Genomic DNA, 68,684 nt, shown 5'->3' with positions numbered 1-68,684 from the left:
GGAAGAGCCACGGCCTCCAGGGGTCTAGACTTCAGCATGCTCATGCTAGCTAACACTTAGAGTGCTTCCTAGGACCCAGGCACCTGCTTTTTCTAAAAATTCTCTCTTAATCTTCCCAACCACCCACAACAGGAGTATTAGGATGATCCTCACATCACAGCTGAGGCAACTGGGACTCAGGGAAGCAACGCCACCTGCCTGAGCTCATGCAGCCTGTGAGTGGTGGGTCAGGGAAGTGACCTGGCCTGGCCCAGGCTCTCATCTCTCCTCTGGCCCATTTCCAGGATTGTGGTGAAGATAATGAGATAATGGTAAAAGGAGGCGGGACCTTTAAAAAAAAACAAAAACCCGTGCAATGGCTGTGGGCATTGTGCGTGTGTGTGTGTGTGTGTGTGTGTGTGTGTGTGTGTTCTAATTAGATTAGGGGTTGAGTGTGCAAGTGGGAAGGGTCTTCAGAAACTTTGGGGAACCCTCTAGAAGGCAGGCTCCAGGATTCTGAACCTTGGGGCCCTGTCGAAGCGTAGCAGAGCTCCTAGCACACGGTACAAAACGGATCCACAGATTGAATAAATAGATGGAGAGGAAAGAGGAGAGTCCCGGGGTGCGGGCAGGACGGGATTGCAGCCCGTGGGCCTGCCTGGGAAGGGTTACCAGTCTGTGGCATCCAGGGGTCGGCCTCTTCCACCAGGTCCGCAGTGACAGCCGTAGGGCCAATAGGAGGTGATGGCTGTCTTCCTGGTCACTTGTCCGACCATCTTGTTCAGGTTCAGAATCCCGCCCTGGGCTGGAGTCACACCTGCCAAGGAGCCCAGCAACAAGGAGAGGACATGAACCCCAGGAGAGGCCGGTGCACCCCGAGCTGGCACCTCTGCTCTATCTGGTCCAGTTCATCACTTTGGTGTCCCTGGAGTGTCCACTTCAACCTCTTAGTGCACTCAGATAACAAGACCCATTAACTTGGATAATAAAACGACAGCAACCACTATGTCTATTAAAAAGTATAATTACTGTGAGTGCTTGCCACGGGCCCTTTCATGTGGCAATTTATTGACTCCATCTACCCCATGAGAAAAAGACCATTTTTTAAAAAAAATAAGTCAACTTAGATGTAGAGAAAAATTGCAAAGATCATATAGAAAATTCTCAGAGCCCTCACCCACTTTCCTCTAGTGTGGTATCATCTTACATAATTGTGGTATATTTATGAAAACTGAGAAACCGACAATGAATATATATATTTTTTTTTCCACTGAGCAACACTGGCTAGGCTCATGTATTTTTTTTATTTTTTATTTTTATTGATTTTTTACAGAGAGGAAGAGAGAGGGATAGAGAGTTAGAAACATCAATGTGAGAGAATCATCGGTCAGCTGCCTCTTGCATACCCTCTACTGGGGATGTGCCCGCAACCAAGGCACATGCCCTTGACTGGAATCGAACCCGGGTCCCTTCAGTTCCCAAGCAGACACTCTATCCATTGAGCCAAACCGGTTTCGGCATGAATACTATTTTTAATCCCCAGTTTAGAGAGGAGCAGACTGAGGCCCAGTCACTTGTTCTAGTCATAGTAACTGGTAAGTGGAAGGACCTGGATAGAAACCCAAGAATCCTTTCTAAAATCACATATTTTGAGGTGCCAATTTGCTAGCAGCCACATTTTTTTTTTTTTTTTTTTTTACATTTGATCTTCTGCTAAAGATCAAATAGAAATCGCCCCACCTCCCACCAACAGTCAACACAAGCCACTTCCCAGGTTCCAGGGAGATCATGAGGGTGGATGCAGAGTGCTGTTTCTATGCAAATGAGTGTTATTAATTGGTTAAAAGGACAGAAGGGAACAAGGTGAGGTGAGGAGATCATTTCTGTAATTTTGTCCAAAGTACCACAGGTGCCAGCTCGGCAGGCCCTGGGTTCTGAACCTTCGGTTCTGACCTTCATGGCAGGCCAGAAGCGCGCCACAGCTTGGCCACCCAGGCTTCTCTGGCCACAGCCACCGTTCTAAAGGACTGGGAGCCGCTGATGGCTTCTTGCAAGGGGCTTGAGGGCGGTGGGGATTAGAGCAGCAGCTCAGTCTAGAAAAAGATATGGTTCTACCCCCCTCCCTCCTTCCCTTTCCAGCTGTGGCTCCTGTCCCCACTCACCAGCAAACACCACCAGGATGCACAGCAGGGGGAGTTCCATGATCCTGGCCCAGAGGAGGGGAAGCAGCTGCAGGAAGTCCTTCTTGCAGGCAGCCCCTAATATAAGAGGCACCCCCTCCCCCACCAGCTGAGCCTGCCCCTGCCCCTGCCCCTGCCGCTCTAGCTCTCATGGAGGTCACCTCTGCTCCTTCTGTTTCCTCTTTTCTGGCAAGGGGGAATAAAATTTTTTATTTTAATTTTTATTTTTAACACCCATATTTTAAACTTTCTGATTGCAAAAGAAGCACATGTTCCGTGTTGAAGATTTGGAAAACATAAACAATAAGAAGAAATTAAAAATCACCTGCAGATTCATTAAGCAGCATTACGGGTTCGGTGTATGTCCTTCTGGTTCCATTGCTCTTTATCTCTCTCTCTCTCTATATATATATCTCCACACTTTTCCTGACCAAACAAGAAAGTTGTTATTTGTAGCCTTTCTTTTCACTTACCAATGGAACGTGAACACAGTTCTATGCCATTAAATATTCTTCGGCAGAAACATTTGAAACACAGCCTCATATTCCATGAGACAGAGAGGCCATTCATTTAATTAATCCCATATTGATGGCCATATAGGTTACTGCTCTAGAGCGTACAGTGGTACAGTGAAAGAAACCATGGAGGAGAAATCTCAGTTCATGTCCAGAACTGCGGCTGTGGGATCTATCCCTAAAGTGCACTTACCGAGTCAAAGCACACGCACAATTCATAGGCCATTGACATATGTCGACAGCTTGCAGAACGCCACGGATAGCCCTGTAAGGTTTAATGGAGAGCCCATCGGTAGCAGAAATTGTTTTTTTTCTATGCCCATGAGATGGCTGTTCAAGGGCACAAAGCCCAAGCTGACCTTTTGGCTGCCAGCTAACCAGTTCACCCCCAAAAGTGCACCAGCCAGAGTCACTGCTGGGAGCTGTTCCCTCTCTCAGCTCTCTTCTACATCTGGTTTTTCCTTTGTTCCTTGCCTCCCTCACCTAATATGTGAGAAAAGAATTTGAAACAAAAGGCAAAATAAGTGTCTCTGGCATACTCTTTGACATGTCTCCCCTGTGTGTGCTCAGCAGTCATTCCTTCTACTCTTGCCAATGGGCCTTACCCTACGAGCAGTCTTCTAGATCTGGGCTCTTGACAGGCATGTGGCTACTTCCCAGAGCTTCTCCTCAGCTGGTATCCTTTGGGTAGGAGCAGGAACAGAAGGCTTTGTTGATTCCAGAAAGCTTTTCCCTAGTGGGAGAGTCGCCTAGATATGGATGCTGTAAAGGGGCCTCGAAAACATTTCCCCCAGGCTCCTCCAGAGGCCCCAAGGCACATCTAGATGGCTGGGTTTGGGATCAGAGGGACCTGACTCGAACTCTGGCTCCTTCTCTTACTATCTGAAGGACCCTGGGCAAACCACTTTACTTCCATGAGCGTTGGTTTCCACATTTGCAGGACTGGGACCATATGGGGACAGCAGTCCCTCTTTCCTCTGATTGTTGTGGGGTTCAGGGAGCATTCAGCACACTGCACCAAGCCTCGCCCATGGGGAGAATGCTGTACGGCAACCACACAGGGGTTACATGGCGTTTTGTGGAGATGAAGAGGATGAAGGGGTGGGAGCCAAAGCCAGACTGCCTGGATTCCAGCTGCTTTGCCTGGAGCAAGGAGCTCAGCAATGAGTCTTTTGTTCCTTCCATGTACAATAGGGGTGATGATAGTACCTACTTCATAGCCTTCTTGTGGGGATTAAACAAGATAATATGTGAAGAGGGCTTGGTCCATAGCTAGAACTTAATAAATGTTAGTTATGGTTACTCCCTTCATCGCCATCTTCATCAGCCACATCATCCCTGCTTATAATAGAACTAGAGGCCCGGTGCACAAAATTTGTGCATGGGGAGGGTCCCTAGGCCTGGCTGGCAATCAGGGCTGATCGGGGCTTTCCAGCTGCCTGCTGGGGTCTTCCTTTTTTCTGTGCCACCCCTGGTGGTCAGCCCACATCACAGCAAGCAATTGAACTCCCGGTCTTCCGGTCTCTCGGTCTCCGGGTCAAACTCCTGAGGGGACTCTTTGCATATTAGCCTTTTATATATAGAAATAATCTTTTCCTCTGCATTGTCTAATCTGCTGTTAATTCTATCTACTCTGTCTTTCATCTCAGACAGTGTATTTTTCTCTAGAAATTTAATATGGTTCTTCTTATATCTTTGGTATTTCTACTTAATATGCACAAGCTCTCTTCTATCTTTTTATGCATAGGAGAATATAGTTAAAATAACTGTCTTAATGTTGGTATCTACTAATGCCATCATCGGGGTCATTTCTGGGTCTGTTTCTATTGATTGATTTTTTCCCCCTCATTATGACTTAAGATCACCACTGCTCATTATTGTAGATCACACTATGATAATGAAACTTAGTCTATTTTTAAAGGGTGGTTTCTATATATTGATTTCAGATAGGAGGGAAGAAGGGGAGATAGGAACATCAATAATGAGAGTCATGATTGGTTGCCTCCTGCATGCCTCCCTACTGGGGATGGAACCTAAAACCTGGGCATGTGCACTGACCGGGAATTGAACCGTGACCTCCTGGTTCATAGGTCAATGCTCAGCTACTGAGCCACACCAGCTGGGCAAGGGTGGTTTCTTTCCAGTAGATTTCCAGAAGTGAAATTGCTTGGTCAGATGATGGAAATGTTTTTAAGCCTCTTCCTTTCTCTGAAATCTGTAGAAATTCAGAACCACAGCATCTGCCTCCATGGGCAGCAAGTGTGTATTCATCGGGCCTGGTGGTTTCTTGAGACTTGTCAGCAAGTCTGTGGGTTTTCACATCTGTGGGAACAGCAGGAAAAACACTTGATAATGCACAAGACCTCCAGGTGGTGGGTGCAAAACAGCAGGAGGGGCTTAGGTGCTGGAGTGCTTATTCGATGAAGAAGGGTTATCATTTGTGGAGCCTCTACTGGGCATCAGGCACCGGCTTGTTATGAGATCTTTCTCGTCCACACCACAACGGAGATACTGTTGCAACGGAGATACTGTTTTACAGGTGAGAGATGAGCTCAGAAACGTACACAAGGTCACAAGCAGGTACGAGGCAGAGTTTGGGTTACAACATAGGTCTGCCAGGAGCTGCCCTTACCAGGCCCTGTTCTAAGTGGTTCCACATAGTAAATGCACGTGGTGTCTGCCCTAACCCCCCTTTCACAGATGAGCCGTTGTACCCAGGGCTCTGCTGTGACTTTCCTGCCCTCCTGGTATAGATGGAGGTGGGCATGAGAAGAGCTGGCAGAGCCTGCAAGTCTATTGTCCCCAACCTCACTGCTGATAAGAAAGAGGACCCCCATCTCCCAAGGGATACCCCATGGGTGACCCCACGTCCTCTCAGCCAGGAGCCAGGACCTCCGCTCGACTCATTTCTCCCTGCGAAGCGCCATGTACCAGGATGGTCGCGTGCCTGGACTCTATCTGAGATGAATTGCCAGACGATGTTAGAGACGAAGCTCGGACTTACTGGAGGTTTGCAGGACATGAGGAAGTGAAAGCTGGGCTTCCCCGGGGTCTTCCAGCAGGAAGAGAGAAGGGAGGGAGAGAGCTGAGCTGCCTCTGGGGGAGAGGGACCCACTTTCCTGCAGCTGCACCAGGGCAGAACCAAAGTAAACACCCAGAGTGCCTAGCCCCCAAGTGCCTGCCTACAGCAGAATGGATCTGTTGAGGCAGAGCTGCTTGGGGATAACAAGACCAGGGGCCAAAACTACACACAGCAACATGGAAAAACCTCACACACCTCATGCTGGCCCAATAGGCTGACGTCAAAGAGTACAGACTCTGTGCATATGGCCTTCCAACACAGCCAAACTGAATTGTGCTTTTCCGAGTCAGCACAGGGTTCCCAGCTGAGGGGTGGGGACTAGACAGGTGACAGGAGGGCTTTGGGTGCCGCTGTTGCTGCTCTTTCTTTTTCTTTCTTTCTTTCTTTCTTTCTTTCTTTCTTTCTTTCTTTCTTTCTTTCTTTCTTCCTTCCTTCCTTCCTTCCTTCCTTCCTTCCTTCCTTCCTTCCTTCCTTTCTTTCTTTCTTCTTTTAATATATTTTATTGATTTTCTTACAGAGAGAAAGGGAGAGGGGTAGAGAGCTAGAAACATCGATGATGAGAGAAACATTGACCAGCTGCCTCCTGCACACCCCCCACCGGGGGTGTGTCTGCAACCGAGGCACATGCTCTTGACTGGAATCAAACCCGGGACCTTTCAGTCCACAGACTATCCACTGAGCCAAACCGGATTCGGCTGCTGCTGCTCTTTCTTTGGCCAGCTGTGGGTTACATTGGTGTGTTCAAGTTGGAAAAACTCATCCAGCTGTTTTCATGTGTGCATTCTCCTAGATATATCATACTTCTACAAATTTGAGGAGCGAATGGGCAGTGGGGGTTACTTCAGATAGCCTTCTAGATGATGACGTCAGGCCATGTGGTACAAAGAAAACCCAGCTTTGATATCAGTCAGATCTGGGTTTGAATTCCAGCTTCCTCATGGCATCACCGTGATTACAACACATCGGCTCCCTGAGCCTTAGTTTTCCCGTCCAAAATATGGGCCCAGGGATGCGTCCCCCAAAGGCGTGTTGTCATAATCACAGGTAGAATGATAGGCCAGGTGACACCTACTGTATACCTATCATTGGCATCTGGTGACCCCTCCTCCCAGGAGGAAAGAGTCTAAGGTCGGACCTAAGCCAAGGGCTGGGCACACTGACCTCTCCCCATACCTCGGGCCCAGCCACTGGTTTCTAATTGAGACAGAGCTGGTCACCCACAGCGGGGATTTCCACTTCAACCTCTTAGTGCACTCAGAGTGACCCAAGCTCAGGCTAGCGGCCACAGAATCTTCTTTCAAAATTGCCATTCCCGCCAAAACCGGTTTGGCTCAGTGGATAGAGCGTCAGTCTGCAGACTGCAAGGTCCCAGGTTCGATTCTGGTCAAGGGCATATACATTGGTTGCGGGCACATCCCCATTAGGGGGTGTGCAGGAGGCAGCTGGTCGATGTTCCTCTCTCATCAACATTTCTAGCTCTCTATCCCTCTCCCTTCCTCTCTGTGGAAAATCAATAAAAATATATTTTTTAAAAAATCGCTGGGCCATTTCCATGCACAGCAGCTTTGACACGGTCCAGGCTCGAAGGTTATTGCTTTGCCTTCAGACTTGGTGAGGCCCCCTTCTGCCTGTCTCAAGGACGCATCCTGCTGGAGCACAGCAGCGCGTGGGCGGGCAGAAGGCGGCTTGGAGGTACCCTGACTCCCCGGCTGTTTTCCCACCTGTTAAATGGGGTGGAGGAAAGGAGGAGGCCCAGCCTGCACAATGGGCCTCTTGTGCAGATGCTGAGATATGGGGCCTGTAGGATGCTTGGCTTGCATACCGTAAGCGCTCAATGGTGGTAGTTGTTCTCATTATTGGTATTAGCTTATGAAAGACAAGGATCCCACTTGTAAGATATCTCCCTGCCACCCAGCAAATGAAGGGCTTTCCTGAGCACCAACTACACACTGGCCCCCAGGCAGACCCCACCCCTGCCCGCTAGGGACTTTTGGTGTCCCTGGGGTAAGCAGACACATTTAAGCTGACTGGAAGCTGCGTTGTGCAGAACCCCCATGACCCGTCTGGTGGGTGGGGGTGGAGGCTTCATGCGGATTTGCACTAAGTGGGTGGATCTGCCTGAGGAATCAGAATAGTGGGATGACTGTGGACCCCAAGATGTTTGTCTGACTTTACAAATGGGTCTATGATCCATTTAAAAAATATATATTTTATTGATTTTTTTTTTTTTTTTTTTTTACAGAGAGGAAGGGAGAGGGATTGAGAGTTAGAAATAACGATGAGAGAAACCTCAATCAGTTGCCTCCTATATATTCCCCACTGGGGATGTGCCCGCAACCAAGTTACATGCCCTTGACTGGAATCGAATCTGGGACCCTTGAGTCCGCAGGCTGACACTCTATCCAAACTGGTTAGTGCTCTATGATCCATTTTTAATATTTATTTTAATTTTTTGGTGTAAAATATACTCAACAATATTGATCATGTTAACCACCATGGAATGTGCAGCTCAGTCGCATTGGGTGCGCTCACACTGTGGTAGTCCATCCACAGAACCCTTCATCCTCCAAAACTGAAACTCCACACCCATGAGAAACTCCGTTTCTCTCTCCCCAGTTCCTGGCAACCACCATTCTACTTCCTGTCTCTATGAACCTGACTCCTCTAAGTTCATCATCTGAGTGGAAGCATGCGGTATTTGTCCTTTTGTGACTGGCTTATTTCACTTATCCTAATGGCCTTCAGTTGCATCAGAACTTTCTTCCTTTTAAAATTTGAATAAAATGTTCCATTTAAAAAAAAAAAAGCTTTACTAAAATATAACTCGCACACCATACCATTTATTCATTTCTCAGTGTATAAATCGATGTGAGTTTTTTGTTGTTGTCTTTTGTATATGCAGTTATGCAGCCATCACCACAATTTAATTTTAGAACGTTTTCAACAACCCCCCAAAAATAACCCTACACATTAACAGTTTCTCCACATCCGCCTCTACCACAACCGTGGCCAACCACTAAGCTACTTTCCATCTCTATAGAGTTGCCTGTTTGTTTTCTATAAGTGAAATCACACGATATGTTGTGGCTGTATAAGAAGAGGAAATCTGGGCTCACAAAGAGACAAGAGGATGGTGCACGCAGAGGAAAGACCATGTGAGGACGGTGAGAAGGTGGCCATCTGCAAGCCAAGGAGAGAGGCTTCCAAATGAAACCAAACCTGCCTTCCCCTTGACCTTGGTCTTCCAGCCTCCAGAGCTGTGAGAAAATAAATGTCTATTGTTTATACCACCCTGTCTTTGCTACGGCAGCCCTACCAGTTAACGCAGTATTGTTATTGGGTTGAATTCACCAGTGAAGGCATCCAGACCTGGAGTTCATTTATGAGAAGGTTTTAAGCTACTATTAAACATTAATTTTCTTTAATAGATATAGGCTATTTCCAGTTGAGTGAGTTTGTGGCTTTCAAGGAAATTGACTATTCCATCTTAGTGGTATTGTCTTACATCCATTTTAATACAGAAAATTACAGGTTTAATAAAAATAAAACCATCAGCTATTCCACTGCCTAAAAAGAACCATTACTAATGTTTTGCTCTATATCCTTCTGATAATTTTCATACATATGCATGCCAACCCTCTCCTTCCTCCCCCTGCCCCCTTTTGGTTTTTACAAAATTGCTATTACCCTTCATATCCAGGATTTTGTTTATTTGTATTCTCAACTCTTTAAAAACATTATGGATTAGGGATGGCTGATTAAGAACTTGCTTAACTAACCCCAACCTTAAGTTGCTCTTGGTTTTGGGGGTGCATCCTATAAAACACCACCGTCAGTATCTTTTTCATCTGTGCTGGCATCTTCGTTTACAGTTCCCCAAGTGGAAATACTGGGTGGACCAGTTTATTGACTTTGGGTACTGAGCACCCTGTGCTTGGTAGGGGGAGGGCAGGGAGAGAGAAGAGCTGATTCCCTCACTTCAGGGGCTTGCCCTCTGCAGACCAGCCCAACCAGCACAGCCAGTGGGAGTTGGAGAAACCTGGCAACAGGGCTGTTTGGAGGCCTGCAGGGGTCCCCGCCCTGGCGGTGGCCTCCTTGGCATAGATCCAAGTGTCTCTAGGTTACCTTCCGGTTGGAGGCTATCTTACCAACGTCCAGGTACGGACTGTATTGGCCTTACTTCTTAGTGCTTCTTCCTTCCGAGGCTGTGATATCATTATGAGCAAGGCTCACGCAAAATCGAAGCAAAGACCGAGCCAAGCTTTGTGCAGACAAGTGACGGCAGAGCCCAGCCTCCTCCCAGCACTCTCGGTCCTCAGGGAGCTCCCAGCCTGACAGGACCGGTCCTGTCCTCTGGGAATCCCCGGGCTTTGGAGGAAATCAAGTCCCCTGTGCCCCAGGGCGCCCGGTCTGAGTGAAGCGTCAAGATTCACACCCAGAATGTGCACGGGCACTATTGGAGGGATGTGTGAGCCAGTGGAAATGCACACCCGCCCCTGGGCCGCTGTGCGCCTGGGTGCAGTGGGGACTTCTTTCCTAGGACTTCTGGGAGGGAGAAGAGCCTGTATCCACGGAGAGGGCGTCGGGCAGAGGCAGGATGGGGGAGGGGAGAAGGGGTGCCCTGTGGGACAGGCTGGCCAGGTGGTGTGGTAGATTCCTAGGAAGGAGAGCCCCAGAGGTCCCTTCAGTCCCTCGTCACCCACTTAGGGGCAATGGGAGAGCAGGGCCAATGCGAAGGTGGGAGGTTACTTGGAGTTTTGATTTTCAAGAGTACTCTTCCCTCGCCCTGCCTTGTTCCCCTTCCCACCTCCCCAGTTCACCTCAAGACTGGAGACTGGTTTGGCTCAGTGAATAGAGTGTCATTCTATGGACTGTAAGGTCCCAGGTTCGATTGTGGTCAAGGGCACATCCCTGGGTTGTGGGCTTGATCCCCAGTGGGGGATGTGAAGGAGGCAGCCGATCGATGATTCTCTCTCATCCATTCACCTTCTTCTTTAAAATCAATAAGAATATATTTTTAAAAAACACTGGAGGAGGAGCCTGGGCTTAGCAGCAATCAGATCCTTCACTGGGTGCCTAGCCCATGCCCACCTGGCACAGCACCTGCCATCTATTCAACCATCCTCTCTGGGGGAGGCCGGTTACATCCAGTCCACAGCTGAGGCCACAGAGGCAGGGAGGGAACTATGCTGCTAGGGTCTCAGAGCCTAGCTGAGGGGGTGCTGCAGTCGGAGCCCCCTCAGTGGGACTATGTCATCTTCAAGGGGCTCCCCAGCTCCAGGCCCCTCTGCTCCTCTCCTGTCCATCTTTCCCACACGCATGCCGCCCTCTATCTAGGCTAGGGGCACATGGCACTGACTCACAGGCCACGGGGCTCTCCACTCGAAGCCCCCGAGCCTCCAAGGGCACCTCTGTGATGTCTGGAGACATTTTGGCTGTCGGACTTGGTGGGGAGGGCTCTCTGGCTGGATCTAGTGTGGGGTCAGGGATCTGCTCAGCCCGAGGAGCGTGGGGGCGCGTGCCCATGGTGAGGGTGGGAAGCCCTGCTCTGGGTCAGGCTTCCTGCCAGGTGCATGTGCCATGCCCTCTGTCTTAGCCAGATGTGGGCACCGACATGCTGCAGAGGCGGAGGGAAGCCCACCCACAGGCACCTCGCCACGAAGACAAAATTCCACTCCGTCTTTCTGAACTCTTGCTCAACTAGGCCTCGGCTTTTGGGCTTCCTTGTTTGCCTCTGTTTTGTCCAATTTTAGGAAGAATCCTGTTAACTCAGTTCAGCCAGAATCCCCATCCTCGATATCTGATCACCCCCAGTATCTATCTGATGGGGTTCCTCAGCCCCCTCCCTCCCTTCCCCCTCTCCCGCGTGATGTCTGACCTGCCTGCAGCCAGCATCCCCCTGACCCCTGATGTTTCCTCTCAGCATTTTCCACCCACTGACCTCCACCCTTCTCCTTGGCTATCAATTCTAATTTCTCCTTGTAGGAATTAAGTGAGACCCCATTGAAACGGGCCCTTTGAGTAAAGTCTGCCCCACTGTCCTGTAACAAGTGTCATTAAACAACTGTAACATCCTTTTCGGATGGGGTTAGAGAGGACTTCGGACTAATTTTTTTTTTTTTTTTCAGATGCAACGGGAGGGGCCACCTCCGGGCCAGGTGCACAAACCCCCACCCTCTGCAGGCCGGAGCACGGGGGTGGGGCCTGCACCAGGCAGCTGTGGGCGGGGTGGAGGTGGGGGTGGGAGGGAGGGGGCGGAGCCTCCTTTTTCTAGGCCATGTGTCGCCAGCCTCCTGCCCAGGGGCACTGCCCCGGCGTGATCCTGCCAGTGTAGGTGGCACTGAGAAGCTGGGGCCTCCTCCCCAGAGCCGTTGGAGCGGATCTCGGATATTTAGAGCCCTATGTCGCTGGCCCCCCCGAACCCTGAACATGGCGGAAGGGTTCAGGAAGACGGTGCTGGCTAGACACCCCTCTGCGTGGAGGGGCCCTGCTCTTACTGCCTCTTCTTCAAGGACCTCCAGGTAGGTGCCCGCTCCCTGGGGACAGAGCCCTCCGTGCAGAGCAGCGGGAATGGAGGTGGGGGACCTCTCCTTAAATCCATGTACCCGGAAGGAGAGCTCTGAGTCTCTGCATTGTCAGCACCAGAAGGGCCTTACGGACCATCATTCTAGAGTCCATCCTCATGAGGCAATCGCGGCCCAGAGAGGCTAAGAGGTCTATCGGAGGTCACACAGCATTTTAGAAGCAGAGCTGGAACTAGCATCCAAGGATCCAGGTCCCTTGGCTCTGAGTGCAAGACCCAGCCACCAAGCTGAGTCACATGACTTTCTGGTCCAAATATGGCAGGGGGTTGGTTCTGATCTGCAACAGCGATCCAACCCCATGGGGCAATGAGCCGACTCCTGCTCCAGGTGGGAGGGGAAAGACGCCTGGCGCCTCCCGGCTCCACCATTCTGGGGGCCGAGGCTTGGGAGGCGCAAGGCAGGCAGGAGGTGCTCCGCTCTTCCTGGAGCTGCTAATCACAGGGATGGGCAGCAGGAACCACGGCCTCCATGTCGCCAGGGTCAACAAGGGACAGCACTGAGGGCACCTGTAGTGATAATGAGGCCCAGGAGGGAGCAGCAGGCCTGGAATCGCAGGGAGGGGGAATGGCCCGACTCAGGATCTGGCTTCCGTCCCCTCTCAGATCCAGCCTGGCTTTGAAGTTCTTCACCGTCGCCATCCTGGTCAGCAGCAGTGAGTACAGGCTCCGGGCGATGCCTCCTTCACACCCACCCCCCCACCCCCCAGGCTTTCTCCCTGGACCTTGGGCCTCCTGCTTCTCCATCGGCATGACCTTGGGCCTGTCCTTTGTCTTTCTGGGCCGAGCGGGAAGCGGCTTCCCCCTCTCTCCGGGGCTGCTCCTTCCTCCTCCACGTGTAAACACGCACCACGAGCAGCTGGCATTTACAAGCCTCAGGAGGCAGGGCCCAGGGCTGAGCAAACATCGTAAAGTGGTGGCATTCGCTGGGCGTCTGGGCACCCCGGCAAGCCTGGGTGTTTGTGTGCACTGGAGGTGTGTTTGTGAACGTGAGTACGTGTAGACGGAAGCTAATGGTTTATGGGTGGACATACTCATGTGTCTCTGTGTGTGTAGGTGTGCCTGAGCATACGATGATGTCCCTGTGTGTACATATTTCAATAAATTGTGTGTGTGTGTGTGTGTGTATTCATTGAGTTATGTGTGTCTAGAGGGTGTATAAGAACGTAGGGGTGCATACACCTGTATGCGGTGTGTATGGAGCAGCGGTGTCTATGTGAGCATGTAGAAAGTTGATGAAACAGCCAAAGCTGGTTTGGCTCAGTGGTAGAGCGTCGGTCTGCGGACTGAGGGGTCCCAGGTTCGATTCCGGTCAGGGGCATATACATTGGTTGCGGGCACATCCCCGGTGGGGGGTGTGCAAGAGGCAGCTGGTCGATGTTTCTCTCTCATCGATGTTTCTAACTCTCTATCCATCTCTCTTCCTCTCTGTAAAAAAATCAATAAAATATATTTTTAAAAAAGATCATATGATAAACACTAAAATATAAAAATAAAAAAAAATAAAAAAAAGAAAGAAAGTTGATGAAACAGGTCAGGGACTTCTTACCCAGAGTGGTAATCCCAGCTGAAGGCCCTGACGCACACTGAACCCCCACACACCCAGGCGTTCCAGTGGCAGGTGCCTCGATGGAAGATGAACTGAACCTCTCAGTGGCTTTCCGTGCAGCCTGTTGCCCTCTCCCGGACACAGCCTACGTAAAGGAAAAGAAATGCCAGAAGCAAAATATGGCCGGACATGAGACGCGGCTGGGTGAATTCGGGCAAAGGGACCTGTTATTTGGAAAATAACCACTTGAGTTTCGCCCAAACCACTGGCCAGGGACAGAGCCTCCGGCCCCGCTGAACGCAGACTTTGTGTCTTGAACTTGGAGCGCAGACGTGACCTCGCTTCAGGCCGCGGATGCCACTCTGGGCGCTGCCTGTGGGAGCGTGTATTTGTGATGTGTGATGTGTATATGAGTGAGATGCATCAGCTGTGCCTGACGGTGTGAGGTATTTGTGGGTGAGTGTGCGTATGAGTGTTTCATTGACGACCAGGAGAGTGTGAATCAGTGTGTGAGGTGTGAGTGTATGAAGTATGTGTGAGTGTGTGTAGCAGTGTGCAGCGTTTAGAGGAGAGGATGAGGTGGGTGTGTCTGTCTGTGTGGGTCTGTGTGTGCTCAGCTTTTGTGTGCGGGTAACATCTGCACAGCTAGAGGCTGGGTGGGGCAGGAGGTCTGGGCTCTGGTTGGGAAGTGAGGGGGCCAGGACCTCACATACGAATCAGGGGCTCTGCACAGGGCACCCCGCGAGGGAATGCCATTGCTGGCTGTCGTCAGATTTAGGAATTGAGGTCAAAGAGGTTATGCAATCTGCTAGCAGCCTCACAGTGTTAAACCTGTTTGCAAACCCAGTCCATCCGACTCCCATGCTGCTTGACACACATTTTCCTCCGGCACCAAGAAGCCAGCAGAGCAGAGGGGAGGGTCGGGGGTGAAGGGCTAACCTTCTCAGACACCCCTCACCCCCGGCCTTTCAACAGTCATTGCTGCCCAATCTCTGTGCAGCTCGAGAGACAGGCTCAGGCCCACAGGGTGCAGGTCCTCTCTCTCCCTGTCCCGGGCCCCTGTGTAGACACTGATATGGCTCTAAACTAGGGGTGTCGAACTCAATCAGAGAAGGGGCCAAAATCTAAAATCCAGCCTAAATCGCAGGCCGAATGGTTTACTGAACAGTCATAAACTGTCATTGTGATGGAAACGCAGCGGAGTGCAGTGATGACAGCGCGGTGCGGGCCACATTGCAAGGCCTGGCGGGACGGATTTGGCCCGCGGGCATTGTGTTTGACACATGTGCTCTAAACCATCCTCTTAAAGACACCTGTCACTTCTCCCTACTTCTTGCCCATGTCCTCTCTTGTTTGCTCCTTATTCTCTGTCATGCGGAAAATCGCAGGGCCAACAGACAGCTCTCTGAGGGGGCAGGTGCCATGCAGGGAGCGAGTGTCTGGTGCATGCTGGCTTCAAACAGGGCGCTGCCCCGGGGGAGTCCCAGGAGGTCAGTACAACATTCCCATTTTACAGACGGGAAAATGGAGCCCCAAGAGCTGTAGTTATGGGCCCCGGTCTGCCTGTGCTCGTCCCATTAAGGCAGGCTGAGATGGTGAGCTTCCTGTCACTAGCGATGTGGGACAACCACGTCTCTGAAGCAGGCAGCCACGGCTTTTGGGATCCCATCCAGCCTCCAGTTTCTGAAGTTCTTGGCGCCTCCCTCTCCTGGGACGATTCCTATGCAGGCTGTGGAGGAGGGTGGGGAGTGTGAGAGAAGGGGCACAGGGAGCTGCACTGGGCACCCCGCCCTGGGCCCAGCTGGGGGAGCCCACGCACGAGGAGACAGGCAGGAGCGGCCCTGCAAGGCGCTGGCATCACAGCTCTGGGGCACACAAACCTGGACTCACGTCTGGGCTCTGCCACTCTGGGCTCGGAGACCGTCACTGTTCTGAGCCTTCGTTTGCTCGTCAATTGGAGCTAGAGCAGCTCTTCTGCCTGCCTGTGTGTGTGTGTGCGCGCGCGTGCGTGTGTGTGTGTGTGTGTGTGTGTGTATGTGTGTGTGTGTGTGTATGTGTGTGTGTGTGTGTTGGGGGTATCTGGTATTGACTCAGCGCTGAGCGGGGGGGGTGGGGGGGAGATGCAGAGGCAGCACAGGCCTGGAGGCCAGCAGGCAGGGGAGCTGGGAAGGAGTGGGCTGGCTGCCAAGTGCCAGGAAGCTGATTTTGCTGGTTTAGGAAGGGTCATTGCACTATTGCTTCCTGTGAGACCCTGACAAAGGGAAAAGAGTGTGTGTGTGTGTGTGTGTGTGTGTGTGTGTGTGTGTGTTTATGTGTGTGTCTTCATTGAATGACCAGGGCACCCAGTTGTCTCTGGATTAACCCTGAGATGCACCAGCCTGTGGTTGGGACGCTGAGTCCCCGCTGGGCGCCGAGGAGCCGGGCCATACCAGAAGGGCCCAGAATCAAACCCCAGCGTCCTGAAGAGCAGGTCCATGTGCGAAGCCCCTTACAGTTTCCCGGGCAGTTGGGCCTTGGATTCTCACTGCCTGGGTCCAAATTCTGTCTCTGCTGCTTTTCAGTGTGTTCTTGGGCAAGTTACTAACTGCTCTGGGCCTCAGTGATCTCATCTGTAAAATGGGCAGCTCCACCACAATAGACAGTCGTCAGGCTGCAGTGAGCACTCGATCAGTTAATGTGTAGATGGGGCCTAGGACAGCGCCAACAGGCACTGTTGTTTTAAAACAACAGTGGTGTCCTCTGCAATGGTAACTATTATTATTATTTTCTCAGGGCCCAGGCCTTACTGTAAGAACATGGGCTCTGCATACTCTGTACATGGCTTCCTTCCTCCCGCTCTGCCCGCCCCCATCCCCTGGGCCTGGGTGTGGGGAGGACAGCCAGGCAGACAGGGCAGGCTGTGCACAGCGTCCCCTCGGTTCTCTTGCAGCCCTGCCTGCAGCGCACAGCAGCCTGTTCAACCTGAAGACCATGGTGGAAGCCATCACGGGGAAAAATGCCATCCTGTCCTTCGTGGGCTACGGCTGCTACTGCGGGCTGGGGGGGCGTGGCCTGCCCATGGATGAAGTAGACTGGTAGGTTCCAGAACGCCAGGGCTGCTGCCAGAACTGGGTGGGGTGGAGAAGGTCAGACTGATCTCTATCTGCGAGAGGCAGGCGAGGCCCTTTCCCCAAACGACGAGGCTTGTTTGATGAGTTAGTGACGACAGACGAGCTGACCTTTGACCTGTGTTCTCCCCAATCATGGTGGACACACTCTATGGTTCATCACAAAGGTCTCAGGCCCGGAGGCATTTGAACTCCCACCCTCGCCAGGAAGGAACCTCTGACCTCCCCCAAGTACACAGGCTTATGCTTGACAAAGGCAAGGGCGGTGACCCTGACCCCATCAGACTGCAGGCTTTGAAGGTCAGGGCTGTGAGTGCTTCCTCCGCAGACAGGGAGTCCTCAAGTCATGGCTTGTCTTCCACTCCTGTCTCCCCAAAAGCAACCAGCACCAAGTCTGGTATTACCGGGAGCTTAATAATGCATGTTGACTAGTTTTTTTTGTTTTTGTTGTTTTTAAAAAAAATATATTTTATTGACTTTTTACAGAGAGGAAGGGAGAGGGATAGAGAGTTAGAAACATGGATGAGAGAGAAACAGCCATAAGCTGCCTCCTGCACACCCCCTGCTGGGGATGTGCCCACAACCAAGGTACATGCCCTTGATCGGAATTGAACCTGGGACCCTTCAGTCCGCAGGCTGACGCTCTATCCACTGAGCCAACCCGGTCTTGGCTTGACTAGTTGTTCTCCCTCCACCAGAGGGGATAGGAGTAGCCACCCTACAATTGCTTCCTGTCCCCCTTCCCCCACCTCCCACTCAAGCCTTCAGCCAGGTATGGCCTCTGCATATAGTCAGTGTATAGCCCTAACCCTCCCTCCCACCTGACCACGTTGCTGGACCACGTGGCCCTTCCTGCAGCTGCAGCCAGGGCTCCGAGGGGGGAAGCTGGAGCCCTGGGCTCAGACAAAGAGGCATAATCATGGGCAAGAACCTGGGCACTGGCCTGCTTTGCCTGGCTGTGCGACCTCAGGAAAGTAACTCCCCCTCTCTGGGCCTCAGTCTGAAGGTCTGACCAGTGAGGACATGGGACAGATGATCGGGCTCTCTGCTGGTAGGAGATGGGCCTAGCCTGGCGATGCAGGCCTGTTCTCCTCTACCCGCCCCTAGGTGCTGCCATGCCCATGACTGCTGCTACCAGAAGCTCTTTGACCAGGGCTGCCACACCTACGTGGACCATTATGAGTACAGCATCGAGAATAAAACGACGATTGTCTGCAGTGAGTCCCTCCCCCGACACCTGGGCCCCGTGCAGGGCTGCGAGAGGAAATACAGGACGCGCAGTTAAATCTGAAGTTCAGATAAACAACGAAAAATGTTTACGCATCAGTAGATCGTAAACGTTTCACTGGATATACTTACCGTATTTTCCGGCGTATTAGACAACCCCCTAATTTTACAGTTAAAACATAGGTGTAGGTCTATATTCGCTGCATAAGACTACCCCCCACTTCTGAGGCAACACCAGTTCTTTTTTTAATAGACCGCCTCTCTGACTCTGGCCAATCTGAGCAGGCTTTTTACTAGAACACAGTGTAGCTTCGGGTACAGAACATGTATAATTCGCATGCATAAAAAGCCTGCTCAGATTGGCTAGAGTCAGAGAGGCGGTCTATTAAAAAAGGAACGTGTTGCCTCGGAAGTGGGGGGTAGTCTTATACAGCGAATATAGGCCTAAACCTATGTTTTAACTGTAAAATTAGGGGGTCGTCTTATACGCCGGAAAATGCCGTATACTAAAAATTTAATATTAGCACAATGCCAAATGGCGTTATTTTAGAATTTAAGAATTAGCATGGGTATATCCCATGCAATATTTGGGATGTACTTATACTAAAAATATTTGTTGGTCTGAAATTCAAATGAACCAGGCCTCTTGTTTTTGGTGTTTGTTAACTCTAACAATCCTAGCTGTGGCTCTGGCACGTGTCCCTGGTATGTTCTGATCCCCAAGCCTGACGTGGCCCCCATTTCTCTCGTCCTGGGGATTCTGCAGCTTTGGAGATTCTGATTCAGGGGGTATGGGTGGGGCTCAGGAGTCTCTTAGGTCCGTGGTCGGCAAACTGTGGCTCGCGAGCCACATGTGGCTCTTTGGCCCCTTAAGTGTGGCTCTCGCCACAGCCTGGGCGAGTCTATTTTGAAGTGGTGGTGCTAGAAGAAGTTTAAGGTTAAAAAATTGGGCTCTCAAAAGAAATTTCAATTGTTGTCCTGTTGCTATTTGGCTCTGTTGACAAATGAGTTTGCCGACCACCATCTTAAGGTGACTGTGAGACTCTCTGACACTGGCCTGGGAGCCGGGGGTTGGGGGTGTAAAGCGGGTTCTGCCAGCATCTCCTGGCCCTGTGGCCCGGGCAGGCCCTTCCCTGCCTGGCCTCAGTCTCCCCCTGGCTACACGAAGGGGTTTGGTTCCCTTTCAGTTCTGTCACTGGGACCTCACCAGAAGGTGGCGCCATCCCAGAACCCTCAGAGTTTCCAGATTTCAAGCTATTGGAGTCAGGCCCGGTGGAGTTTCCTCCTTCGGGACTCCCCATGGCCTTCCCCCAATGGGTGTGCCATATCCAAGCTAATGGCCCAGGTGTCCCTGCCCTGCCTCCCCTTCGCGCCCCTCCCTGGGGCAGCAGGTGCCCCGATCCAGTGCTATGGGCAGCCTGAGCTCCCTTTGTCTCCTCTCTTAACCGGGCTGAGCTCCTTGTCCCTCACTAACAGCTCACCAGCAACCTCGGCTTCGCAAGGAAACTCTCCTGTTCTCTGGGAAAGAGTCTGGAGCGAGGCGGGGACTGGGCACACCGGGCCCTTGGGATCTGGGGCTCTGTGTGCCTCATACTCCGCTGTTCAAACGTGGGCAGAAGGGCTGGCTTGAAAGAAGGGGTGTCCCTTCATTTAATCTCCAAGCAGTGGTTTTCATAACTTCTGGGGATTCCTGGGGCAGGGGGAAGAGCTGCTGTGAGAGGTGATGGGGTCGGGGGGGAATGGGGGGGAGAATAAGAGGTGTCCCTGAGTGTTTCGCCTGGCTCTTTGATGTATATTACAGTTTAAGAGGCTTCTCTTTCAGCTGTCTGATATGTTAGCCTTCAGCAAAGAGTTTCATTTAAGGGAAAGGATTCTGCTGATGGAAAGGCTGGAATATCTGCAAACCATTGGCTCGTGGGTGGTTCTCAAAGGGTGTTCCCCAACCTGGGGCCTCGGCATCCCCATGGCACTTGTCAGAAATGCAGATTGTCAGGCCCCGCCTGACCTACTGAATCCGGAGCTCTAGGGGCGGGGCTGGGCAGTCGGCTTTAACAAGCCTGCCCGCTGGTTCGAATGCGCACCTCAGGTGGGGAATTCTGGAGACTAATATTAATAACCGCAGCGGCAGTTACCGTGCGTTAGGCATTTGCTTGGTGGGAGGAAGTGTTCTCATTGGATGCTTAGCACGAACGCCCTCCAGGGCGGGTGTTCTGCCAATCTGTGACGGGAGAGAGCTCCAGACACCTCTGAGTTCTCGTCCCAGCTCTGCCTAAGTTTGTTGGTGACTTAGGTAAACCCACCCCCCTCGGAGCCTCAGTTTCCCAACGATGCAATGACATGCTGGGCTTGAGTGGCTCTCTGAGTTCAGCAAACGCCAGAGCCCCCTGGGGGTGGGGGTGGCTGCCCAGCCCAGCGCTTCGGAGCTCACAGGCCTCGGGTGGGCCTGCCAGCGGTGCTGGTGCAGCTGGCTCTGGCCCCCTGAACCCTCAGACCGCACGCACCCCCCTCCCCACAGGAGATCGCAACCAGACGGACTGCGACAGGCAGACGTGCGAGTGCGACAAGAGCGTGGCTCTGTGCTTCCAGAGGCAGAAGTACAACGAGAAGCATCGCAACTACCTCAACATCTACTGCCAGGGCACCACCCCCAACTGCAGCATCTACGAGCAGCCCAAGAATAAGACCTGTAGGCCCCCCTCCTCGCCACCCCCTGCGCTGCCCTAGTGCCCGCTGGGGGCTGGCAGAGAAGGAGGGTGGCTGTTCCTGCTCTGGGGACCAGACACATGGAACCGGCAGAGGTGGGGGTGGGTCTGGAGCCTCCGGGCCACCCTGCCACCTTCTCCCTGGAGCTCTCCGGCAAGGCTGGTCCCCAGAGGACTCAGGAGGGCCTGGGCCCTGACTGTGGCCACCGGGGTCCTCCAGCCCGGTCCTGGGCGTGTCCGAGTCCCGCTGTTGGTCCCGGCCTTGGCAGGGAACGTGTGGCTTGTTGGGGTCACTCCTGAGTATGGAAGACGAGACCTGAAGAGAGGCCCCAGACCCCCAGGTCTCTGACAAACACAGGAGAAGCAGGGCCCAGCCCTCAGCCTCTCTCCCTGCACCTCCCCTCAGGCAGCAGCCAGGCCAGTGGTGGAAAGACCTTAGCCCTGAGCGAGGAGAGGCGGAGGGCTGGGACCCACCTGGGTGAAAAGGGAAGCAGAGGCCTGGCGGGAAGCTGAGCAGAAGATTCAGGGAGGCAGGGAGGGAGAAGCCTGGGGAAGAGGTAAGGGAGGGGAGAAGCTGAGAGAGAGGTGAGACGGGGAGAGGGTCAGATGTCCAGACAGAGGTGTGGAGCTGGGTTGAAGAGTCTGAAGGTGGTGAGGAGGAGTGAGGGTCACACTTTTTGAGGAGAGGAGAGGTCCTCTCCTTCCTTTCCACTCCTTTGAGGTTAGGAGATCTTTCATGCTAAGGTTTGTGGACGGGGCCGCACTTGCTTTACGTTGGTCTAGGAGCCGCCATGGCCAAAGGAGTTCTCCTTGGCCAATCTTTACTCAGGCTCCTGAGGCCTCTTAGCAACCTTTTGGTTTCCACGGCCATCTCGGCATCACCTACCTTTAGCAAGAATCCCCACCCACCATCAATGTCTGACTGTATTCCACATCCTCCGCCTTCTGATCACCCTGGCCTGCCTCCAGCAAGAATCCTATTGGGTCAGTCTAGCAAGAATTGTCTTACCCTCTTAGCCATTTTCCATCCCCCAACCCACCTCAGCTCCTATACATCCCCACTGAAGAAAAATGTGGCTTTGTGATTGTTGTATTAAGAACTGAGCCCAGTGCTACACTGCCCCTTGTTGCAAGAGTCTTGAATAAAATCTGTTTCTATCACTTAACCTACTGTCTCCAGCTTCTGGTTTTCTCACGGCTGTGGTGCCGTGACTCAGGGGATATCTGATTACCCCTAACTGCCCTCACCTGCAGGCCTGGTCACCCCTAACTGTCCTCCCCTGCAGGCCTGGTCACCCTTAACTGCTCTCCCCTGCAGGCCTGGATCCTCCCCCCCCCCCCACAACTGCCCTTCCCTAAAGGCCTATTCACCCCCAACTTTCCTCCTCTACCAGCCTTGTCCCCCCCCCAACTGCCTTCCTTGGCAGGCCTGGTCCCTCCCAATTGCTTTGCCCTGCTGGCCTGGTCGCTCACAACTGCCCTCCCCTGATGGCTTGATCCCTCCCAACTGCCCACCCCTGCTGGCCATCTTGTGGCAGCCATCTTGTGTCCACATAGGGGTAGCCAGCTTTGACAACATGGGGGCAGCCATCTTGTGTTGGAGTGATGGTCAATTTGCATATTACTCTTTTATTAGATAGGAAAAATTCAACGTAATGACAGATGCACAAGTAAAGATGCAGCAAGAATGAATTCTTTGATTCTACTACTTCATGTAGACCAAACAGCACAGTAAACCAAGCCACCCATGACTTTAAGCTTCTTAGAGTTTGGCTTTTATAATACTTGTCTAACGTGCATGGGCTGTAAAAACAGTTAGCAGGGAAATAACCTGAGATGAGGCTAGCTTTGTTTAATGTTATAAGATGTTCACCTAAAAACAGTTTCCAAAATCTTTTTAGTTATTTGTAACCTCAGAGTTGTATAAAATGAAATTAAGTGATCAATATACATTAAATATGTAGATCATTTCTAAGTAAGTTAAACTACTGAACATGAATTACTAAACATAAGTTTAAGTTTTATACTTTTAGCTTCTTTTTATATGAGATAGAGAAAAATATTTGGGTCTCTTAATAAACATAAAAAGTTCTACTAGAGAAAATTGTGAGATGGTATACTTATAAAATTTGCTAATTTACTGTAGAATGTTACTTTATGGAAGCCAGCATACAAGGTCTATTTCCTTTTATCCACTGGAAATTAAGTTACTAAGGGTTAAGAATTCTAATTAATATATTTAAACAAAACTACTAAGAACAATAAGGATGAGGGGAAAAATGTATGCAAAATATTCAAGAATGTAGGCTACATTTTTGTTTTTTAAAAAAGGAGAGTAATTTGTTTTAAAGCAGTTGTTCAGAAGGTGTTTAAAAATTGCTACAGAATGACAAAGAGGAAAATATAGGACAAAACTATTTTTTGAGTGGATACAGAAAGTTGTAAAGGGTTTGTGGAGAAGGGATTTTACAGGCAGTCAAGCTGGCTAAGATCAAACTGATTTATTTATAGGGTTTTTTAAAATGAGCACAATAAATGAATGCAAAACTAGAATTTGGTTTTCTCAGTTAAAACAGCCAACCTTTCTTAGATTATTGGTCTGCTTTTTACAAGAGATTGTAAAAGATTTTTCTTTACCTCTTGAGTAAACTGCACAGGAAACAAAGATTCTGTGTTTTATTGGAGTTGATATTTTTAAAAGAGCCCAGATGACTCAGGTTTAAAAGAGCAAAAGGTTTTTTTTTGTTTGTTTGCTTGTTTTTATATTTTTGACAATTTTTCTTTTCCAAAATCCAGTCCTAAATGAAATCTTGATCTCAAACTGGCCCTTTCAGAAGGCCTGGGACATCTCAAAGGACGTGTTCTCCCACCTTGTGAAAAGAGAGATGCTAAAAATAATTCGGTTTATTTGACAAGTGAAATCGCATGACAGGCATCACATAAGAGACGCTTTAGCTTTTTCTAAGTTATACTTGTATGGGTAAATATTTTAAAGTAATATAAATATTTTTTAAAATGCATGAAGTTCAGCCCTGGTTGGTGGCTCAGTCAGCTGAGTGTCGTCCCCATGCACCAAAAGCAGTTGTGGGTTCTGTTCCCACTAAGGGCACATACCTAGGTTGTGGTTCAATCCCAGGTCAGGGTGCATACAGAAAGCAACTGATAGATGTTTCTCTTTCACAGCAATGTTTCTCTCGCTTTCTCTCTTTCCCTCTTTCTCTTCCGCTCACTCTAAAAATAAAAAATAAAAAATTAATAGACAAATCCTTGGCTGAGTGTTTAAAAAAATGTATGAAGTTCATGTAAATTTGTCAATGACTGTGCTGTCCATATGTCCTGGAACAATGTTATCATTCATGATTCTAGTTATTATCTGAATATGTTGCATTTTACAGAGGCAACCACATTTCCTTGTCAATTGGATTATAATACACTAGAGGCCCAGCGCACAAAATCGTGCGGGTAGAGGCCATAGACCTAGCCTATGATTAGGGCCATTTTCTGCCCATTCACCAGCCCCCAGGCTGAACGCCACCTCCACTGCCAGGGTGGGTAGGTCGCAGGCACACCCCACAACTTCTGTTAGTGTCTCAAGCTCCAGGTGCCTGGCTATGGGTTTGGGACAATATGTGTCCACAAAATCTTCCTCTTCTTTCCCCTCCTCACACCTCGATTTTCTTGTTAAATCACAAGATTCTGGCAGGTTTCCGTTTGGAGAGAATGTCCTCATAAAAGTTCCATCAGCCACCACTCCAATCCCTGTCATCACCAGCTCTTTCCCCTGCAATGGAAGGAAACAAGCAGGAACCTTCTTCAAATGGAGCCTGGATTAGGGTCACTCATTTAAATGGTGTGTGTGTTGGGGGGTGGGGGTGGGGGGAGTTGTCACACCACCCAGCGAATACCCTCTACAACCAGATCTCAGCAGATGGTTCCAGGTCCCTAGTGAACCAAAGTGCCCAGCAGAAAGGGACCATTCAGAGAGGGACTGACAGACTCTCCCTGACCATACATTAGTCAGGCCCCACCAAGATGCCTTCTCAACCAGGCCTCCACCTTTGAGTTTCGGTGTCCATGTTTGCATCCGCCCGGTTTTAACAACCCTGCTATGTCAGAGTAGGGAGACTCCCCACCCACCCTCAGTATCTGATCAAATTCCTCGCCCTCCAGCCTCACAGCCTCTGGGTGCTCTCTGATCATCCTGGCCCACAAATCCTGCTAGGTCAGTTTAGCAAGAATCCCCCTACCCACTGACCCTTGACCCTGATCCTTAGCTGTAAGTACCCACTTTTCTTTCTGCTTTTCAGAATTAAGCCCTACTGAGGTCTCTCTCCCTCCCCACCCCCCACCCCCAATTGCAGTAGTTCTTGAATAAAAATCTGTGCTTGCCACTTTAACTTCTGTCCAGCTCTGAGTTGCTGCCACACTGTCTCAGCCCAGACCTTCCACCACTCTTCTCCATTCGCTGGGAATCACCGCTCCTCCCCTCCAGCCCTCCAGGGAAGGCTGCCAGCACTTCTCTAGAACTCGGGTGGCACCTAGTGGTGATGATAGGTCACCACAGCCGGTGCTCCCCCATCCTGCCCTGCTCCAGACCAGCAATGCCCAGCAGAGCACCAGAGAGGTTGAGCACTCCCAACCTCCACCACCGTATCATAGCCACTAACACCTCCTCGTGAAGAACAGCACCCCTGGACACACTCCCCAGTCAGTCTCCGTTTCCTCTTCTGTAAGCTGTGGGTAATGATGAAGAGCACATCACAGGTTTGCAGCCACGGGTAAGAGGAGCCCCTGGCACAGGGCCTGGCGTGGTGAACGGAAATGGTCAGTGCTGGCCATTGGTGTGTTGGGCCAAAGGTCCCAGGGCCCGTTTGGCACCCAGCCATAGGTAGAAGGAAGGAGGAGCTGATGGAACGTTCATGCGGACATTCTCTCCAAACGGAAACCTGGCAGAAGGTTTCTTGTGATTTAACAAGAAAATCGAGGTGTGAGGGGGAAAGAAGAGGAAGGTTCTATGGACACGTATTGTCCCAAACCCACAGCCAGGCACCTGGAGCCTGCCCAGCCCTGGTCTCGGCTGGGCTGGGAGCCCCGACTCCCTCACACTCAGGACTGACCATGAATGCAGACTGGCAGCCCTTCCCTTCCCTTCCCCCCAACTTCCACCTCCCAGGTTGGCACGGCTGTGGTGGCTGTCAGCTTCCCCAGCTGACACCACCAGCTGATACAACAGCAAAGTGGGCCTCAGCGGCAGGGCGTACAGTACAAAGGCACAGGCACGTGGCCCGCTGGGACACCCATACTTAGCCCGCAGGCGCACCCTGTCTCAGACGCCAGGACCCAGGAAGCAGGTTAGGGATTACTGAGCTTACTGTACGTGGAGCACTGTGCTCAGGCTCTGGGTGTGGCGGCTCCTTTAACCCTCTTAGCAGCCCTGTGAGGCAGAGCTATGAATAGCCTTGTTAATAAAAGGAGGAAACTGAGGCCCAGAGAAACTCAAGATCCTGCTGTGGAACTGGGCGTTGAACCCTGATTCCCAGAGCTTAGCCTCAGAGAGCATCCCACCAGCCCCCTCATTTTTAGAAAGGGGATGACAGGAAATGAGGTTTAGACTCAGAACACAAGGGTTCCCTTTCCAGCTCCTCTCCCCCCCCCCCCCCCCCCCCCCCCTGTTTTTATCTGCAAACAAGGGATGCTCACAGATCCTAGGATCTGGCTGATGATCAAGGACAATGAATGAGAAAGCCTCACGGGGTTTTCATTGCCATGAGGAACCCAAGGCCCAGAAGGAGGAGGGGCTTGTGCAGAGAGTCTTTCTCACCCAAAGCTCCTTCACTGAGGCCTGGGCGTCTCTCCATCTCTCTCTCCTTCTCTCCCTCCTGGCCTTTGCTCAGGCTGTTCCTTCTGCCTGGACCACGCTCCCCTCCTCTCTGCCTTGCCTGGCTGACTCCCACTTAATCTTTCCAGGACCAGAATCCTTTGCGGATCAGCAGGTCTGGATGGATGGCTCCAGGTGTGCCTGCATCCTCCCTGCCCCGCCCCCCACTCCTCCCAGTCCTGTTATTTCCTGTTTACCTGTCTGTCTCCACCTGGGCTGTGAGCTGCAGGCGGAGGAGACCTCTCCTACTCCCACCAAATCTATGGTGCCCAGCCCAGTCTCACACGCTGGATATTGGTGCAGTAGATGTATGAATGGATGAATGAAACAGCACAAGTCAGTGGCTTAGCCAGACGCAGGGCATATTTAAGCCCTTGGGGCAGCCTGCGCACTGCCTCACCCTCCTCTCTCCAAGACTGGATTCCCTCTGGGACAAGCCCGTGGAGGAGAATCTCAGGGCGGGAGCATCCATGCTGGGCTCACGTCCCCTGCTCTGCCACGTGCCAGCTGTGTAGCCTTGAACCTCAGTACACTGGGATGTTAACAGCATCTGCCTGAAGATGGGCCGAGTATTCTGTGGCTGAAGGGAGCCCTGGGCCTGGACAAGGTCAGTACACAGTACCTGGAGGCTTGTCAGTAGAGGCTTTGGCGACAATCTGGACTCCCCTTTGCGCCTGGGGCCACACTCCATCCGTTCTCTTTGTTCTCACATCTGGATGTGACTCTGCTCCTAGGTGAGCTCAATAACACCTGGCCCATCCCACAGCCGACAGCCGTTCACGCACTGTCCCAAGACCCAGTCACCTCAGTCCCTGCCACCCCAGCCTGCCGCCCCCTCTAGGGCCTGCAGCCACACCCTCACTGCCATAGGCCACACACAGTCCCACACCTGCTGGTCCCCATGCTCTTCACAGTTCCGCAGACACCCCAGGAGCAGGAATGGGGGACGGCGGCTCTACCAGCCACAGCTGACCCATACTCAGCGCACAGCCACCCTAAAGCAGTGACACTGCTCCCTGTGGGGCACTGTCCCCGGCAGGCCCTGGGGTAGAGGGTGTGACTACCGCTCCACCTCCAGGACTGGCTGATGGCTTCAGCCTGACAGCAAGCACCACGGACGGTCCAACCTGACAGAGACTGTTGTAAAGACACCCACATCCCACATCGGTCCCCTTTGAGGCAGGGAGCTCCTCCAACAGCAATGCCAAGTGGCGAAGGGAATGAACGTTACCGCATCCCTGCGATGGCCACGCCCAGCCTCCCACCAGCCACGGGTTTGCCCACGAGGACACGGGGGCTAAGGAGGTTGAGCTGCCCACGTTCCCACAGGTGGAGAGCGGTGGGTCACTCACAACTTTGGACACCCTGCTCCCGGACTTCTCCGAGTGACCACAGGCTCTCCCTGGCCTGGCTTTGCCCACCTCATCTCTTTCTCTCCCTCTAACCATCACCCCCACAGCCCATCTTCCCACGCTGGGCTGCTTGCAATTCCTTGACATTCCACAATCTCTCCTGACCTCGTGTCATTCAACACAGACATCAGTGACTTTTTTTAAAAAGGGGACGAAGGTCCTTGCCTCGTGAGCTGATATTCTAGTGAATAGACAATGAACAGTGGCTGTCAGTGAATGTATACAGCGCATCACGTGGGAGAGAAGACTGGGAGGGCAGGACAGAGAGATGGGAAGTGACAGTGGGGAGAGAGCAGTATTAAGAAGGGTGGTCAGCATTAGCCTTAGGAAGGTTCCAGCAAAGACTTGAAGGAGGAGGGGGCGAGTCCTGTGGGAAGCACCTTCCAGGCAGGTCTTCAGGAGGGAGCGAACCTGGTGCCTTCAGGAGCGGCATGGAGGCCGGGTGGAGGGAGAGACAGAGGGGTGCAGGAGGTAGAGTCAAGTGGTGGTGGAAATGATCATGGGGGATATCAGGGCACTCAGAGGGGATGGGGAGCCTTGGGTGGGGTGAGGAGAGGAGGGACAGGGTCGGATGCTAGACACTGGGCAGAGGACAGTGGAACAGAGAGAATGAGGGGCAGTAACTCAGGCACGAGGTGATGGTGGTTTAGACCAAGACAGCAGCCCTGAAGGTGGTGAGAAGTGGTCAAATTCTAGATTTTTCCTTCTCGTTTTATTTTTTAATGTGTATGTTTTCCTGAAGTATTTTATAAATAGAGGATGCAGATGCATTTTGAAGATCGTGCCAACAGATTGGATGTGGGATGTGAGATACGAGATCAAGAATTCAGCACACAAGGTTTTTGGCCTGGGGAGAGGGCAAAGATGGAGGAGGCCCCACCTCACTCCTCCCAGAGTCAGGGCAGTGACGCTGAGTGGGCTGTCACAGGCCCATGTCCTCTGCTTACAGATCAGGGGGCAAGCCAGGAATAGAGGATGGCCTGGGTCCCTAACTAGAACCCCTGTCCTCTATGCCAAGCCCCACCCCGGCTCCTCTTCCTCCTTTGTGGCAGATGACCAGACACATTGGGTCCTGAGCTGGACTCTGCTGTAGTCAGGAACCCCCAAGGAGGGAGGTGCCTGGCTGGGGCCTGGCCCCCTTGGTTCCACACCTGCCCTTCTGCAAACACTTTGCTCAGAGACCTTGAAGACCCACTCTGATGGAATGAACCTCAAGTTTCCCTTCAGCATTTAGTACAGCACATGCAGGCAGAGCAAATGGGAAGAACAGACCAATTTCCCATGTGACTGTGACCGTGACCATGTGAGCTGAATCAGGCAGAACCGAGGAGCCCTCTGCACACTACCCACCTTGGGCTTTCCTTTCTGTCTTCATACCAATGATGTATCTGACCTTGAACTTCTAATAGCTGCTATGGCTCCTAATGTTCTCCCAGACCTGATTCTGTATGTTTGTTTTAAATCTCTGAATTCCTACTGCCCAACACTGTGAATGGCCCAGAACGGGAGCTCAATAAATGTTTGTTGGGTGACTGAGTGAACACGTCCCTCTATGTTAGGGGTGTCGAACTCAATCAGAGAAGGGGCCAAAATCTAAAATCCAGCCTAAATCGCGGGCCGAATGGTTTACTGAACAGTCATAAACTGTCATTGTGATGGAAACGCAGCGGAGTGCAGTGATGACAGCGCAGTGCGGGCCACATTGCAAGGCCTGGCGGGACGGATTTGGCCCGCGGGCCTTGTGTTTGACACATGTGCTCTATGTGCTCCCCATCATTCCATGAGCAAGGCCTTTATCCTCCCAACCTACCTAGTAAGTGGCAGGGACCATGTCCCCAATCTTTTCAGGGCCTCCAGGCACAGCACATGTTGGGAACCCAGGAGTCTCAGTGAGTGAAGACTAATTACGCAGTCAGCTATGCTGCACAGCAAGTCACACCAAGACCAAGTGACTTAAAACAGCAGCCTTTATTTAGCTCACGGTTCTGCGAGTTGGCAATTTGGCTGAGCTGTTTGGTCTTGGCTAGATTCCCACGTGTGTCTGTGGTCAGCTATGGGTTGGCTTTGCTGATCTTCACCAAGCATTCTCACGTGTCGGAGGACTCAGTGGAGATGATGGGGCTGATGACTCTGGTCCAGGTGAGCTCCTGGCTTCTGGCAGGCCAGCCAGGCTTTTCCTCATGGCGGGGGCAGGGATCCCAAGAGAGTCTAATGCACCATACCTAACGCCTAGACTGGGGAACTGGCAGACTATCAGTCCCACAACATTCTATCGACCAATGAAAGTCATAAGCCCAGCTCAGAGTTCAGATTCAAGGGGTGGGGAAAACCCTCTACTTCGTGATGGGAAAAGCAGAGTGTCGCATCGTGAGAGGTGAGGATACTGAGAGGCGAGAACACTGGGGCCGCTTGTTGATGCTCTCAGGCTTTGTCTCCTGAGAGGTGACAATGGCATCGATTTTCTCTCCCCTGAGCCTTTTCAGAAGGTAGAACTCGAGGCAGCTTGCTCTGCTCACAGCTAGATCTGGACTGTGGGCCCATTCCCCAAGTCCACCCTGCACCCTGATCTGGGGTAGGAGTGGGGAGGGGGAAGAGGGAGACCTTAGGGAAGATCCTGGGGCCTCTTCTCCCCTGGGAACTTCCTAGGGTGGGTACTGGGGACATCTCTCTATGCTGTCACCTTGTTTCATTGCCTCCCACTGCCTACTGCCATGGGCATGTGTCACTGATTTGTGCATACACTATGGTCTGTCTCCCTCCATTGAATGCCAGGATTTTGTCTTTGTTCTCCAGCCCTCTGGTGCTGAATGACAAAGGAGTACCACCCAGCTGGACTCTGGCGGGTGAGCTGCACAGACTGGAGCCTGTTGGGATGATGGGAGAGGGCATCCTGGAAGCGATCCTAGAGCAGATGCTGAAGATCCTAGCACTTGAGTTTACGCCTGCCACACCGGGGCCGGCTCAGGAAGAACTGCTTGAAGTTTTTCTCATAGGTGGGCAGGTTCTCTTTGAAGCAGTATGCAGACTGCTTGTCGCACTCGCAGGCCCTCAGCCCACAGAGGCAGCCGGCACCAGGATAGAGGGCACACTCACCTGCGGAGAGACAGAGGGTTACTGGGAGCTCCCAGCTCACGCCCGGGGGTTGGGTCTAAGAGAGCGAGCTGTAAGGGGTTAAAAACAGAAAAGGGAAGTCACTTGAAGTCCTTTTCCTTAGGACCCAAGGCCTGATCACACCTGGACGTGTCACAAGTACTGGCATAAGGAGCAGTCGAGAAGGAAACAAGAGTCGTGGGGGGTGAGGGCTGCATGGAGGGAAGATCCTGAGTTGGTGTACCGGGGCCATTTCCTCAAAACTCATCTCATATTTCCAACCCCTTGCTTGACATCTCGCGTGGACCTCTCAGGCATCAACAACTTGAGATGCCCAAAGTGAATTCACACTGTAAGCGCTCCCTCCGCCCACCATGCCCGCCTCCTCCCTTTCTCCGGGCTCAGGAAATGGCACCACCTCCTACTCAGCCGGAAAGCTAGCAGTCAACCCTGGTCCCTCCCCTCCTCTGACTTTTCACATCTAGTCCACCAGCAGGTTCCATCGATGTCCCCGTGTTTAAAATGTCATGCTCTGCCTGCTTCTCGCATCTTCTCAGCCACCCCCCAAATCCCTGTCATCACCAGCTCCCCTCCCCCCCGCCCCCCCCATGGAAGGAAACAAGCAGGAACCTTCTTCAAATGGAGCCTGGATTAGGGTCACTCTCTTGCTTAAAGCCCTGCTGTGGGTTCCCACTATTGGGGGAAAGACATCCCAAAGCCTTACCACAGACCCCAAAGCAGGCTTGCCCTGATCTGGCCCTCACCAACGCCTTCATCCTCACTGTCCCTCGCTCTGCCACTGTCACCCTCTCCAGGCACACCAGCCTCTTTACGGCATGGGTCTTGCTCTGTCTTATCCCGGGGCTTTGTCACTCACTCTCCTCTTTGTCTAAAACAGTTCTCTCCGGAATCTTTGAGTGGCTAGATCCATCCCCATCCTTTGGGTCTTGGTCAAATCTGCCCTTGTCAGACCTGAGGCTCTCTCCAGCCACTCTCCCTCACATCCTGCTTATTCCATTGCTGTATTTTCATACCTGATACTTCTCTTATTTATTTACTTGCTTATATCCACCTCTCCTCAATGGAGTGTGAGCTCTGTGAGGCTGGGATGTTGTCTGTCCTGGCCACCACAGTGTCCCCGGTGTTCAGAATAGAAGCTGGCTCAGAGTAGGTGCTCAACAAATAGTTGTTGACTAAATGAAAGAAGCCTCCATGGGCCTTTGGGATCAAGTGTCTGCCCTTTGGCTGAATTCGCCGCTAGATGGAGATCTTCTGTTTATTAGTCAGAGCTGTGGTGCTGTGTGTGCGTGCGTATGGTGTGTGTGTGTGTGTGTGTGTGTGTGTGTGTGTGTGTGTGAGAGAGAGAGAGAGAGAGAGAGAGAGAGAGAGAGAGAGAGAGAGAGAGAGAGAGAGAGAAGGGGGTGGTAAGGCACAGATTTCTCTTTCTAGATAACCGCACCCAGTTCTACTCTCTCTCTTTTAAGGGAAACATGGAACTAACAGCTTTAGAATAGTCTTTCTCATTCTGTGAAATACACTTTCACAAATGAGACAGAGCAAGAAGATCCGCATTCCTGCCCGGGGCTCACCAGGCCGCCTGCCAGGCCTCTGATGCCTGCACCAGGCCTCTGCCCAGTCTCAGTCCTCTCCCGGGGTTCTCCTGTCCAATCTCAGGGCTTTAAGTACAATCTGAGCACTGACGACTCTCTGCTCTCAGCCCAGCCAGAGGGCTCCCTCGAGCTCTAGACTCCAATGTGCTCGTGTCCACTCAACATTCCTCTTGGTGTCTCAAACCCCGCATGGCACATGGCAAGTGCTTGCTGTGTCTCCGGAGCCTGCTCTTCTGCCACCTGCACAAGCCCAGAAGAGGACACCATTTGCCACGGCTGCTCAGGCAGGGAACCTCGGTTCCACCTCTTTCCTTCCCGACCCACATCCAACCCACCAGCAGGTCCTGCCAATTTACCCCAACACACCTGGCACCTGACACTGCTCTTCGCCTCCACGTCGTCCCCCTGATCCAAGCTGTGGTGACTCTCTAGTGCTACGGAAACAGTCACGTACAGTTCCCCCTTTCCTCCCCTGGCTCCCTAAGTTCTCTGCAGTGGCCACAGTGGTCTTTCTAAAGCAAAATGAGTGCAGATCACTCCCTGCCTCAAAGGACCCAACAGCTTCCTCTACAACTGAAGCGGACGGTGAGTTCCTTGCCCTGTCCCCCACACCTCCTCTCCCCTCCTTCCTGTCTCCTCTCTCCCCCCACCCTGGCCAAATGCCACGTCCTTGGAGAGGTCTTCCTCAGCCCCCTAAAGCAGCCATCCTCCCTCCTCCTGCCTTCGTCATTCTTTACCCTGCTGCCTTGTTTTAGATGCTTCATAGCACTTGTCACTGCCTGAATGTACCTTTACTTCGGACTATTTTATGATCTATCTCTCTCCTTAAAGGCAAGCTCTTTCCAGGCAGGGAGCTTATCTTATCACTAGTGGCCCAGTGCATGAAATTCGTGCACAGGAGGGCAGGTGTTCCTCAGCCCAGCCTGCACCGTCTCCAATCTGGGACCCCTTGAGGGATATCTGACTGCTGATTTAGGCCCTCTGGGAGTGGTGGCTCCTAACAGCTCATTTGCCTGCCTGATTGCCCCTAACCACTCTGCCTGCCATCCTTCTCACCCCCAACTGCCCCCCTTGTCAGCCTGATTGCCCCAAACTGCCCCTCCTACAAGCCTGCTCACCCCTAACTGCCCCCATCTGTCAGCCTGCTCATCCCAACTGCCTCCTCTGCTGGCCTGATTGCCCCTAACAGCCTCTGCCTTGGCCTCGCCACCTTAGCTTTGTCTAGAAGGATGTCTGTAAGGTCACCCGAAAGGTCTCCCGGTATAATTAGCATATTACCCTTTTATTAGTACAGACCTTCAGCCCTGAGCATGCGTAAACATGCCATCACTCCTGCAGCTGCCTCACTGGCTGGACTTATGCGACCTGTGGGGCAGCAAAAGGACCCCATCCCAGGGGACTGGAAGCCAGGTTCTCGGCCCTAACCTGCTGCCCACATGCTCTAAGGTCTCATGTGCTTCTCTCCACGCCTGTTCCTCAGCTTTCATATGGGGCTAAGGATACCTGCATAGACGAACGCTTTTTCATTCGCTCACTCATTGAACAAGCAGGGATTGATTTTCTGCCACGTGTCTGGCCTTTGTCTAGGATCTGTGGGTACAGGTCCGAGTGAGCAGACCCCACAGTGCACACAGCTCCAGGGGCATCCTTCTCCGTGGACTCTGAGCATGAGTGTCCACGAACAAGACACGCTTATTCCCTGCTCTCTGGGAACTCACATGCTATTGGGGGGAATGTTGATGCAAAAGTAAACGAGAGAATTTCAGGTGGAAATAATTGCTAGGAGAGAAAAACGGTGATGTGTAGGGAATGGAAGGGTGGTGAGGAATTAACTCAGTAGTAAAGGAGGAAGACCTTTGCAAACAGCACTTCCCAATGGCTACCAAGTTCGCCTTTCCCCCTTGGGCAGAAGGAGAAGTCTTGGCTGCAACTGGCCTCTGGTCTCCGCCTCCCACAGCCAGGGGCTTTCTTGCACAACATATGCATGCATATGTGGGTGAAGGGGGCTGTCACCAGGGCTGCTCTTCAAGTCCCTTGCAAATGCCAAGTGCTTATGTAAGCCCACTCAAAGGAGGGATAACCTCCGGGCAAAACAGCCCCAGGGCTCTGGTTACAGGCCTATCTCTGCCCTGATCTCCTAGTGACATTTAGAGACATGGACAGAGCAAGTTGTTTTTCTCCTTTCCCTCCCCTGCTCTCCAACTGCATCCCAGAGCAGCCACTGGTTGCTAGGCAACCTGGGACTGGGTTTGGGGGCAGGATTTCAGAACTGGAGACTGGGGAGCAATTAACCCTTGGAGGGCAGCTCTTTGAACCGCAGTGTAACTGAGGTTGGAGGTCGAGGGGGTGCTTTTATTCTATAGAGGGTCCATGGCTTTAGCTCAAGGAGATGCTTCAAAGAAGTCTCTCCATGGTAATAGAGAAAAATCCCACAAAGTAAAGGGAAAAAGAAAACGGAGATGAAAAAAGCAACTTCTAAAAGGAAGGGCACCTGCTGTGGGCCAGAGCCTTCGGTTGGGTTACCTCAGTCACTCCTTACAGGGACCTCATGAAACACATATTATCGGCTCCATTGTACAGACGAGGAGCCAAAGGCCCAGGTGGTTTTGCACTTACCCAGCCAGAAGGGGTGAAGCTGGGATTCAGACCCAGCTCTGCCTAGCTCCAAAGCATTGCTCCCCCTGGGCCTCGTAGCCGGGCACACAGAGCTAGAACAGAAAGATCTGGGGCATCGGCCTTTCTTTGCCCCCTGGGCCAGGGGTAGGCATCCTGATACGTGTGCTGCAGATGGCAAGACGCGTTTGTGTGGTCTCCCATCAAGGGCACCCATCACCCTCCCGCTGGGAGGCCAGTGTGAGGCAGGAGCCCCAGCTCTGGGGTCAGAGGACCTGGGTCCAAAGCCCAACTTTCCCTGGCTGTGTGACCTTGGCCATCTCACATAACCTCTCTGAGCCTCAGGATCCTCCTGGATAATGGGGAGAATAATGCCCACCTCAAAGGGTTGTCATGGGGGTTCCAGGTGCTGTCACAAACACTGTTGTTATTATACCTATTTTATGGATGGGGAGTCAGAGGCCAGAAAACCCAGGCCAGGCAGTGTGTTCCAGAGCCTGGGGAGACCCAAGGCACAGGTATTATAACCCTGCCTGTGGCTTGGATCAAGCCTTTCTTCTCTCTGGGCCTCGACCTCCCTGTCACTACCATGAAGGGTTGGCTGGATGGTCCCTAAGGGCGCCTTCAGCCCCAGAGATACCAGGAGAGCAGGGCCTGAGGCGGCCTTGCTCAGTGCCCCTGGTCCCTGGCACAGTGCTGGGCCTGGGTGGGCACTCAGTCATCACAGGGCAAGTGAAGGAAGGTCCATGGGTCTCCCTTAAGGTCTCAGCGCCTATAGCAACAGACCCGGGACTAGGACCCAGATGACCCAGGTCTCAGTCCTATCCCAGAAATCGGGACCTTGGCAAGGTGAGGTAAGGATGAAGAGGGGGTCAGCTTGGTACTCACTGGCTGGTCAGCTGAGGAAGGGGGTGCTGACATCTGGTGGTGACAGGGAAGTGTCCCTGCATGAGAATTCTCTGAGCAGGGCTCTGTCCTATAGGAGCCCTGATCAAGTTTCAGGAACAACTGTCCAGCTCCCAGCCCCTGCCTGTACCTCCTGCCACCACTCAGCATGTGCCAAGCAGAGGACAGTTGGGCATGCCACCACCTGGGGCTCCAGCCTCCGTTCCCAGTCACTCTCCTCTGGGGTACTGGGCTGTGGTTCGGATCCCCACACAGGAGGCGGAGGGAGCTGCTCAGGGAGCTTCTCCAGGTGTGGAGTGCGCAGGCCAGCCCTCCTGGGCACAGCCAGCCCACTGCATCCCAGGGAAGAGGCATGGTCTAGGCCTGGGACTGATGGAGGGAGAGTGGGGGAAGTCCTTTGTAGTTACTGATGTTCCATATCCCTCCCCAGGACACTGTTTCCTTCTTCCTCAGTCCCTGTGCTTTATCGGGACATCAGAGGAGAGGGCTGCTTGAGTACATTTTCTCTAAAACTGATGCCTTTCCAGCCATCTGAGATAACACTTGACATGACAGATGGTAAGATCAAGATGAAAAGAGGCGAGGAGAAGCCAGTGTGAGAAGACAGACAGCAAGACAGTGAGCCAGGCTGGGAAAACAGCTAGGGGGCACCTCTGTGGAGTAACCCTCCCTCCCCAACCAGCTGCCAGGCTTCTCCCCAACCCTGCCCTACATCCCTAGGTGGGGCCTGGAGGGGTGGGAGAAGGTGATCAGAAACTTGGTCTGGCCTCCAGAGGGCATCAGAGGCCACAGCAAACTATACTCTGGGGGCAACCTTCTCCTGCTCTCCCTCCCCTGCCCTTGTATGAAGCCCAATCCCTTCCCATCTCCTTGGACATGACCTTGGGGTCTCACAGAAGGGACACTTTGCTTTAGGCCTGAGGGTGGTCATGGCCAGACAGCTCCTAACAAGAAGTCTCCTTAAACTCACATGGGAAAAGGGGGGTCTCTCCCCATTGACCAGGTGCCTGTGGAGGCCCAGAAGCAGACGGAACTGAAGCTGGCCCTCCCGAGGCAGGGGCCTGGGCTCTCAGCCCACTGCGTTTCCTGTCTCACCCCCGGGACTGGGAGACTGCACAGTCTCAGGCCATCCTGGTGTGTCCTGAGCCAGAACTCTGGGTGGGGGTACTGAACACGCCCTGTAAGGGGGGAGATGAGGGCAAGAGAGAGAATGGTTCCCTGACCTCAGGAGGAGACACGAACTTGCAGACACACTCACGGCTGTGAAGAAACACACAAGGAAAGGGGTCCTCAAGCGCAGGGGCAGTGAGTGGCATTCCCAAGGGGACTGTGGCCCAGGGCTTCCCAGGGCACTGCTCTTTAGGCTGAACTTGCCCTACACACGGCCACGCCCCAGCAGCCCCAGAACATCCCCAAGAGATCAGGGCCACTCCCCACGTCCTGGACACTCAGTACTTGCCCTCCCCCTTGAATGGCCTCCACGACATGTGAGTTCCCTTCCCCCGACCCTCCTATTTACTTGTGCTTCTCCCATGGCACCTATCGCAGTGCTTGGCACGCCATACCCCTTACCAAATATCTGTTCCACCGAAAGACAGCTGAGCTGCTTCATTTAACTCAGGACAGACATAAGGAGGAAGTTGCAAAAGCCAACATAAGCTCAAGTCCACAACTGTGTATAGAGAGCATGCTACACGCACTGGCTCCACGCTCCCAGAGGGTTCTGGGTATGGCTGTGGGCAGGAGAAACCGGGAGAAACCCAGCATGGACTCCCAGGAAGCTCTGGTTCTCGAAGCACTTGGGAAAGTCTCGCTCCCTAAATGTTCTCAGGGTCCGGGAGGAGGCGGCCATTGAGGGAAGGCTCAGGTTCAAAGACATTCCCCTCAGAGAGGCTACTCACAGACCACCGTGCTGTTGACCACGTGGAACTGGTAGCCGCTCAGCAAGGGCTGGCAGCCCAGATGCTTCAGCTTCTCATAGCAGCAGTCGTGGGCCAGGCAGCACCTGGGGGCCAGACCAGAGGGGGAGGGGCTTTACCGTGGGTGGGCCCTGGGGGAAGGGGGTCAGCTGGAGGCCCTGGGTGCAAAGGACTCACCTGCCTCTTCCCCCCAGGACAAGAAGGTGCTGAAGATAAGGAGGTAAATTAATAATAATATTAAAAATAATATAAGTAACCACTGACCATTAGCTCCCCACACTAACCCTAGGAAGTGCCATCACTGTCCCCATTTCACAGGGGGCGGAAATGAGATTCGGAGGTGAATTTCCCAAAAGGACACAGCTGGAAAATGGCAGCTCCAGACTCAACTGTAGCTCTGTGTACTCATTCATTGTGCAGTGATTTTTTATGAGCACCTACTATATGCCAAGCACCGTGGTAGTCTCTGAGGAGCCGGTGGACAGCACAAACACCTAATGCTTCAGTGCTTGCTTTCATGGTGCTCAGAGTGACGGGGGGTAGGGGGATTTGAGGGGGGCAAAAAGGGAGGACATGTGAGGTGAGGAAAATTTGCTGGGGGGCTGCTCACTTCTTCAGCCAGTATATAAGGGGCAGGAATGCAGGTACCTGTCACGGATCTAAGACATGGAAAAGGAAATCCTTCTGCTGATGCCCTGGGCCAGACGCTTGTCTTCCCCTCTCCCCACCCCTGCCCACATGCAGTTCAAATCTGGGTCCACGAGGAGGCGGCCATTAAGGGAAGGCTCAGGTTCAAAGACATTCCCCACAGAGAGGCTGCTTGGTCTTAGACAAGCTCTTAGCTACCTGTCATCTCTGGCTAATAGTGTTATTTCTCATCTGTCTTTGAACTTGGACAAGGAGGGCACAGAACTTCAAATGGCCCAGGCTTTAGAACAGGCAAATTCTTGTCCAAATCCTGACTATTCCAAACTGGTCCTCGGATTCTCTCTCCTGGAATTTGGACTGGAAGGCAGCGGGTCAGTCTTGCTGCGCCCATAATCCTAAAAACCGGGGAGCTGGGAGAAGAGCACATTTGTTGTGAAAATTGAACGTGTTTCTAGAACTCTGAGCAGGATTGACTCCATAATTTGCAAGGCCTGGTGCCAAATGAAGACACAGGGGCTTGCAGGTGGGGCAGTCCTTGGGAATGCTGCACGGGCCACACGTGCAGGAAGTTGGCCCTGATCTTAAGCACCTTGAGATCATCCTCCAATTCCCATCCCGCTTTTTTCTCGCCCTCACCTGAATTGGTTTCTGTTACTTGCAATGCGGGATCCCTGACACACACCCTCCTTCAAACATAGATTTCAACGCAAATGAAATGCGGGGGTGGTGTCCTCACTCACCTGTCGGTGTTGTCCACGGGGGTCCCCTTGCCCCCGAGCCCACAGTAGCAGCCATATCCATAGTAGGAGAAGAAGGCACTCCGCCCTGTGATGTGCTTGACCATCCTCTGAAACTGCCAGAAGCTGCTGTGGGTGGGGGCTACCACTGCCAAGGAGAAAATCAGGAAGAGGAAACAATGCAATGAGAGCCTGGCATTCATAGGTCAGTGCTCAACCACTGAGCCACACCAGCCGGGCAAAAACATACTACTTTTAGTAGCAATACTAAATCTAGGCAATGGGATTGAGGAGGTAGGTGGGGAGAAAAACAGGCAACATTTTATTTTATATATTCCCGGGTGCATTTTCACTTTAAAAAATATATATTTTATTGATTTTTTTACAGAGAGGAAGGGAGAGAGATAGAGAGTTAGAAACTTTGAAAAGAGAGAAACATTAATCAGCTGATTCCTGCACACCCTCTAATGGGGATGTGCCTGCAACCAAGGTACATGCCCTTGACTGGAATCCAACCTGGGACCTTTCAGTCCACTGGCTGATGCTCTATCCTAGGGGTGTCGAACTCAATCAGAGAAGGGGCCAAAATCTAAAATCCAGCTTAAATCGCGGGCCGAATGGTTTACTGAACAGTCATAAACTGTCATTGTGATGGAAACGCAGCGGAGTGCAGTGATGACAGCGCAGTGCGGGCCACATTGCAAGGCCTGGCGGGACGGATTTGGCCTGTGGGCCTTGTGTTTGACACATGTGCTCTATCCACTGAGCCAAACCGGTTTTGGCTGCATTTTCACTTTTATGCTGTATGATTCTCTTTTATGATGCAAATGTCTAACTTTTCTGTTAAAGCGTGTTACATGCATGTGTGTGCAAAGTCCTAGAGGACAGACACCTGACTCTTTAAATGGTTGATCTGGGTGGAGAAGGCTTAGGGGCTGGGAGGCATGAGAAGGGGCTTTCCTTTGTTACTCTTCACTCACTTATTTTACATTTTAATTACATGCATATCTTAATTTTGCTGTAAAAATAAAGTATGAACTTGAAGAAGAAAAACAGAGTGAGAGGGTTTGGGAAAATTTTCCCAGGAGCCTTTCCATCTCATACTGAGATTTTGGATATCTTGTCACCACGCACCAAAGAGGGGCTGCAGCCTGGGGTGGTCACTGCTGTCCAAACGGCCCCCACAGAGAGACCAGAACCTTCTGGGCACACCACGGGGTGCAGAAGTGGCGCTGCCAGCACATGCCCCCCCCCCGCCCCACACACACACCGTGATCTTGAAAACTGTCAAGTCCACCGCTAAGAGAAAATGGGAATCCCATTTTGACATTTTGACTTAGGGACCCACAAGTTATTGCATTGCCACTGAAACAGAGAGGAAAACAGATTTAGACAAATCTTTACGAGTTTCCCATAGAACCACACTGTTTCTTGCACATTCTTTCACATCGCAGAGGTGTGCCATCTGACTTGCTGGGAGTGATGACTCATGATTACCAGCTACGCCATAAGTCACCAGAAGAATGCTTTTCTAATGGAAAGGAATTGTTTCTAAATTAGCTAGCTGGTCCTAACCGGTTTGGCTCAGTGGATAGAGCTTCGGCCTGCAGACTGAAGGGTCCCAGGTTCGATTCCAGTCAAGGACATGTACCTTGGTTGCAGGGGTGTACAGGAGTCAGCTGATCAATGTTTCCCTCTCATCGATGTTTCTAACTCTCTATTTCTCTCCCTTCCTCTTTGTAAAAAAATCAATAAAATATATTTTAAATAAAAATAAATAAATAATAAGCTAGCTGCATGTCTGTGGTTTTGTTCTAGAAGCCACACAATCTTAAATAAAGGCAACTAGCATCCTGAGGAAAGACTCCTGAAGGGGTGTGTGTGGTATGAGAGAGTCCAGCACCCTCTTTCTTAGCAAATGGTTGCAACCTTTGATTTTCCAGAAGTTTTGGGAAATCCTAACACTGGGATCAAGCAGGAGGACTTTGGTGGGAGCCTGTTCTGCCCCTGATTCTCTTTTGAGCGACAGCTGATATCCCCTCGCCTGATCCCACCTCAGGAGGGACTGCCCCACAGACACTCACACACAGGCGGGGAGGGGGGGAGGCATGGGGGGGGGGGGGGAGACAGTGTCCCAGAACTGCCCCGCTGCTCCCTACTTACAGCAGGACGTGAAGACCACGAGCACCCCGAGGACCTTCATTCCCGAGGGGACCAGGGGGTCGGAGGCACCGCGATCACAGCTTCCTCGGGTCGCCAGGGGGCAGCTAGGTGAGCGCCTGTTCAGGAGGAAATGACCAAATGAGATGAGTCCATGTGGACGCCAAACCCCAGCTGCAGGCCGACCTTGGAAGGCCTCAGAGGAGAGCCCAGAGCAGAGAGAACTCTTTAAACCCAGCCATCTCTAACATGACACTTTCTGGTAGTGAGACGCTAGTAAATATAAAGATTAAGAAGGCTTCATTTATTTAAAAAAGCACAAGTTTATGGTTTTTCAAACATGTCTTTCTTTGGCAACACTATCCCTTCATCTTGTTTTTCTTTTTCTTTTTCTCTTGAGGAGTCGGTATTTCCTCTATCCCCAAGTTTAAAGGCATGTATGTGGCCCATGACGGATTCCAGCTTGGGAAAGTCTAGCCCGTTTGCAAGGTAGCTAACCCCCACCCTGATACACACACACACACACACACACACACACACACACACGTTTACCTTCCTTGATGCCCAGGTATCTTATTCATCAACTTAGCCCCTAGGTTTCCTCTCCTTAAAGTGACACTATAAGTGCCTATCGATCATCTCCAACATTCATGAAGAAATGACTAAATGCCGGTGTTGTTTTCCTTGAAGGCTCCCAGGTATTCCATTATTTCATCCTCAGAAAACCTAGAGCAGCCTCACCATCATTTCAGAGATGGAGAAACGGAGGCCCAGAGAGTTTGAACAACGTCCTTGCTCTCCTCAGGCCCCTGACTGCACAGACTCATGGGGACCAACTGAAACAATGCAATAAACCTGCTTTGTGTTATCAAACACCGTGATAATACATTTATATTTTATATAATACATGATAATAGAGTGATGAGCATTGCTCTACTGATTGCACAATAAATGCCTTTGAGGTCAGAGGTAGGAAAAGTGAATTCACCTCCACAGGGAGGTGGCATTTGAGGGGGCCTGGATTTACCTTAAATGTGCATTCTGCTCCTATACACCCCTCACTACAACCCCACCCATCTGACAGTTGAGAAACCAGAGCACAGTGAGAAGTGACCTGAAAAAGATCCACATCGCTACCAAGGGACAGGGCTTAACCTCTGGTCACTGACTCCGCCCAGTGCTTTTGGCACCTCACCAGACCCCTGACGAGACCTTTTGTTTGAGTAGCATTTTGAAGGTCAACATTTTCACAGACACTGACCTTCACAGCATGACTTAGGCAGGACAGACATGGTTCTTGCCATCTGAGGAATCATTGCGGGAGTTTTGGATTGTGCTGAAACAAAACCAAGAGCCTACGGACTTGATGAAGGGCAAGAGCGTAGTAGGGAGCATGCATGGCCTCCTATGCCAGCCTCTAGGGCAATAGCCAACAAGTTGGCAGGTACTTAAGAGCTATCCCCAAAGACCCATCAATTCATCTTACATAGACAGTGATAAAACGTGGGTTGGCTTTTTCCCCACAGAGAAGATAAGGAGGAAGGAGCCTGAAGGATCTGCAAGTCAAGGCTCATTCCAATTTGTTCATCTCTTTATCCCTAAAACCTAACTAGCTCAGTGCCAAGGACAAACCAGCAATAACGGTAAGGGTGGGTAACATTTGCATCACACTCATTTTACACCCTGTACAGTTTCTGAGCACTTCACACATATCTACTCATTCTGTTCTCACATTGCCCAGCTAGGTAAGTTCTATTGTTTTCCTCATTCTGCAGATAAGGAAACTAGGCACAGAGAGATGGGCAGCAAATAAGTATTTGGGGAATGAATGAATGAGTGAATGAATGGATGGATGATCCGAGTACAATCATGCTTCAAGTCACAGAACTAAAAACAAAACCACACCCTACTGAGGACCAGCATAAGGCTGAGCACCATTGGACTATCTGATTGAATCCACTTGGAATAGTCCTGAGGGGGCACAGACAATCAGCCCCAGTTTATGGATAAGGAAATAGAGCTGGGGAGAGGCCAGGTGCTTTGCCCTGAAAACTGATGGAGCCAGAACTTAACCCAGGTGTGTCTGACTCCAAAGGTGGCGCCCCTCCCGCTTGGCAGTTCTCCTGTTTACCTGTGGGTCACCGAGCGACGGGCCGTACCTACCCAAAACACAACCAATGACCGAGCATCCAAGCAGCTGCCACAAGCTCTCCTCTCAGACACCATTCTAGCAACCCATCAGCAGCCTCTCTTTGCTCAGACACAGAAGTTAAATGGGGATGTAGGTCGAGTGGCTCCCCTTAGCAGAGAGGCAAAGGAGAGGGAGAAATGCTTAAAACGATAACTGATAAAGCCTGGGAGCCTGGGGACATTGAGTATAGGGGCAGATGGCTCTACCCACATCAACAGTACTGCTCCCGGAGCACAATGACAGACTTTGTGTCATCCAGAAAAGGTTTCATTTTGACAGAGACTGCAAAGGTGGAAAGCACATAAGCTCCTGCCTTCAGCCCAGCCTGGGGGGAGGTCATTTAGACTGCAAGCATCCAGATATCCTTGGGGTGGGGAGGATTCCAACTAGTGGCTTGCTAGATCTCTCAAGAGGAAAGCCAGCCGTGGGGTTGGCATCACCATCATTATTCATTGAATTCTCATTTTCCAAGCACCTATTTTCATCATCTCCACACAGCGATCCTATTCTTATCATCTCCATTCTACAGATGTGGAAATGGAGGCCCCTAGAAGGTAAACCAGTTACCCCAGGTTCTCAACCAAGATTCAGAGTTGACCACAGTGTCCATGCCTGCAACACCTATGATGGTCCCATCGGTGGATACAGATGAAGTGCCAGGCATGAAGATGAGAGGAGCTAATCTGATGGTGAGGGTGCACGGTGCTACCATCTTGGTTGGGCATGTTCTACTGGACCAAAAGGGACCCAAAATGGCCCATGAAGTCTGAAGAGAGAGACGGTGTTCCAGAAAAGTCTGCATGAAAGAGGTGACTTTTAAGATGAGCCTCGAAGGGATCAGCAAATTTGAACTAACTTCCAGGAATAAAGCAGGGTGGGGTAGGCATGAGAAAAGACCCTAGAGATGAAAAGGCCAAGGGCCCAGGTTTCCTTTTGGGAAACCAGTTGGCTGGAGCTCAGGGAGAGAACTGGGGAGTAGCGGGAACCATGGCTGGGAAGGAGAGAGTCTACCTGGAGTTGGCATGGCGGTGACCTCTGGCCACGTGCCTGAGAACCCACTTCGCAGGTGGGAACTACAGGGTCCGTCCTTTGCGGACACCTTCTTTAAAGAAAGGTGAGAAAGAGGCAGCTGTCTCCTTAAAGAGCACGCAGGCACAGCAACCACCTGGCCAGCTGCCTTTCCTTCCCTCCAGCCTCTCTCTCATTTCATGCTGTGCATTACATGACATCGGAGAGCAAAAGACACTGCAAATATTAAACAGACCTAGGCACAAGCACCATTTCACTGCCTGCCCACGTGGGCATGCACACACACACACACACACATACACACACGCACACACACACTCAAAGGGGGCGAGAAGCCAATTTGATTTTCCAAAAGATTGCATAATTCCTAGGTGATATTAAAATAGCTGATGAAGAATTCACTTTAATCTTTCTTGGGTGGGTGTTGCAGGGCTGAAGCGCATTGCTGAGCTATTTCTGACAGAATCATATACAGGAAAGAAGCCACCAGCCCAGAGTTGCAAACCTTTATCAGCTCCTATAGCTGCCACCTCCTGCACCTTCTGGGGGCCTTAGACCTCTCCCTGAGTGTCCAGGATGGGGGATGAGGTGACCATAGCAGCAAGTCTGCCCAGCCCCAGCCCAGGCCTTCACCTCCCACTTGAGGCGCTTCCTGAGATGGGCAGAAACACCACTGCTGCAAGGATTACCTCCTTCGCAGACCCAGAGACCTGCCAGTGCCAAGTGCTTAGCACATAATCATGTCCAGCCTGTGCCTGCTCTTCCACACTTGGCTCCAACTGTATTGAAAATCATCAATCTCATTTGTCACTCTCTGGGGGTCTTCTCAACCCAACGGAAACATCTTGAGGAGGGCTGGAGTCATGCTCATGTAGCAAATATTTTGCCACCGGGCTGGGTAATGAATCCCAATTTCCTCCTCTGATACGGTTCTTGAATATCTACTAACATTGCCTTTTACTATGATAGTCACTACGTTATTCACCTGCATATTCCAAGAGTCTAGAACAGTGTCTGGCAGACCAGAGCCCCGACAGGACTCCTTCTGAAGCTTTCTTCATTCCATCGTGGAAGAAAGACGACTTCACCCATGGAGCTCTGAAGGGTAAGGGAGCGTTAGGTAAAGGAAAGGAAGGGGGTGGGGGGAGCTTGGAGAAGAATCTTCTAAGCAGAGGGAACAGCAGAAGCAACGTCCTGCCTTGTGATGAGGGTGTGCATTCGTGTGGCCTGTGACGGAGAACAGGCCTCTGGGAAGTCCTGGAGGAGCCGTCCGTTTTGGACAGAATCAGAGGGTGGATCCCCTGCATTGAAACAGGAGGGAGAGGGGAAAGCAGGGAGACAAAAGGAGACAAGTTGGTAGGGCTGATGGCAGAAAGCTGAGAACAGTTCCACCTGATGGCTTCTATTGTCTCTCTGAAGAGAGAAGGAAGTTTGCCTTCTGAGTGGGAGGAGGGAGCTTTCAGGAGAGAGAACAGGTTTGAAACAGCCAGGGCCCAGAAAGGAGACAGCACAGGGCGGGGGAAAGTGGAATGATTTCTGCGTGGGCTGAGGCTTTCATGGAGGCTGGAGATCATCCCGTTATTCAATGTAATGTGGCCGGTCAAGATCTCTTCCCTGGCCAGGTGTCAGCGAGCTGACTGAGGCTTCGGCGAGTGGGAGGAATGGAGAGACAGCAGACAGGGCCTAGAGGATTCTTGCAAGAAAAACAACTGGGGGGGATGGACCAGGGAAGGAGCAGGTTGTGAGGCAGGGGGAAAGCAGAGGGGGCAATGGGCGGAGCCTCCATGATGTGGAAAGACAAACCAGTAGGAGCTGCTGGAAGTGTCAGAGGTCATCATCAGGAAGGACAAAGCAAGAAGTACAATGTCGTTGAAAACAAGGTCCCAGCTTGGATGTGGACATGAGGAGGTCTGGGATCTGGTTTGGAAAGAGTTGCACCGAGGACAGCGAAGGCAGACGAGAGTGCTCCCCAACTCAGACAGATGCCTTGAGAGCAGCCCCTCAGATTCTGGGTTCACCAGACATTAGTGAGTGCAGCAGCCTCATCTAAACACTGGGGACACTGGCAGGGTCAGGCCTGACTCAAGGTCACAAACCCGGGCTAGAGGCAGCGGGCCGCTCTGCAGGGCCAGCCCAGGGCAGAGCCAGGCGCTCACCTCCCCGCGGAGATGGGAACCAGGCAGAAAGGCAGGTGAGATCCTCTCCAGGTCCGCCTCCTCCGCCTCCGCCCAGCACCTGGCCCCCAACCCCTTCACCCCCTCTTCAGGGCCTGGCCTATTCCGGGGCCAGACCGGAAGCACGTGGCCCCCCACCAGCTCGGTTGCCCGGGAGACCCGGGCTGTTTACCAGCGGGACAGAGCCCGCTGCTGCGCGGATGGAGCGGAGAGGAGAGGTGAGCATGGCCCCTGCCGGCCCAGAGAGCCAGCGCACAGCCCCTGCAGCCTGAAAGGGAAGGGGGAGGCCAGACCCGAGCCCCCCACACGTTGCCCAGGCGGGCTCCACCTCCCCAAGCCGGACTGGGAGAACCCTGGGAGATAAGGGCAGGGGCCCTGAGAGTGGAGGCTACGCCCCAGTGCCAAAGCCAGCCCGGCCGGAGCTCACCGTTGCTGGAAGACACCACTCCGGGGCTCTGCGGCAGCCGAGGGGCCTAGGGAACCGTTGGGCCATGCCCTCCTGGTTGGGCAGGACAGACAGGACACAGATCCAGAGGGACAGAAGGACATCCCGTCACATGGAGAGGCCGGAACCAGCTCTGAGCCTCCCCCAGACCAAGTGCTCTTTCACCCAAGTCAGCTCTCACTTTCTGCAAGTTCTTCCTGGCCCCTCCCCATCCCCTCTGCCAGCTGCTGAGGCTGGTTTCCCTCTGGAGCTGCCCCCCACCTACCCATTCCCCTGGGAGTCATCCCCAGTTCCTTTTCCAAACCTTTGATCCCTTGGTGGCTTGTGGTCCAACCTCTCCACGCCCCCTTTTCACACGTGGCTTTCTGCACGGGACAGCGTATTCCAATCATGAGCCCTGGTGAGAACAGGGAATGGTCTCAAAGCTTTCTCACGCTCAGGCCAACTGCCATCTCCTGCTGGCTCTTCTGAGCGGTTTCATCCAGAAAGCATCGCGAGGAGGGGTGGGAATTGGCAGGGGGAGAGTATTAACTGATAAATATTTTTAAAAGACCGGTTCACAAGTAGGCACCCTACGTACATCCCAGCAGGCGGTACGTGGGTGGTCATATTTTATCGCACTTACCGTCAATTTAGATTTGGGCTGTGAGTGCAAGAGGGTGGTCTGACCCCGTGGTGGGTGGAAGGGAGGCGGGCCCGGGGAAAGCAGGAATGTGGCCACAGCTTCTCCTGGGGCGGTTTCCTTCCTTCTGGTTGGCTTGGCGATTAATCTTAAGGAATGCGCACCTGCCCTTTTGGCAGCTCCTTGGAAGCCATTCTCAGTGTTTGTTTCCCGACTCCTAGCAGGCCTCTGGACCAGACGGTATGTTTACGGAAACAGGCCACTTGCCGACACAGACACAGCCGGCAGCTTGATGGATGTGCCTACGCCCAGATCTTGTCAAGTCACTTGGTGGTTGTGTCTGCCAGGCCTAGAGGTGGTGAAGTGAGCCGAGAGGGGATAATGACGGGTGCCACACAACCCTTTCTTGACTGAGCGGGGCAGGCAGCGCCTCTGGATGCGAGGTGTGAATAGAAAGGCATGAAGTTGGCCCTGATCCCTGCACACCTGCCCGCCCCACCTCCCCTCTCCATGTCCTCGATGCCAGGGAGAGTTGGTGTTCCCGCCACGTGGCAGATGGTCCCTGCACTCGGGAGGAGGCAGTGGGTTATGAAAGCAGGTTCAATGGAATGATTTTACCTGAAGGAGGTGTTAAATCTCTAAATAACCACGAGTGGGCTTATGGGAATTAGTCACCACCAAGGTTGTGCTCTGAGATAGCTCGCAGTCATGGTAGCTTATGACCAGCGTGTCTTGACTATGACACCCCCTGAACATGGATAATTATATGGTGCCAGGAGGTGTAGAAAGTGCAGGCACAGACTCCAGCTTTACTGTTAAAAATAATCCAGCAACAGAGCGCCCGGGAGGCCGCATGACTCTGCTCGCCCAAGTTGTTAAGGAAGAGGTTTCTAAGTTACCAAGCTCCCTGACAGTAAAGCCTTCTCCAGGCATGTGTGGGAGCTGGGAGCCAAGCCTGTGATAACTCCGTGGAAGCTGTGGCAAATTAATAGCCATCCCGCGAGGGGGAGAGATGGGCAGAGAGGGGGCATAGTGTGCCTGTTGAGCTTATCTTTGGCAGAGCACTTGGACAATCATGACCTCCTCGCGCTGCCCTGAGTTAAAGTGCAGAATTGCTTAATTACAAGTGAAAGACGTTAGAACTAAACTAAAAGGTGGCGGGGGGGAAGAACCCAACACATTCCTCGCAGTTGATCAGAAAATTATGGAGACGGGCAGGCTGTGTTGATGCCAAGGAGAAGGCTCCTGAACTCCCAGCCGCCAGATTGGGTGTGAAAGCCGAGTGAGAAGTGGGAAGTGGGGGTGTTTGGAAGACTGGGCTTGTGAGCAGAATGGAGAAAAGACAGAGGCTGTTAAGTAGAGAGAGAGGGGGGGTAGCTTTGCTCAAGACTTTGCACCGAGTAGGACTTCAGGAAGGTGCAGGGATGGCATGTTTTGTCCGGTTGTGGTTTGAATGGAGAGGAAGAGGAGGCTCTCTGAAAATAGGCCACAGTGGCAGTGCCCACAGAACGTATCGGTTGCTCAGGGTTCGGTGATGAGGGTAGCATGGAGTAAGTGAACTTGAAGTATCTAAGATTAGAGCTTAGAGTGAGAAGGGATTTATTAGAAAACATTGATCTCATATTGATCTCATATGTGTGAGGCAATTTCAATAGGTGGTAGCCCGCTGAAATCCACCTCCTGGCATTTCTGTGCAGTGGGCGGGGCAGGCACGAGTCCCAACTCAGTGGTCGGCAAACTCATTAGTCAACAGAGGCAAATATCAACAGGACAACGATGGAAATTTCTTTGGAGAGCCACATTTTTTAAACTTAAACTTCTTCTAACACCACTTCTTCAAAATAGGCTCGCCCAGGTCATGGTATTTTGCAAAAGAGCCACACTCAAGGGGCCAAAGAGCCCCATGTGGTTCGCGAGCCGCAGTTTGCCGACCGTGGACCCAGCTGGTTAGAGATGACTACACTCCAGGGAAGAGCCCCGAAGCAACAGGCAAGGCGATTGGGCCTAAAATAATAAAAGCACGAAACCCAACAGAAAACCAACAGCAAAGAAACCCCTTAATCATTTAATTAAATCTTCCCTTTGCACCAAGCCCGGTGATCACGGCTTTATCTACATTATTTCATGTCACTAGCTTCATGTTTCAGATAAAGAGGCAGACCCAGAAGTATTTAAAGAATGCCTTCAGGGTCAAATAGCTCATTCCATCGATGTGGAAAGTGCCATACTCGCGGGATGAAGCCACTGCCTGTGGTCGTATCGCTAGCTAGAGACAGAGCCTGAAATAGAACCCAGGTCTTGGACTCTAGGGCGCGTGTCCTGTGCAGCCAAACGTGCTGCTGCTCAGGGACCACGAGGAACCAGGAGGTTGCCAGGCCTTTAGAGGGATGGGCAGCCTGTGGCAGAGAGGACAGCAGTCACAGTGGTAGCCAGGATTCGGAGGGAGGCAGGAGCCCAAGACCTAGCAGTGTCCTGGGAAGAAGTGACCGGGGACCAGCAGGAGGAGGTGGCTGTGACTGTGCTAGTGAAAAGGCCACCAAGATGGCCAGGAAAGAAGGAAAAACCTGACTAAACCAGTTTGGCTCAGTGGATAGAGCGTCGGTCTGCAGACTCAAGGGTCCCAGGTTCGATTCCAGTCAAGGACATGTACATTGGTTGCAGGCACATCCCCGGTGGGGGGGGGTGCAGGAGGCAGCTGGTTGGTGTTTCTCTCTCATCGATGTTTCTAGCTCTCTATCCCTCTCCCTTCCTCTCTGTAAAAATTCAATAAAATATATTAAAAAAAAAAAGAAAAAAAAAAGAAGGGAAAACCTGATTTGGCGGTTGTGGGCCACACAGAGAAATGCTCCCACCTCCCACCGTGCGCAGGCACCCCGCTCCTGTGAGCTTTTGTGGGCACTCCTGAGCACCTCAGGTGCCAGACACACATACAAGTGTTTGTGTGTAACCTCTAAGTGTTTGCGAGGTAGCTGGGGAGACAGGAGCGTTAACAGCAAGAGACAGAATGTGGTCGCAGGCCTGGGTTCTGTTTCAGGTGCGGCTGCTCGCTGGCCGTGACCCCGGGGCAGTGGCTCCGCCTCTCTGGCTCCCCTGTCTGTAGGACCAGCTTGGGCCCAGAGTCCCCTTCACCATTGGTCTAGGACAGTGTTTGTTCATGACGGCGTGCGGGCCAGATCTGACCCACTGCCACGTTTCTGTGTGACTCGTGATCCAAGAAGAGCTTTTAGACTTTTAGGCATTTGGGGGGAAAAAGAAATCAAAAGAAGAATACTATTCTGTGTCACACGAGAACTATGTGAAATTCAAATTTCTGTGTCCGCACAGGAAGGTTTATTTAAATACAGCCACACCCGCTCATTTGCATTTGGTGGAGCTGGGTATTTGTGACACACAGTCTGAAAATGTTTACTATCTGCCCTTGTACAGAAGAGGTTAGCTGGGCCCTAATCTAGAACTCGAGGACGCCCCTGTAAGTTCTGGCCCATGGGTGGGTCAGCAATGGGGCCGCCCCCTCCTCTCCCTCCGCCCCTGCTGACAAGGGTTGGGGTGTTGGAGGGACAGTGCACTGGATGACAAGACAGTAGGAAGGAAAAGCAATGGGCAGATGGGTCAAGAGGAAAAGGACTGAGAGAGAAAGGGCAGTGGGGAGTCACAGAGGGTGGCTCGTCCACAGTGAATACTGGACCAGCGCTAACCACTGTCCCCCATGTGGGGACGCCCTCTAACAGCGTGCAGGGGAAGTTGGCTGGTCTGCCCCTCAGCTCTTGCGTGAAGCTGAGCCTGGCTCTCCTGGGCGGTGACTTAACAGGGCTACATCCGCTCTTTAGAGCACCGCGGCTTCGCATAGTCGTGTGTGGCTGATTCTGTGCTACAACGGCAGGGCGAAGGAGCTGGGACAGAGACCATGTGGTTCCCAAAGCCAGAAGAACTGATGGAAAAAGGTAGCCGACCCCTGGTCTAGGTTGTAACATGGCCCGTTCCTTCTCAACATGGTCTCTCAGCTTAACGGTTCCCCCAATTAAGAATCAGAATTAGTCCCCACCCTAGTCACTCTCTGATGGAATACTTTATCTTCTTCATTGCAGTTATCACTCTTTGAAAATAGCTGTTTACATCTAGGCTTAACACTTGTCTTTTCTCACTGTAACAATATAAGCTGCAAGGATTTTGGTTCACTGATATAGTCCGATACCTGAATGAATGAATGAATGAATGAATGAATGAATGAAGAGTGTGTAAGTGAATGAATGAATTGCAGCTGGTGCCCCTCCCCTTTGTGGCCAGTTGGCTTATTCTGGCATCTGGGGAGCGAGGGGATCCAGAAGTGCCAGGGCATTTAACTCACGGCCTCCTCTCTTTCCTCCTCTCCTGTAGGGGTCTTGAGAAGCAATGGCCACAGAAGCCCCTGTGAACAGAGCCCTCCCTGAAGGCAGCACGGTGGTCAGCACTGCAGCCGAGCGCTTCATCTGGCAGCCAGACTCGCTGAGCATGCACGTCATAAGGCCCAAGTCCGCCAAGGGCCGCTCGCGGCCGAGGCTACACCAACCCCAGGACGCGGGGGTGTGCTCTCACCGCACGCCACCTTCCCCGCAGCCAGCCATTCCCTGCGAGTCGCTGAGCAGCCAGAAGCCAGGAGCCTGTGCCCCCAGGTCCCCGATCCAGGGCGCTCCCCACGAGGTCCCCGAGCTGCTGCAACAGGTGCCCATGGGTGCTTCCTCCTCCCTCAATAAGTACCCGGTCCTTCCCTCCATCAACAGGAAGACCCTGGGGGAGGCGGGCGTGGAAACCGTTGCTCCGAGGGCCGGCTCCCTGCAACTGAGCAGCCTCCAGGCTCTTTACCAGGAGGAGGCCGGCACCACGAAGACCAGCCAAGAAGATTCCAGAGCTGCAGCTCAGTTCCTGGAGAGGAAGCTCAGGAGACAGAGCTGCTCCAGGGCCGGAGACCTGCAGGAGCCATCCGATCAAGAGCCGAGGCTGCTGCTTGCCGTCAGGTCCCCATCGGGCCGAAGGTTCGTTCGCCATTTCCGGCCCACGGATGACCTGCAGACCATCGTGGCCGTGGCCGAGCACAAGAACAAGGCCACCTACCGCCACTGCAGCATCGAAACGATGGAGGTGCCCAGGAGGCGTTTCTCCGACCTCACCAAGTCTCTGCAGGAGTGCAGGATCCCTCACAAGTCGGTGCTGGGCATCTCGCAGGGAGACGACGGGGAGCGGAGGGTCTGAGTCCACAGCCACCCAGCCAGGGTCCCGGGTCTCTGAGCAAGGAGCATGCTCAGGGGCCAGGGCCTCCCAGGCCGGTGGTTCCAAGTGCCACGTGAGCCTCAAGCAGCGGTGATTCTTGGGACTCGCGTCTTCCCAGCGTCTCCCTTTAAGCAGTGAGATCTGTACCTGCACCAAGTGCACCAAGAAGATTCTCTCCGGTTGTTCGATTCTCTCCACCCCTGGAGTGAACTGGTCAGTGACCAGGGTGGTTCCTGCAACAGCGTGGACAGGCCTTCTCCTTCCCAGCGGTTTGGGACCTTCCTGGAGCACCTGCTCGCCTTTACAATGATCTCTCTCTCTCTTTCTCTCTCTCTCTTTCTCTCTCTCTCTCAACTCTCTCTCTCTCTGCCAATGGTTTGCCCTTCTGTATTTGATGCAAGATTAAACACTTCCCAGAGAGGATTCTAGCCTGGTAAATAACCAGGGTTCAGGAAATGTCCAGCTGGCATTTGTCTTTCTTGCAAAGTATTTTCAGAAACAGGTGGTGACCCTGAGTTGGAAGCAGCCCCTCCACTGGGCTCCGGTGGCCAGACTCTCCTGGGGGTTTTGGTGTGTGAGAGGCAGCTGCGGAGGAAAGAATGGGACTTCGGCTAGTACACCTCTCCCACTACTGTGTCTAAACACCTGGGAGCTGGAAAGCAAATCGCCAGTCGATGAGCCTGTAGCTGCCTTGGAACGAAGACTGACCAGAGTTAACATCTTTTGGTAGCTACTCTCTGAGTGCAGAATTCTTCCAAAACTGGGAAAAGCCAGTGTGATCTGATTTTCTTAGTCCACATGTGTCAAACACAAGGCCCGCGGGCCAAATCCGTCCCGCCAGGCCTTGCAATGTGGCCCACACCGCGCTGTCATCACTGCACTCCGCTGCGTTTCCATCACAATGACAGTTTATGACTGTTCAGTAAACGATTCGGCCCGCGATTTAGGCTGGATTTTAGATTTTGGCCCCTTCTCTGATTGAGTTCGACACCCCTATCTTAGTCAGTAATGAGCCTTTGGTTTTGTAATGGCATAAACCTACAAGTCTACAGGTTTGTTCCAACCGCCGCCCGTTTATCGGGGTGTGGATGCACTGTTTTACCCCCCATCCCCCAGTTTCAGTGTCCTGCCTTCTCCAAACACAGAGGCTCCAGCGGTGCCCCTGTTCTCTGACTTAGGACCCCCCGAAGGGGGTGGGCCCCTGGGCTCCGTGTGACATGTGGTGCCTGTGCCGAGAGACCATGTGTCCCCGTGTCTGGCTGATTGGCATGAGGCACTTCTGACCGCCTTAGCCTGTCGCTGTGTTAAAGCCACAGAGTCTTATTTTTCCAACTCTGAGTGGTGACACGGACGATTTGCCAAAGTTCTCTGGCATTGCTAGTTTAGCGAGACTCCCACGTCTCATCTGGGTCCCCTTTGTGGCCAAATCACTCCTCAGAGTAGGGAAACGTGTCCCCCGCACCCAACCCTCAACAACCCCCTCCCTACCTTGCCCGCCCCCCCCGCCCGCCCCCGAGCCTGGCCACCCACCGGGAAGCCCTGAGAACTCACATGCACGCACAAAAGGCAAGAGTTCTAGAAGCAGGTCATTGTTGCTGCTTGCACAGCAAGGGCTTCTTGGGCATCGATAAGAAATGTGGTTGGGAACGTGACCTCCAGCAAATCGATACTTAGTCGCTGAGATCAGCGCCATTAATCACTTCTTCCAAAGAAGGCTCGCCTTGTCCTCACCGCACCCCACCCGGCAGGACAATCTATTGTAGAATAGGTGGCAACATTTCTTAAGACCATCGGGGCCTGGTCGGCAGCTCCTCTAGGCAGCTCCAAGGTCAGCTGGGGCTGCAGTGCCTGAGGCGGCCCGTGCAACTGGCCGGGTCTCCCAATCACCGAGCAGGGGCTGGAGCCTGGGGCCTGCGGTCCAGGAGTTTCCCCTCCGACCCAGGGCTCCAGTACACAACTGTGCCTTTGATCCAGCAGGCGGGCAGGGTGAAGTGGGGTTGGGGGGAGGGGAGTGGAAGCACCTCCCGCTTCCCATGAAATCACACCTGCTCTGTGGTAAGAATAAGATGCCACCCACCTGGGACTCGGGAATTTCTCCAGGCAGGAAATCCTGAGAAGGCTTCCGTGAAACGGGGCATGCGCAAAGCTGTCAGAGCCTTCCGCACGTAGGGTTTTGCTGCTGCTATCTAGCTTAGGGTTTTTGGGGTGGTGAGAAAATATGGAAGGCAGGAAATATTTTAAGATAGATGAATGACGCTAGAGTTGAACCAGCTTAATACACTTCTGTTTTGGACAAGCGATGATGACTCTGACAATAAAACAGATTTGTGTGAAACTGAGTCGATGGACAAGCGCATCTTCTATTCTAGCCCGAGACTCCGGGTGCCACACTCTGGTGGACAGAGGGTTTTGTAAACCTGGCCTTCAGCTTTCTCCTTGGTAAAGCACTTGGCTCTGCTCCAAGTCCTCATTCCCCCCCCCCCCATGTCTCCTCCCCCTCCCAAAGCTCTTGCTGTCAGCTTCTATCACAGCACGAAGCTGGTCTGCATGGACAATCTATGAGTTTCTCCCAGAAATCGGCCCACGCTCTCCTGGAGGTTGGTGAGAGCGGACTATCTCAGGATTTCAGAGCAGGCAAGGCTCTGCGTGTGGCATTGCCCATAGGGGCTGTGGCCTAAGGGGCTAAGCCGGGCCCAGGGCACCCCTCTTGGTGGCCCTGGGTAGGTCTGCCTTGCCCACCTTCATCCCAGACCCTAGTCATTCATGTAAGCAACTGAATTGCTGGCGGGTTAGGCCACTCTTGGTGACTGGCCATTGGCACCCTAGCAAGAGACCATGGGCAAGAAGACATGGAACCACCCATAGACTCTGAAGTCAGCCGCTTGGGTGTTCTCCCATGTGAGGACCCACGTGAGGCTCAGGCTGGATGGCCGCGATGACCTCTCCCCACCTCGTGGAAATGCAAATGCCACTCTCGCCAGTTTCTAGCAATGGCGCTAGGAAGCAGGCTCCTGAGGGACGTGAACCTTGCATAGGACAAAGCTTCATGGCAAGGTCTGCCCGTCTATCCCCCGACGGCGTCCAAGAGGCAAATTAGTCCCGGCAGCAGAAGGAACAGCAGGAGAAACGAGTGACTCATCATTTAGAATCCAAAACATTTTCGCCGACAGATGGCAGGTGGTTCTCACAACAGCCCTTGCCCTGAAAGTACCTGGGGACGCAGCCAACAGCAGCCGGGCCGGAGCAGCCCTGCCGAAGAGGCGGCCTGTGAACGTGACCCTGGGCCGGCAGCCGCCCAGCGCTCCCACAGAAAGCATGGCGCAGACAAAGACGCTCAGATGGGCCCCACAGCCCGTGGTCTGGTGACTGATCGCTATCAGGCGGGACAAAGGCAGGCATCCCACAAGCGAAACTCCGCTTTGGTTCATGCACTTTTCTGCCATTTTCAGTGGGTTTCAGGGTCAAATGCAGGCCTGTCCCAAGAGGCAGAAAAAGTCCCTCTCTCCAGAATGTTTTATATTAAATTGGGACATAAAGGCCTTCATAATCCATTGAGATAAAAGGGTGTGCCGGTTTCTGCGCTTTGGGGCATAGTTTAGAGGAGCCTTTTGCATGATAAGAGGATCTACCTTTTGAACAAAAAGTGGTGAGAAAATGAGCTTATTTTAAGCATGAGTTTGGAGATCATTCTGAGAGCGAAGCAGGAGCATCTGTTTTCTTAGTTCACCGGGGCAGCACACCACCACACGGTGAGAAGTTTGGGAGCCTGTTTTCCCGAAACCAGACCCAGCCAAACCCCGCCATACCCGCCGAGGAGGGCAGAGGCCACCGCGGGGGAGTTCGCAATCCGAGGGGAGCAGGCTCTCGGTGACTCATGGATGCACAAGACAGTCGCTCACATTATAAAAATAAAATTGGCTGCTTCATTTTGTGGCTCCGCTGGGGATGACATTTTCCTTTCCTGATCTGGGCAGTTTCTGCCAGTCCTTTCTGACGCCCCTCTGTGTTCCTCCATCTTCAAATGGCCCGGGAAGCAGCCGCGCTCCTGGGCGGCCGCTGTGGAAGGACAGAGCTCCGCAGGGCTGTGTTGGAGCCGCTTAAATCCTCTCCAAAGAGGCTGAACGACTGAGGTGACAGCCACCAACCGGGATGACTGAAGAAGCCTCGCTCTGCGACCCGGCTGCCATGCTCAGTGGGCTGTGGGGTCAGAGGGGAAAATGGAAGACCAATTGCCGCTCAGACAGTAATCAAGGAGATGCTGGGGGCAGGAGCCAGGGGAGGAATCGTAGCTGTCATGGGACATAGAATCTTCTTTTTCTTTCTTTCTTTTTTTTAAAAAAAATATTTTTATTAATTTCAGAGAGGAAGGGAGATAGGGAGAGAAACATCAATAAGGAGAGAGAATCATTGATCGGCTGCCTCCTGCACACCCCACACTGGGGATCGAGCCACAACCCAGGTATATGCCCTTGACCAGACCACAGGCCTTTTTATAATACAGGAGAGGAAGGGAGAAGGAGAGACAGAGAAAAACATCAATGATGAGAGAGAATCATTGATGGGCTGCCTCCAGCACGCCCCACACTGGGATCGAGCCCATAACCCAGGCATGTGCCCTGCCCAGGAATCACACCGTGACCTCCTGGTTCTTTGGTCGACATTCAACCACTGGCCATGCCAGCCAGGAGAATCTGTTTCCTTAAGGGGGAAAGAAGAGCAAGGCGCTTGATGAGGTGGGATGTACTCAAGTGGACTCAGCTGACCACGTCACCAGGGTGGACTGTTTCTGCAAAAACAAAGGTAACACGACAGAAACCAGACACACAGGGAGGGCGGGGAGCGGGACTCCCCAGGAGTTTCCCTCCACGGAAAGGAAATGCATGAATGAGCTTGGACAAGGCGCACAGAGAGTCCCAAAGCTACTCCTCGCTTTAAGAAGAGATGCAACTAAAAAGGTCGCTGTTGCACTTAATGTGTAGGTTAAACAAAGTCAATTACCGTCCACCTCTCCGGGTATGAGTGCTGACCAAGGTCACTGGAAAAGAAATCCTTGTTCCAGTGAATTGGCACATTGTTTAGACCTCCCTCTCCCCTCCTCCCCTGCCTCCTTTCTAGTCATTCCAACCCAGCAGCCCATTTCTGATGCATTTTTTTTTTTTTCCGTTGGAGGACAAACAAAACCACTGTCCTTTGGCCTAACAAAGCTCCTAGTTTCATAATTGTCATGCCCACCAGTTCTTTACAATAAGGACGTCTGTGCAGTTTGTGACTGGCCGAAACCGCCTCTGACATCTGTCCTCTGACGGAGAGGTGGGGAGAACCGGCGACAGGCAGCCTGGGCCTGCTCTGGCCGCAGCCCTGAGAACGGCAGTGGCCAGCCTCCTGCAGGCCTGCCATGGGAGCGTGGAGGCAACTCTCACTCTCCCACCTGGGAAATACAGACGGGAAACCGCCTGCACCGACCCTGGGATACGGCAGTGTCAGAACAGACCAGCCTGCTCTGGCTGGTTTGGCTCAGTGGATAGAGCACGGGCCTGCAGACTGAAGGGTCCCAGGTTTGATTCCGGTCCAGGGCATATACCTTGGTTGCAGGCACATCCCCAGTAGGGAGTGTGCAGGAGGCAGCCTATCAATTACCGTATGTTTTTCTCTCTTTCTCCCTCCCCTTTCCTCTCTGAAATAAATAAAACTATATTTAAAAATCAAACAAACAACAACAACAACAAAAAAACACGAGGTGTCAATGGTTCCAGACTGTAGAGGGTTTGTTTGTTTCCCAACCCCAGGCCTGAGCCTCAGCTCGCTCTTTTCCTTCTTAACCCAGTCCCCAGCAGGCCCGCACCTGACTCAGATCATCTGTGACAATCCATTCAACAAATCCGTATTTAGCACCTATCTGCTGGGCTCATGTGAGGTCCATCCGTGAACAGAGCTGGCCCCAGATCCCTGCCTACATGGAGGTCACATTCTAATGTGGGGAGACAGAAAAGAAACACTACACGGAATGAAGAGCATGGTGTGAGCGAAAGGGACACATGCAAAACAAAACAGAAACGCAGAGCCTGGCAAGGGGGATCTGGAGAGCGTGGGGGCAGGAGGAGATAGGAGGAGATTTTTAGCTGGGTGGTGCAGGCAGACCTAAGTGACAAAGTAACATCTAAGATAGGGGTGTCGAACTCAATCAGAGAAGGGGCCAAAATCTAAAATCCAGCCTAAATCGCGGGCCGAATGGTTTACTGAACAGTCATAAACTGTCATTGTGATGGAAACGCAGCGGAGTGCAGTGATGACAGCGTGGTGCGGGCCACATTGCAAGGCCTGGCGGCACGGATTTGGCCCGAGGGCCTTGTGTTTGACACATGTGATCTAAGAGGAGAACTTGAGGCAGGTCAGAGAGGCAGCTGTGTGGAGGTGGGGCTGGGGATGGGGAGCAGAGTGGGTCCCTAGCAGAGGGTCCTAAGTGGGAAGCACACCCGGGCTGTTAGCAGAGAAGCAGGCAGCCAGTGGCTGGAGCTAAGGAGGGTGGGGCTGTCAGAGGTGGGGGAGACAGGTTACACACCTTGTGGGCACCCATGGGGAGCCGCTGCAGGGTGCCTACGTGTGTGCCCACATCAGCACTCTGGCTGCTGTGCTGAGAATAGGCAAGGGTAGGTAGGGCGTGGGAGACCAAACAGAAGCTCTTACTTCTATCATCCAAGTGAGAGGCACAGACCAGAGTGCCCGCCACAGATGTCAGCTTCTGGGTCTATAATTCATTTATTTAAAAAAGCAATACCTCGTTTAACTATAAAACAGCGTTAAAGTAAATGCGAACCATAGCATGCATCATCGTCTCAGACCGCTTTCCCAGGCAGAAGAGGCCCGTGCTTACAGATGGCACTACAATCTGCCCCCTAAACCAGATACGTTCTTTGTTCATTTAAATGGGAAATGTAGAGAAGATGGAAGAGGGAAATAAAAACCGTCCATAGTCCTTCCAGTCAGAGGGCGCCGTTGTTAATACTTCGGCATATATTATCTCCTTCTGAACGATGAAGTTTATTTTGCACGTGGCTTTTTCCCCCAGGAGGCACACACGCCTATTTTTAACATTCGTCATCCCAGCAAACGCAGCAGTTTTATATCCTTTCCCCAAATTTCTACCGTCTTCATAATTATTTTAGGACAGCCATTTTTCAACACGGTATAGGGTAATTTATTCAACTATTCCCCTTTTATGGCACGTTAACATGTTTCTGGTTTTTTTTGTTTTGCTATAGAAATCAATGCTAAAATCTAAATTTATGTAGCTTTTTGCGCCTTTGAATTATTTCTTTAGGACGATTTGCAGGGATAGGATAGGTAGGTCAAATGGAATAAAACATGTTGTGGATTTTGCTTTGCTTTTCAAAGAATTATGCACCAATCAGTTCCACTGCAGCATCTTCAGTCTGGAGGTTGCTGCCTGTTATGATTTTCCTTTCGTTGGTGGGAAATAGAAAGTGAAAGTGTGTTTTTGCATGTCTTTGGTTGCTATTAAACATGAACACTTTTACATGTCTTTTTACATATTTTAAAATATTAAAATAAAGAGTTCAAAGTGCAGTTAATTTGCTGTCATAATCTGGGACACTATTCCACTTAAAGTCAAAGAAAAGTGGGAACCAATGGGGGTCTGAGAGATCAATGTCTTTGTCTTCATATTCATATGTGTTGATGTATGCACCATAATCAATACAAGCATTGCATTTAAAAAATACGTATTGTCATGAGCTGAACTGTACGCATGTGGGATTTTTATGAATCAAGTCTTACTTAAATATATATCGCTTTATTGAGCCAGCAAACTGAACACGTACAGGCACCAGAAATGGGGCACAGAGATGAATCAGATAGGTCTTTGCTTTCAAGCAATTTCCAATCTAGTGGGAAGAGGCATGTAAATAAAAAAACACCATATGTGGTAAGTAGTCTGCTTGTCTTTTACCTCATTTGACAAAAGTCTGAAACCAGCTCAGCACAGTAGTGGCAGAAAATGCTCCTATTGATCTACAACAAGCAGTCTTGGGAGGTTGTGTGAAGGCTCCACTTCAGAGAGTCTGGTCAAAGCCACGCGCCTTTAGTCTGGGCACGTGGGCCACCACGTCATTGTCTTCTCACGCCTTTTCATTGGGTGTAAGAAGAGGGTGGAGGAGCGACAAAAGGCAGATGGAGGCAAAGGCCAGTCTGGGGGCATAGGAAACCAGGCCACTCTGCAGAGAGTATTTGCCGCCAATGACATTTACTAGAAAGGGGCCATTGAGGAGACGCTGAACGCTGGGCTTGTGGAAACGCTCTTGGCCGTGGTCCTGGCTCTTCCGGCTGTGCTCCACTGCTCACATCACCCCCCACTAGGCTGGGCCAGCCAAGGCCTCTGTACCAGCCAGTCTAGATTCTTCAGTCCCACCTCCAGGAAATCCAAGATGGGGCCATCTGCTCAAAAGAGAATAAATCACCATGCACTAGAGCAGTCAACCCCAAAGGCTGTCTCTTCAGTTTGGGACAGAGTGGGAAGACCCGTGTGCAAAAGGGGATGGGGGCGGGATGTACAGATGGCAGACAAGAACAAGGCTGCAAGCCCTGGGGAGAACACAGCCTATCACAGACAAATCTTTGATTCAGTGCAGCCAGTAATGCCTCCCAAACGGCTTTGAACTCCTAAGACTATGCCCAATAGGCAAAAATGGAATAATTTTTCTAAAGGAGACCTCAGCATCCAAAATTCTCTGGAGCTTTTTAAGATCTGCCCCAGTGACTGGAGTTGGAGCCTGGGAACTGCCACTTCAGATCTCCCCTGACACCCGAAACACTAAGAGTCAGCCAGGCTAGGAACTGCTGGGCTGGGCTAGGCCATGTCAGGGTCCCTTCCAACAGCCATGGTCTGCGAGTCTCTTCATCCCAGTCTCAACAAGGAAGACCGGTGGCTGCCCTGGGTTCTCAGATCTCTGCTTGGACTTCCTCCTTGCCAACCTCAGCCCTGCTGTCAGTTCCAGTTTCAGGCCCCGTCTCTCTCTCGGGTGACCTCTTCCTTCCCCAGGTTTCCCCAACTCATCATTCCCTCCAGTTCCCACAGAAGAAACACTCTTGTGTAGAAGATAGAGAGCATGGGATTTGGTCCCATGTTTTATACCTGGTGGGTCATGCTTTGCCCAAGCCTCAGGTTCTCTGCCTGCAAATGGAAATGACTGCTTCAACAGGAGGTGTAGTGAAGAGTCTGATGAAGAAGTCCTGTCTAGCTGAAGCCGGTTTGGCTCAGTGGTAGAGCGTCGGTCTGCGGACTGAAAGGTCCCAGGTTTGATTTCGGTCAAGGGCATGTACCTTGGTTGCGGGCACATCCCCGGTGGGGGGTGTGCAAGAGGCAGCTGGTCAATGTTTCTCTCTCATAGACATTTCTAGCTCTCTAACTCTCTCCCTTTCTATCTGTAAAAAAATCAATAAAATATATTTTTTTAAAAAGAAGTCCTGTCTATGTTTTGACACCTGCAAATCTACACAAATAAAAGAGTGAGATGCAAATTGACCATACCTTCATGAAACTCACCAGCCAATTAGGAGTTATTATGCAAATTAACCCAACAAAGATGGTGGGTTAATTTGCATACATAGACATCAAGCAGCTGTGGGTGTTCTGTACTGCCCCAGCCGCTCTGGGCCTCTGGGCAGCATGGGAAGGCAGAAAGGTGGCTCTGGGCTGGAGCGAAGGCAGTGCCAGCAGCCAGGAGAAGGAAGGCCCATTCTTGCTTGAATCTTCATGCATCATGCCTCTAGTATATATATAAATGCTAAGTTTTGTTTGAGTAACTACCCATCTTATATTGTTGTAATTTCTCTCTCTTCATTTGTTCTGCAGACATTTATTGAGCAGCTGCTTAGTGCAGGCATTGGGAATGTGCTCGCTACCCATAGGAGCTTCCATCCCATGCAGGGAGGCACACTGGCACACAGAAAACCACAGTATCGGGAGATAAGCACAGCTGTCCAAACAGTGCCTGAGGCATAGTAGGGGCTCAGTAAGTGTCTGTGGAATGGGTGAATACATTAAGCAGGCGTCTTCAAACTACGGCCCGCGGGCCGCATGCGGCCCGCAGAGGAGTCTGATCTGGCCTGCCAGGTTTTTTGGGCAGTGAGCGCAGCCGAGGTGTTACAGTAGGAATTAGTAGTTCATATAGTCCGGCCCTCCAGCTCTCTGAGGGACCGTGATCTGGCCCCCACTTTAAAAAGTTTGAGGACGCCTGCATTAAAGGATATTATGGAATCTCAGATCAAGGAAGTTCCTGGAAAGTGATGCAGGAGCTGAGGCTCAGAGGGCTGGGTAGGAGGGGACCAATGAACAGCTGCACTGCGTGGCTCATGACACATTCATCTTTGTGGTGCCCTGGGTGCCTAGCAATGGGCCCTGCATGTGAGAGGTGCCAACTTCCCTGTAATGAAACTGTTCAAAATCCTACGTTCAAAACAAAACAAAGCAATTACTTAATAGGAGGTGTGCAGGAGGCAGCCAATCAATGTTTCACTCTTACATCGATGTTTCTCTCTCTCCCTCTCCCTTCCCCTCTCTCTAAAGGTCAAAAAAAATATATTTGTAAAAGCTATAATGATAGAAGGGTCCTTGAAGAGAAGGCAGAAGCAGTACAGAATCATCTGAACCCTGAAATCCAATGCATTCCATCATCCCTGACATTTCCCCTCTATAATGGCGCCCTGCAGAGAGCCTGGGAAGCCGAGTCATGCCGAGCATTTACTGCATGAGACCATATTGGGGGTGGGGTGTGTGCAGCATCCGCTACGTTAAGCCCCACTAGTTGGAAAGGAGTCCAAGTAGGATTCTGCTGGTATTCATTTAGGAAGACATCTCAGCTGGCAACCTTTAAGGAACTCTAAACAACTGCTTTTGCAAACTTTCTCATGTGCCATTTTAAGAAATGCTACATGACTAGCTGTCAGCAGGTGTTTGCCATGGGAGGAGGCTCATGTTGCTAAGTCGAGGATGATAGTTCTTTGTTGTCCTAAGAAGAGACCAGCAGAAAGCCTAGCAAAGCTCCCCACGCAGTGACTGTGAAGGAGAGGACCTTGGGTTTGGTCACACGTGCACGTGACTCAGAGGCCAAGTGTGCGAGGGAGGAAAAGGCCTCAGGACCAAGCTGCACCAGGAGGGCGACCAGGGAGCGGAGCCCGGAGCCTTGGGCAAACAGGGATGCTGCCCTGGGAAGCCGAGGATGAGGAGCAGAGGCAGCTTCCTCTCAAGTCCTGATGACGTAGACTCAGGAGCTGTCTAGAAAAATGCCTGTCAGCTGAAACCAGTTTGGCTCAGCGGTAGAGCGTCGGTCTGCGAACTGAAAGGTCCCAGGTTTGATTCCGGTCAAGGGCATGTATGTTGGTTGCGGGCACATCCCCGGTAGGGGGTGTGCAAGAGGCAGCTGGTCGATGTCTCTCTCTCATCGACGTTTCTAGCTCTCTATCTCTGTCCCTTCCTCTCTGTGAAAAATCAATAAAATATGTTAAAAAAGAAAAAAAAAGAAAATAAAAATGCCCGTCAGGGTTCTGGGGTTCCGGCCTATCTAAGGAGAAAGTGGTACCCAGGGGCTAAGCTCTCTTACCACACCAGATGTCAGGGCCAGCCTCAGTGAGACACCAGTAAACATAAAGTAGTTTCTAGAATAAAGTTGCCAAGAGATATGGGAAACCTGCTTTCATGAGCATAAATGCCCCATCTGGTCCAGGGCCTTAGAGGACATCCCAACACACCACGGTGGGCAGAGGTGCAGGGAGACCCCTGGCCTTACACTAGGAGACCATCTTCACGCTTTTATATATACACTAGAGGCCCAGTGCACAAAATTGCATGAGACCCAGACTCGCTGCACCAGCCAGACCCCAGGCCTCACAGCGCAGAGCTTCAGCCCTGCCTCTGCCACGTGGCTCTGACCCATCGTTTGGTCATGACACTGTTAGGGCGTCATGACCACGGGCCTTTTATAATATAGCATATTTTTAATTGATTTCAGAGAGGAAGGGAGAGAGAGAGAAAGAGAAAAACATCAACAATGAGAATCGTTGATCAGCTGCCTCCTGCATGTCCCACACTGGGGATTGAGCCCACAACCCAGGCAGGTGCCCTGACCAGGAATTGAACTGTGACCTCCAGACCCGGAGCTTCTTTGAGCCTCAAAGTTTCCTTCTCTACAAAGCAGAGATGTTAACACCTGGCCTGATTGCTTTCCAAAGCTGTTCTGAGGAGCCACGAAGAGAATAAAGGCAGACACACTGTCCACTGTCCATGCCTGTGACCATGATGGGTGAGGAGGTTTAACATCACAGTGGCTCTTACACACCTGGGCCTCTGGGTCTGGGCACCGAGGGTTTGTGGGGATCCATTCCATACCCAACTGGATCTGAACTTGGGGGTTCAGATCCAGTTGGGTATGGAATGGATCCCCACAGAACCCCTGAGTCTCCATTTCTGCTCAACCAAGTTCCCGCCAGAAGCATCCTAAACTTCGGATGATGATCCTAATTTCAGGGTGCCCTGGAGACTCATCTAGAGGAGGCGAATCTTCACAAGCACCACTGAATGAGTACCCCTTCAAACAAACAAACAAACAAACACACACAAAATAATCTACCACCTGCACCAGGAAACACCCTCTGTCCTCCAAATGCTCTCCCTGTCTGGCCCCAGTTTATAAAGCAGAATCTAATGCGCTCTCTCTCTCTCTCTCTCTCTCTCTCTCTCTCTCTAGCTCTCTCATCAACCAGAAGGTCAATGTGAGAAGGCCCCTGAGCTGCGTTCTTTTGCAGGGGAGGGGGAGCCGAGACCAGCTGTCTCACAGACCTCAGAGAGGTCCCCAGCAACCAGGTGGCCATCCACCCAAAGACAGAAAGCAAGCCCTTCGCTGGACGCGGCTGCCAGAAGGGAACGGCACTCGCACTTGTAGCACCATTTCCTGGCTGAGAGCTGACCTACATTGCCGTCCCTGCCCACGCTGGTAATTGTTTACCGCGGGGTGCCTGTTCTTTGGCCGCCGTCCTTCCTCTGGTGTTCAGCCTGTTAATTAGTTTCCAGGGGTTCTGTTGCACCAACTGTACCAAACCCCTCCTTGTGACCTGTCTGCTGGCTTTCTTGAGCTCTCCCGGGGGAGCAGATGCCCTCAAAGCCATCGCCGTGACCCCCAAAGAGTGTGCCACTCACAACAAACACCTTGGAAGAAGGGAGAGTGTGACCACGTGGGCATGCAGAGAGGAGGGGGCAGGGGAACGAGAGGGGAAGGCGGGCAGGTTAGCCTGATGGAGAGTTGCTCTCTCTTCTTTCTTTGTTAAAACCAAGGAATAATCAAAGCAGAAAAGAATTGCGAGGGCAGAGAGGGACAGGCAGGGAGCTCTAGGCTCTTGGTCGGGAACCCAAGGATTCCGGAGTCTAAGGAGAAGACCAAATCAAAGCACCTTTAGATGCTCGAAGGTGAGGAGACTGGATCAGAGAGAGACGTGACTAAGCTGGTGAGTGGAAGCATCTAGAACAGCTCCTCCACTCCCTGCCTACAGGGACAAGGGTCTCTGTACTCGTGAGACAAATGCCTGTGTGCCCTCCTTCCAGGCGGGGGTCCATCTGTCGGATCCCGCTCTCCCCTGAGTGCCTGGCATATAAGAAATCAATCAATGCCCTCGGAATAAATGAAGGCAGAATGCGTTGGTTCTATACAGGCTGTTTCTGGGCTCAGACCTGTCAGCGCTTTTTGTAGGGGTTTTCTTTACATGCTAACCACAGTCCTGTTTCAACAACGGGGGTGCTGTTTGGATGACCTGGGGAGCTGCGTACCGCAGCGTGGGTAACATCTGTGTGGGGCCGGGGGAGAGGGGACATATGAAAATGTTTGATGGTCTTTTAGTTCAAGGAATCCAGTGAGAAAAGCAGAAGCGCCAGCCAGAGAGGAGCAACTGGGGGACCAGCCGCCTCTGATCAAGGCCGGGAGCGGACGGCCAGGGCTCTGGCAGGTGTGCCTGGGAGGGAAAGTGCAGCCGGGAACACTGAGTGATGGTGAGCAGAGGCCCTGCCAGAATCAAGCGGAGGCTCGTCAGAGATGTGCCTCGGGCGGACGATGAGAGAGGTCTGGGGACAGGCCGGCTCTTATGAAGTGTTGCTGGATGTCACCGTGACTCACTTGGTGCCAGGTCTCCAGCTGGAAAGGCAACCCAATTATAACGGCTCCCGTGGGAGGATCTGGTCTCTGCCGTGGAGATGCTGTTTCTGGTCCCCTCTCCAGGGACAGCGTGGGCTGAAAGGCAGGGCCTTCTGTGCCTCTACAGCTCAACAGACCCCCGGACACACCGACAAAGCCCTGTTCTAACCACGTGCTTTGAAGGAGAAAGAATGCTGGAGAGCAAGTGAGGGCCTAGGAAGGGCCTTGGAGGGGCCATGTGGAGGCCGTGGGAGCCGGAGGAAGCGGGGCCTGGCCTGGGGTGGGCTCTCTGACTGGGGGGCCGGGCACAGGCCTTCGGTGCTTGGCTGGCAGGCTGTTCTGCCACCAGGGAGCTTGGATGCATGTGCCTGGGGGAAACCAGCCCACGTGACGCTGCTCTGACTCAGCCAGTGCCCTGGGCACCAAAGGTTTCCTCAAACCTTAGCCAGTTTGGGACATTCCAGGCAACAAAGTCCCTGAGTCAGAGTCCCTGGTTAGGAAAGCAGATGGTGCTACCCGTGCCCCTTCCTCTAACCGGCATTACAAAACCTCAGCGAAAGGAGAGGGTAACGGTTCACGGCACATCCCTCACGGTCACAGCCACGGCTTTGACTCTGCCAGCGACCTTTGCATAAGGCAGGATGTCTGGCCCTTCCTGCAGAAATGACGGACTGGGGGCTGAGGGGAGGCCCAGCTGGGAAGGAAGGGACAAGCCCATACATCCTTTCACGGCCGCAGGAGGTCCAGGAGAAGCGAGACCAAGGTTTATCCCAAGGCACAGGCAGAGGCTGCGAGTCCACATTTCGGATTTTATTTCGGGGGCGGAAGGCAGATGCTGGCTCCCACCTTCCCCTCCAGCCCTCACCCCAACACTGAATAATGCAGCGTGCGCT

At 52.2% G+C, this 68,684-nt stretch overlaps 4 protein-coding genes and 1 long non-coding RNA gene across 9 annotated transcripts in view; 3 read left to right on the top strand and 2 right to left on the bottom strand.

The window, feature by feature from the left end:
* Positions 1 to 2,257, bottom strand: part of PLA2G2D (phospholipase A2 group IID) — a 4,610-nt gene extending 2,353 nt beyond the window's left edge. Inside the window, exons 1-2 of the mRNA XM_036446791.2 lie at positions 2,142 to 2,257; positions 652 to 796 (exon numbers count right to left, since the gene is read on the bottom strand). Of these exons, the coding sequence (XP_036302684.1) occupies positions 652 to 796; positions 2,142 to 2,181 (185 nt within the window). The 5' untranslated portion in view covers positions 2,182 to 2,257. The remainder of the gene's footprint in view (positions 1 to 651; positions 797 to 2,141) is intronic.
* Positions 2,258 to 12,039: 9,782 nt separating this feature from the next.
* Positions 12,040 to 22,084, top strand: PLA2G2F (phospholipase A2 group IIF). Of its 2 annotated transcripts, XM_036446789.2 has the most exons (5): positions 12,040 to 12,277; positions 12,943 to 12,992; positions 16,815 to 16,959; positions 18,100 to 18,209; positions 20,735 to 22,084. In XM_036446789.2, exons 1-5 carry the CDS (start codon positions 12,186 to 12,188, stop codon positions 20,941 to 20,943), a joined length of 606 nt encoding a protein of 201 aa, XP_036302682.1. In that variant the 5' UTR covers positions 12,040 to 12,185; the 3' UTR covers positions 20,944 to 22,084. The 2 variants fall into 2 exon arrangements, with proteins under 2 accessions (XP_036302682.1, XP_036302681.1); XM_036446788.2 differs by lacking the exon at positions 12,040 to 12,277 and having other exon boundaries at positions 12,653 to 12,992.
* An 8,631-nt stretch (positions 22,085 to 30,715) lies between these two features.
* On the bottom strand, positions 30,716 to 48,632 carry PLA2G2C (phospholipase A2 group IIC). 4 transcript variants are annotated; one of them, XM_045585092.1, is made up of 6 exons: positions 48,038 to 48,632; positions 47,716 to 47,838; positions 41,898 to 42,013; positions 39,738 to 39,882; positions 38,332 to 38,435; positions 30,716 to 31,304 (listed from the first exon to the last, which is right to left on the bottom strand). In XM_045585092.1, the coding sequence occupies exons 2-6, from the start codon at positions 47,835 to 47,837 to the stop codon at positions 31,135 to 31,137; spliced, it is 657 nt and encodes a 218-aa protein (XP_045441048.1). In that variant the 5' UTR covers position 47,838; positions 48,038 to 48,632; the 3' UTR covers positions 30,716 to 31,134. The 4 variants fall into 4 exon arrangements, with proteins under 4 accessions (XP_045441048.1, XP_045441049.1, XP_045441050.1 ...); XM_045585093.1 differs by having other exon boundaries at positions 47,716 to 47,787; positions 48,038 to 48,620; XM_045585094.1 differs by lacking the exon at positions 47,716 to 47,838 and having other exon boundaries at positions 48,038 to 48,623.
* LOC123652755 lies at positions 33,567 to 54,387 on the top strand. The gene is made up of 3 exons (XR_006742245.1): positions 33,567 to 33,577; positions 36,374 to 36,378; positions 53,652 to 54,387. It is a non-coding gene; the product is annotated as an uncharacterized LOC123652755 (long non-coding RNA).
* Positions 47,374 to 53,656, top strand: UBXN10 (UBX domain protein 10). The gene is made up of 2 exons (XM_036447301.2): positions 47,374 to 47,506; positions 52,730 to 53,656. Exon 2 carries the CDS (start codon positions 52,745 to 52,747, stop codon positions 53,579 to 53,581), a length of 837 nt encoding a protein of 278 aa, XP_036303194.1. The 5' UTR covers positions 47,374 to 47,506; positions 52,730 to 52,744; the 3' UTR covers positions 53,582 to 53,656.
* Positions 54,388 to 68,684: the final 14,297 nt, after the last annotated feature.

The sequence above is a fragment of the Pipistrellus kuhlii genome, unplaced genomic scaffold (genome assembly GCF_014108245.1).
Source record: "Pipistrellus kuhlii isolate mPipKuh1 unplaced genomic scaffold, mPipKuh1.p scaffold_m20_p_2, whole genome shotgun sequence".
NCBI classification, from domain to species: domain Eukaryota; kingdom Metazoa; phylum Chordata; class Mammalia; order Chiroptera; family Vespertilionidae; genus Pipistrellus; species Pipistrellus kuhlii.
Note: the sequence above shows the minus strand (reverse complement) of the source record. Positions and strands in the feature narration are given on the sequence as shown.

Bases quoted from the DNA above. Each gene is read 5' to 3' on its own strand.
- PLA2G2F (XM_036446788.2), top strand. From the start codon at position 12,809: ATGTCGCCAGGGTCAACAAGGGACAGCACTGAGGGCACCTGTAGTGAT. The intron at 12,993-16,814 runs GTGAGTACAGGC...GTTCTCTTGCAG, and splicing joins CGCCATCCTGGTCAGCAGCA to CCCTGCCTGCAGCGCACAGC. The intron at 16,960-18,099 runs GTAGGTTCCAGA...ACCCGCCCCTAG, and splicing joins CCCATGGATGAAGTAGACTG to GTGCTGCCATGCCCATGACT.
- PLA2G2C (XM_045585092.1), bottom strand. From the start codon at position 47,837: ATGTCCTTCTGTCCCTCTGGATCTGTGTCCTGTCTGTCCTGCCCAACC. The intron at 42,014-47,715 runs GTGAGCTCCGGC...CCTCCTGAACAG, and splicing joins AGTGGTGTCTTCCAGCAACG to GCGCTCACCTAGCTGCCCCC. The intron at 38,436-39,737 runs GTGAGTGAGGAC...TCTGGCCCCCAG, and splicing joins CCCGTGGACAACACCGACAG to GTGCTGCCTGGCCCACGACT.
- UBXN10 (XM_036447301.2), top strand. From the start codon at position 52,745: ATGGCCACAGAAGCCCCTGTGAACAGAGCCCTCCCTGAAGGCAGCACG.